Source organism: Heterodontus francisci, chromosome 24 (genome assembly GCF_036365525.1).
Source record: "Heterodontus francisci isolate sHetFra1 chromosome 24, sHetFra1.hap1, whole genome shotgun sequence".
NCBI lineage: Eukaryota > Metazoa > Chordata > Chondrichthyes > Heterodontiformes > Heterodontidae > Heterodontus > Heterodontus francisci.
Window position 1 is genome coordinate 49,962,054 of NC_090394.1, and position 72,089 is coordinate 50,034,142.

Below are 72,089 nucleotides of genomic sequence, written 5' to 3' on the forward strand. Positions count from 1 at the left end.
AGAAGTAAAACTTCAGTTTATTCCACTGCTGAGTTATGCACATTTACCTCTGCAGTGCAAATTGTAGTAACACAAATGAAACTTTCTATTTCTAAGCAGCTTTCTTAAATTTGATGATTTCTTTGTCCAAGTGGGATGGAATTATTCCATTTGCTGCTCCCCCACCTCACCCCAGCCCAAATCTCCCGAGGCTCACTCCAGCCTCCCACACAACTAAGATGATCAGAGGGTATGCACGAGGCAGGTGTGTAGGCCTTGGCTAGCAAACAAACAGGCCCTATCCAGATGTTAGAAAACCATGTAGGGGTGGGGCTGGGAGGGTAACTGGGGAGAGAGATAGGCAATCCCAAAATGGGAACTGGAGGTCTGGAGACGGCCAACAATCTAACTTTAAAGATAAAGGGCTGGATTTTATGGGCCCCCCTGAGATGGGGTCAGAGGCAGGGGGCCCATAGAATCGCGACAGGAGGTGGGGGGGGGGGGGCAGAGGGCCAGTTGCTGCCCATCGCCAAGCGATTTTACTGGGGATGGGATAGGTTGACAACGGTCTTCCTGCCCAGAGGCCAATTGAGGCCCTTGTGACCTATTAACAACTGGGATTTAACCAGCGGCGAGGGGTGCCTCCGCCACGCAGGGAGGGCACCTTGTGATTTGAGGCACCCTTCCTGCAGTCTTGTGGGGGGGTTGTGGGGTCCCTCCTCTGTGGGCAATCTGTAGCCCACAAAGGACCCTTGCTGGCGAAATCTCCACCTCCATGGACCCCCTCTCCCACCCCCTTTCCAGGGCCTCCCGGATTGGCCCCGACAACCCTGCCTCACATACCTGAGGTTTTAGCGCTTGGCCTGGGTCTGAGGTCTCTGCAGTATCAGCAGTAGCCACCGCTCCCAATACCACTGACAATACTGCTGAATTTTAGTTTAGTTTAGTTTAGTTGAGTTTAGAGATACAGCACTGAAACAGGCCCTTCGGCCCACCGAGTCTGTGCCAACCATCAACCACCCATTTGTACTAATCCTACACTAATTCCATATTCCTACCACATCCCCACCTGTCCCTATATTTCCCTACCACCTACCTATACTAGGGGCAATTGCTAATGGCCAATTTACCTATCAACCTGCAAGTCTTTGGCATGTGGGAGGAAACCGGAGTACCAGGAGGAAACCCACGCAGACACAGGGAGAACTTGCAAACTCCACACAGGCAGTACCCGGAATTGAACCCGGGTCGCTGGAGCTGTGAGGCTGCGGTGCTAACCACTGCGCCACTGTGCCGCCCTGAGATTGGCTGGCAGCTCTTGGATGACGAATCCCCCGTCTTTAAAGGGATGGAGATCCCGATGTTGGAAACTTCACTTCAGGAACAAACAGAGGATTGCACTGGGGGAGGGGATACGAAATGGCCGAGGCGGGGTCCACCCGCTTTTCAGCCCGGTGCTGGCAGCCCTGACAGCTGCACAAAATCCAGCCCAAAAAATTCTAAAAGTAAACATTTGAAAGGAGTTCAAAACTTAACTGCAAGCAGAAAAAGAGGGGAGATAGAGTTGGGGGAATGAGTGTAGAAACTCAGAGGAATGTTTAGTAGCTGAAGCCTCCAATAACATCCTGGCAGCCATTAGGTTAGAGGAAAATTATCATCAAGTTTCGATACCATTTTAACATTGTAAAGGTTGACGTAAATACGTTACCAAAAATTACAACAACAGGCAATATGTGCATAGCAAGATATATATTATCTATACAGGGAATCTCCAGTTGCATTGGTAAGTCAGAGGAGAAGGTAGACATGGAGTTAATTATGACAGTAAGTTAAAGGATATGGTATTTTGGAGGGATCATGGTTTTGTGATAGTTTGGGAGGTGGTTTGGGTGTGTCTTATAATGACTCTATTCCACTCTTCCAATTTCTGCATTGCATCTGCTCTGTCAATGCCTCCTTACATACCAGTGCTACCTGTTGCCTCAACTGAGGATTCCCCTTCACCATAGTAGGCAGGACCCTCCACTGTGTCCCCCCTCTCCTATTTCCTGCACTTCTACTCTTACCCGTCCCCCCCCCAATCAGAACCACTATAGAATTCCCTTGTCTTCACCAGCCCTCTCCACATTCAACAGATCATTGTCCGCCATCTCTAGCATGAAGCCACCACCAAACACATCTTCCCCCCTCCCTTCAGCATTCTGACGGGAATGTTCCCGCCGTGATACCCTGCTCCACTCTTCAATCGCCCACAACACTTCCTGCCCTTCCCATACAAGCTCAGCAGATGCAACACCTGCTCTTTTACCTCCTCCCTTCCCACCGTCCAGGGCCCCAATCACTCTTTCCAGGTCAAACATCTGTACTTCTTTCAATTTAGTATGCAGTATACACTGCCCACAAAGCAGTCTCCGCTACAATGGGCAGGCCGTCGATTTGAGGATATCTACTCAAGGTCGCGAGTTTCTGCCATGGATCTTCAGGTGACTGAACAGGCGGATTCTCGACCCGCAGATCTTTGGGCCCATGCGGCAGGATGATCCACGAGGTAGTGGGATCTGGAGTGCAGGATTTGCTTCCTTTTCTTTCCTTTTCTGTCGCTGCACTTCCTCACCATTAAGGCATTTGGATTCAAAGCATAATGCAGCTTGATGGACAAGTTGTTGCCATTTTGAATGATTGGTAGCAAGTTCCTCCCAGTCATCAATGTCAATGCTGTGTTTCAAAGAGAGGTTCAGAGTGTCTTTGTCCTTCCCTGGAATGTTGGCCATTTGAGAGCTGAGGAAACAGGACCTTTTCAACCATCTAGACATATTATACAGTCCATCGAAGTTGGATTTTCAGGAGTTTTGCCTAATACTTGAGGAGCTGTCTTCAAGAATGACACTAGCGCTTGTTCGACAGTCCTCCCATTGAATCCGGAGGATGTGGTCGAGGCATCGTGATGGAATTTCTCTAGTGCTGTTATGTGTCGCTGATACGCAGTCTGGGTCTCACTGTAGTACAGAGTGTGGTGACAACAACTGCTCTGTACACTAGGACTTTTGTTGACTTGCGGAAGTCTTTGTTGTCGAACACTCGCTGCCGTAGTTTGTAGGAGGCTGAGCTGGCACAGCTGATCCGGTGTTGGATCTCATCAATCAATGAGAGAAGCAGCTGTCAAGGTATGGGAAGTGCTCAACATATTCCAAAGTCTCTTCTTCAACATATATATTGGCTGACCAGGTGTCTGTTGATATATGAGTTTTGTTTTGGCAACAGTCTTTGATAACAGGCTGACACTCTTGTATGCAGAATTGAAGAGATCGAGAGCGGCTTGAAAATCTGGTGCAGAGTGGGCAAGGACACTACAGTCATCCGCAAACTGTAGATCATGTATGTCTACGGCGGTCAGTTTAGTTTTGGCACGGAGATGACTGAGGTTAAAGACTTTTCCATCTAGGCGGCATGTAATGCTCACACCAGAGGACAATTCATCTTTCATGAGGTGAATAGCCACTCTCAGTTAGATTATAAATAGTATGGGGGCTATCACACAGCCTTGCTTGACCCCAGTCCGGATTTTGAAGGCGTCTGTTTCAGATTTCCCACTCAAGACAGTTGCAGACATATCAGCATGGAGCATTTGCAGGTTGGGAAGTTTCTTGGAAGTCCAAATCTTTGGAGCACAATCCACAAAGTCTTATGATTTACTGAGTCAAATGCTTTGGTCACCAGTTCCTGGTGTTGATCTCGACATTTGATTGGTTGACCACTATGCAGAACACCTCTGTTCGGTCCACAAGTATGATCCAAGCTTCTGGTCACCTGCCATTTTAATTCTCTGTCTGACTCCCACTCTGATCTATCCTTCCTCAGCCTCCTGCAGTGTTCCAATGAGGATCAATGGAAGCTCAAGGAACACCATCTCATCTTCTGATTGGGCTCCTTATAGCCTTCCGGATTCAAAACTGAGTTCAACAATTTAATTGTGTCATGGAGTTATACAGCACAGAAACAGGCCCTTTGGCCCATCGTGCTGTGCTGGCCATCAAGCACCTATCTATTCGAATCCCATTTCCAGCACTTGGCCCGTAGCCTTGTATGCTATGGCGTTTCAAGTGCTCATCTAAATACTTCTTAAATGTTGTGAGGGTTCCTGCCTCTACCACCCCTTCAGGTAGTATGTTCCAGATTCCAACCACCCTCCGGGTGAAAACGTTTTTCGTCAAATCCCCTCTAAACCTCCTTCCCCTTACTTTAAATCTATGCCCCCTGGTTATTGATCCCTCCGCTAAGGGAAAACGTTTCTTCCTATCTAACCTATCAATGCCCTTCATAATTTTGTATACCTCAGTCAGGTCCCCCCCTCAGCCTTCTCTGCTCTAAGGGAAACAACCCTAGTCCTTTCAGTCTCTCTTCATAGCTGAAATGCTCCAGCCCAGGCAATATCCTGGTGAATTTCTGCACCCTCTCCAGTGCAATCACATCCTTCCTATAGTGCAATGACCAGAAATGTACACAGTACTCCAGCTGTGGCCTAGCTAGCGTTTTATACAGCTCCATCATAACCTCCCTGCTCTCATATTCTATGCCTCAGCATTTTTTTTTTTTTATTTCCAAAATATACTTTATTCATAAAAATCTGTAAAAATTACATTGCCAAACAGTTTCCAAACAGCACCAAAAAATACAAACATTGCAAGGGAGATCAGTTTCCTTCAATACTGTCATGAGTTTCTTCCCAACCCTTCTGTTTCACAATTGTCATGTCAATTACAGTTTTACATTTACAGCAATTGAGAATATTAACGATACAGTTCGAGGGGTTTCCCATTGATCCAGCCCCTCAGTCCATCTTGGTGGGGGAACCTTACACTGTGGTCTTTCCCCATTGAGCCTTTGCTGTGGCTGCCCCAAGCTTTAGTGCGTCCCTCAGCACGTAGTCCTGGACCTTGGAATGTGCCAGTCTGCAACATTCGGTGGTGGACAACTCTTTGCGCTGGAAGACCAGCAAGTTTCGGGCAGACCAAAGGGCGTCTTTCACCGAATTGATAGTCCTCCAGCAGCAGTTGATGTTTGTCTCGGTGTGCGTCCCTGGGAACAGCCCGTAGAGCACAGACTCCTGTGTTACAGAGCTGCTTGGGATGAACCTTGACAAAAACCACTGCATCTTTTTCCACACCTGCTTTGCAAAGGCACATTCCAGGAGGAGGTGGGCGACCGTCTCTTCCCCACCACAGCCAACGCGGGGGCACTGTGCGGAGGGGGCGAGACTTCGGGTGTGCATGAAGGATCTGACGGGGAGGGCCCTTCTCACCACCAGCCAAGCTACGTCTTGGTGCTTGTTTGCAAGTTCTGGTGATGAGGCATTCCGCCAAATGACTTTGACGGTCTGCTCGGGGAACCATCCGACAGGATCCACCATTTCCTTTTCCCGTAGGGCCTTGAGGACATTCCGTGCAGACCACTGCCTGATGGACCGGTGGTCAAAGGTGTTTTCCCGCAGAAACTGCTCCACGAAGGATAGGTGGTACGGCACCGCCCAACTGCATGGAGCGTTCCGCGGCAATGTGACCAGGCCCATCCTTCGCAACACCGGGGACAGATAGAACCTCAGCACGTAGTGACACTTGGAGTTTGCGTACTGGGGATCTACACACAGCTTGATGCAGCCGCACACGAAGGTGGTCATCAGGATGAGGGCCACGTTGGGTACATTTTTCCCGCCCTTGTCCAGAGATTTGAACATCGTGTCCCTCCGGACCCGGTCCATTTTAGATCCCCAGACGAAGCGGAAAATGGCTCGGGTGACTGCCACGGCGCAGGAGTGGGGTATGGGCCAGACCTGCGCCACGTAGAGCAACAACGTGAGCGCCTCGCACCTGATGACCAGGTTCTTACCCACAATGGAGAGAGATCGCTGCCCCCACATGCCCAACTTTTGTCGTACCTTGGCTACTCGCTCCTCCCATGTTTTGGTGCACGCCCCGGCCCTTCCGAACCATATCCCCAGCACCTTCAGGTAATCTGACCTGACGGTGAAGGGGACAAAGGATCGGTCAGCCCAGTTGCCAAAGAACATGGCCTCGCTCTTGCCGTGGTTAACTTTGGCTCCCGAGGCCAGTTCGAACTGGTCGCAGATGCTCATCAGTCTGCGCACGGACAGCGGATCCGAGCAGAAAACGGCGACGTCATCCATGTACAGGGAGGTTTTAACCTGAGTGCCGCCGCTGCCTGGGATTGTCACCCCTCTTATGCTCGCATCCTTCCTAATAGACTGAGCAAAGGGTTCAATACAGCAAACAAACAAGACCGGGGACAGAGGGCAGCCCTGTCTGACTCCAGATTTGATCGGGAAACTTTCAGATTCCCACCCGTTGATTGAGACTGCGCTACTGATGTTTGTGTAGAGCAGATATTCTATGCCTCAGCTAATAAAGGCAAGTATCCCATATGCCTTCCTACCCACCTTATCTACCTGTGCTGCTGTCTTCACTGATCTATGGACAAGTACACCAAGGTCCCTCTGACCTTCTGTACTTCCTAGGGTCCTATCATCCATTGTATATTCCCTTGCCTTGTTAGTCCTCCCAAAATGCATCACCTCACACTTCTCAGGATTAAATTCTATTTGCCACTGCTCTGCCCATCTTACCAGCCCATCTATATCATCCTGTAATTTCAGATCATAAGCACAAACCCCTTTTTTCAGACAGCAGCTGTTGCTGATGATATTGCTATTGCCATTCACACCTCTTCTAGACCCATCGTTCGTTTATTCTCTTGTCCTATTACCATCTCCTTTTGCCTTCTACATCTGCCCTTTTGTCATTGAATCAGTTTTATCTTCCACCCTATCACAATCTTTCCCTTTTTGTTCTCTCACCCTTCCTTTCCCTGCCTCTGTACAAATTAAAAACCTATAACATCTCTAACCTATTCCTGTTCTGATGACCTGATATGTTAAACCCTGTTTTTCTCTCCACAGCCTCTTCCTGACCCACTGAGCATTTCCAGCATCCACAGTATTTTGCTTTTGTAATCCAGGTGCTATTGTGACATCCTTGACGATTGCCGAAAAGCTTTCTGCCCGTGTTGAAAATGCTGTGCAGTATAAAGCTTAGTCGGATTCTAAAGGTAAATTTGAGATTAAAAAAAAAGTCCGTCACCAACTGAAATTTTGGTGGGAGCTGAAAACGGATTTCTCGTTTATAATGTGACATTTTAATCGTTCAAGCCTTTCCTTTTATCTTTATATATTTAAACTGTTGCACCTTATTTATCAATCCATCATGGGCCAGACTATTTGCTTGCTTGTTAATAGAACACTTGGCGCCCACAAGAGTAAACAAAGGGCGTCTCTGCATCGCTGCTGCAGGTGTTCAAACATCAGGTGGGCCAGGTGAAAGCGACTGCGCGGTGACGTCGTACCTCAGTGACGTCAGAGCACTGCTACGCGATGACGTACATCCATGGCGTCACAGTGCCGCTGCGTCAAGGGAGATGAGAACCTGGAAGGAGGAAGTGAAGCGGTGCTGAGCGGTTGAGGTACTGGATCGACTGGAGGAAGCGTCGGGGTGATGCGGTGAAGCCAAGGCCCGGCCCGAAGTGACAGTCCGACAGCGATGGTGTTGCTCCTGCCGCAGGGGCTGGGCTGGTTCCTGAATCTCTTGCTCATTGTGGTGGAGTGCGGTTGGGCTCGTGCGGCTGGTAAGGGGATGGATCCGCCGACCTTTGGTAAACACGACAGCCGCGGCTTGTCCCGGAGTTTGGGGGCTTTGTGCACTTGGCTCTGCAATGTCGCTCGGTATCTTTCACACCAGTAGGCAATATTTCTGCTTCAGCTCATTGAAGTGTCCAGCTGGCCTAAGAATCCATCCTGAGCACTTTAAAGACCCTGTTTGACAGCACTTTGCGATTGTTCTTACAATGTCAAACACCCTTGGTGTAAGGTGACTCCCTCAGGGAGGGCTGTATGGCGACATCGGGATCTGACTCCACGGAATTATACTATCACTCTTGTGGCGTTGTGAAGTGGAAATCAGTGACCATCTAAATACCCTTCTCGAGCTCCTATATGTAACTTAACAAAAGTGGTGACTGATAGAACTGTACATTTCTGATTAATGAAAATTCCTGTCTCCTTACAATTTTCTGCTTTGTGGGACGTCCACATTATAGTAGAGCTACTCAAGCACCAGTCATCTCTTCAAAGTTTTAGGAAAGCTTGAATGCGCATTTACACTTAATTTTAAACAGTTTACATGTACTTGCTGTATAAGTTTTTAATATTTTTAAGTTATTAATTGTGATCTTTTTTCTAAGTACACAATTTTTTGGGGGAAATATGCCAGTTTTTGACCCATTTTCCAGAAAGGGATTACCAATGATTGGGTACCTTAGATGAGGATCAGGTGTGAGCAAATAAACTTGTTTGAACCTTCCTTTCTTCTCCAGTCCTTGACTGTTGTTTCCCAAACCTGTGTCTATTTTTCCTGAAAATCCATATTTGAACCTCTCCAACCTGGTTTCTTGCCTGTTACAGCTCTGAAACTACCCGTCAAAATCACATCCTCTGTGACTATGAATATGTTTCACGATCCCTCCTCATCCTTCTTGACTCTGCAGCTTGTGACACTGTTGACCACACCATCCTCCTCTTGTCCACTGGTGTGACTGCCCTCACCTGGTTCAACTCTTGCTTATCCAGACTGTTGAGCGTCCATTGCATCTGCATTGTGAGACTGCTTGACAAACATACAGTCCCCGATGAGCTGAAATTTCTTCCAGTTAAACATCGGGAAGACCAAAGCCATTGTCTTTGGAATAAAAAAAAGAAAATGCTGGAAATACTCAGCAGGTCAGGCAGCATCGAAACAGAGTTGATGTTTGAACTCTGATGAAACATCATCATGAAACACCAGCTCTGTTTCACTCTCTCTCCACAGATACTGTGATATTTTAGATTTCCAGCATCTGCAGTATTTTGCCATCGTCTTTGGCCCCTGCCAGAAACTCCCTTCCCTTTTCACTGACTCCATTTCATTGCCTGGCTGCTGTCATAGGTTGAATCAGACTATTTGGAATCTTGGCATCCTATTTGACCCTGAACTGAGCTTCTGACTTTTCTCTCCATCACAAAGACTGCCTGCCTACTTACATCTCTGTAATATTGCCATTCTCTGCTCCTGCCTCAGCCCATCTGCTGTTGAAACCCTCATCCATGCATTGTTACCTCTGGCTTTATTATACCAATGTTCTCCGGCCTGCCTCTCATATTCTGCGCTCTATAAACTCATCCAAACTCTGCTGCCCTTGTACTAACTCATGCCAAGTCCTGTTCACACATCAACCTTGTGCTGTCTGCTCCACATTGGCTCCCAGTCCACTGTTAAACTCCAGAAAGCGTGTTATTGGAGGATAATACTGGAGCCTATCTTTACTCAGTTTCACATTTATTGTGTAGAGTAAAAGGATTACAAACATGCAGATCCTCACTCAAAACCCTCCACCAGTCTCAGTGAGTGTCTAGTTATAAGTGCTCAAGTAAGACCCCAATTAACACCTTCACCTGCATATAATCAAATAGTTGCTACACAATTAACAGAATAACATCCACCAATGCTCCAGTTTTAAAATTCTCATCCTTGTGCTCAAATTCCAGCATCACCTAACCTCCCTCTATGCTTGTAGCCTTCTCCAGCCCTACAACCCACCAAGAACTCTGCGTTTCTCCAACTCTGGCCTCTTGTGTATCCCACTTTCTTGGCCCTGTCATTGGTGGATTAGCCTTCATCCATCTTGGCCCTTAGCTAAGGAATTCCCTTCCCAAACCCCTCTGGCTCAGCTCTCCTCTCCTGCTGAAAACCAACCTCTTTGACCAAGCGTTTGGTCACCTGTCCTAATATGTCTGTCTTTGGTGCCAAATTTATGTCTGATTATACTCCTGTGAAGCATCTTGTGATGTTTTGCTATTTTAAATGTACGATTTTAAACAACACAAGTTGTTGTGTATGGGGATGGCTTTTAAAAAGCAAAGCTCTATATTATAGTGTACTATATTAATGTTACAGGAATGTATAATGCACAAAAAATGGATTCATAAAATCTTACAGCTCAGTAGGAGGACATTCAGTTGTTTATAAGAGCAATCGAATTAGTACCACTCCCCTGCTTTTTTTTCCCCCAGCAGTATTTTTCTCTTTTTCAAGTATTTATCCAATTTCCTTTTGAAAGTTACTATTAAATCTGCTTCCATCATCCTTTTAGGCAGTGCATTCCAGATCATAAATTGATGCGTTAAAAAAAAATTCTCTCGCCTCCCTACTTTTTTTTGTCTCTTCTCTGTTTTCTGGTTACCTCCTTGCTGGTAGAAATTCTCTCTATGGGCCCTGAGGTAAGGGAGAAAGACTGTGTGACGGACAGCCCAAATGTTGGTCAAGGTACCATGGCGCAGGAAGCTGTCCAAGGGGAGGAGGTACAGAATAGAACGGTTGTATTTACAGGCAATTCTGTAATTAAGGGGAAGATGGTATTGTTTGCAGTCAGGATGTAGTGCTGCAAAAGCCCTGCGGTCGGGGTAAGGGACATCTTGATGCTGGAAAAGGGTCTGGGAAGGGAAGCGGGGAAGGGAGATCCAGTTGTTGTGGTTCCTGTCAGACAAAAGAATAGACAAGAAGCCCTGCTAAGGGAGTATCAGGAAGTAGGAATTAAATTGAAAAGCAGGATCTCGAAGGTAATAATCTGTATGAATTCATTTCTCACTTTGTGGAGCTATACAGAAATGTTCAATGACGAGCCAACGGCTGGTGATGAATGAGTCGTTTAATCGTCGGGATTCATCACCTCCGCAGTGACCAAGTTGTATCTAATATCAAAGGGAGAAACCAGCTGAAAGTTCTTTAAAGACTGAGTGGTGCCATCAGGAAAAGGTAGCTTTTGCACCAAACTACAGAAAGGAGATGAACCATTGGCTGCACCTGAACTGGGCTGAAACCAAGATCCTAGTAGAAAAGATAGCTAGGACTTTAAATAAGATTTTAAACAAATCACATGGGAACTATTTGAAATTACTGAAATCTAACAAAAGAATCAGGAAAAGATAGTAGGACAAACTAAAGGAAGGAATATGGATAAAATGAATGGCCAGAGATTGGATAAAGGCATAGAGCATAAAAGTAAAATAACTACTAAAGGCATAGAGAGAAGAATAATTAACAAAAACAATTAAAACTGTACAGCAATGTAGTTTTCAAAACAATGGATGAACCAGAGACAATAATTTGTGGAGAGCATCAGGTTACAATAGGGATGACTAAAACATGGCAATGTAGAGGACAGAATTGGCAACTAAATATTGCAGGACATAACACATTTAAGATGGCAGTGGGGAGGTGTGGTAGCTGTACTAAAAGAAAGACTTGCATTTATATAGTGTCTTTCATGACCACGGGATGTCTCATAGCACGTCACAGCCAATGAAGTACATTTGAAGTGCAGTCACTGTTCTAATGTAAGAAATGCGGCAGCCAATTTGTACACAGCAAGCTCCCACAGACAGAAATGTGACCATGACCAGATAACCTGTTATTGTGATGTTGATTGAAGAAACTGGGGTTAACACCCTTGCTCTTCAAAATAATGTGTTAAGTACAAGTACTAGTTAAAGATAGCCAGTGTTAGTTAAAGATAACATATTAGCAGTAGAAAAATAGGATGTAATTAGGCATAAGATATATACAGAGTACATGTAGATTGAGTTAAAATGTAGAAGGGATCAATCACCCTAAAAGGAGTGTCATATATACCACCTATGGAGGAAGAAATATCTCGGCACATTTACAAGGTTTAGGCATAGAATAATTATCATGGGAAATTTCAACTACCCCTAACTAATTTGGCAGGAAGAAGTGCTGAATGGAGTTTTTACACTGTATACAGGACTACTTTCTCAGTACGTAAGTGCAATAAGAGAAGAATTGCTGCTGGATCTTGTAACGGGTAATGAACCAGAACATATAGGACAAGTAAGAATAGGAAAGTATCCAAGTAGTAGTGATCACAACATAGGATTATGCATTAAAAGCAGCATTCCAGATTAGTGAAGCAATTAAAATTCTGCCAAAGCACTGGGATTTATCTATAGGAGTATCAAAAGTAGTGAAGTTGCGTTAAACTTTATAGGACACTGATCAGGCTGTTCTTGCAGTCCTATGCACAGTTCTGGTTTCTGTGATATAAAAAAGACATAAAAGCACTGGAGACAGTGCAAAAAAGATTTACAAGGATGATACCAGAACTGAGATTACAGCTATCTGGAAAGTTTTCATAGGTTGGGGCTCTTTCTTTAGAAAAGAGGACTAGGAGGACACCTGATAAAGGTCTTTAAAATTATGAATAGATTTGACAGGGTGGATGTGGAGAGAATGTTTCCTTCCTGAGGGAGAATCCAAAACCAGTGGCCATAAATAAAAGATAGTTACTAATATTTTAAAAAAAAAAAAAAAGGAATAAGGAGAGATTTCTTTACTCAGAATGGTTAAAATGTGGAACTCACTACCACTGGTTGAGGCAAGTAGCTTAGATGCTTTCAAAGGAAACTAGATGAGTACATGGTCGATAAAAGGAATATAAAAAATATGCTGAAAGGCTTAGATGAGGTACAGAGAATGGGAGGAGACGCGTGTGGCATATAAACACCAAAACAGACTAATTGTGCCAAATATCCTATTTTTGTGCCTTTTTTCCAATGGAATGTTCTATCAAAGCCATAAGTAAGTTGGAACACCTCTATTAAATCTCCCCACAACCTTCTCTGCTCTAAGGAGCACAATCCCGGCTTCTTTATCTCTCCATGTAACTGAAGTACCTCATTCTTGGTGCCATTCTAAATCTCCTCTGCATCCTCTCTAAGGGCCTGACATCCTTTCCAAAGTGCGGTGCCCAGAATTCGACACTGCTGCAGCTGAGGCCTGACAAGTGATATATATATGTTTACCATAACTTTGTGGCTTCTGTATTCTATGCCTCCATTTATAAAGCCAAGAAAGGATCCCATATACCTTTTTAACCACCGTATCAACACCTTCAGAGATTTGTGGATGTGACCCTCCAGGGCTCCCTGTTCCTGCACCCTCTTCAAAATTGTACCATCTGGTTTATATTGCCTCCCCTCTTCCAAAATGTATCACTTCACACTTCTCTCAACTAAATTTCATCTTTTATATGTCTGCCCATTGATGTCTTTTATACTTTTCATGACTTTGATCTACTCAGCTGCTGAGGTATGAAAGTTAAAGAATAATTTGAGTGCAGTAAATGTACAAAGGATAAATGCTTGGACAAGTAATTTATGAAAATAACCTGAGCTGTGTTGACTGCATAACTCAATAGGTGCCACAATTGAGTTTTATTTATTGTGATGGATGACTATTTTGGTAAACCATCACATCTTGCTATGTATCTAGCAGCATTACAGTGCTTCTGATAGGTTGGAGGATATTTTTTTTAAAATGGCAGTATTATACAATGTAATTGTACTGACACTACTGACACTACTGAGTCAGCGGCGCTTGAGATGGCTTGGCCATGTGAGCCGCATGGAAGATGGCAGGATCCCCAAAGACACATTGTACAGCGAGCTCGCCACTGGTATCAGACCCACCGGCCGTCCATGTCTCCGTTATAAAGACGTCTGCAAACGCGACATGAAATCGTGTGACATTGATCACAAGTCGTGGGAGTCAGTTGCCAGCATTCGCCAGAGCTGGCGGGCAGCCATAAAGACAGGGCTAAATTGTGGCGAGTCGAAGAGACTTAGTAGTTGGCAGGAAAAAAGACAGAGGCGCAAGGGGAGAGCCAACTGTGCAACAGCCCCAACAAACAAATTTCTCTGCAGCACCTGTGGAAGAGCCTGTCACTCCAGAATTGGCCTTTATAGCCACTCCAGGCGCTGCTTCACAAACCACTGACCACCTCCAGGCGCGTATCCATTGTCTCTCGAGATAAGGAGGCCCAAAAGAATACAATGTAATGCACTATATATGATTTATTTTGAGTGGTTTCTCTTTGATGTTTTCCCAATACTTGTAAAAGAATTGCCTTGAATAAATCATCTTGCTACTCAGGTGCAGCTGTGTTTAAGTTGGTCTGTCACTTTAAAGGTCACACAATTAAATGAAAAGAGCACAAATCTTCTATCTGCTCAGCTGTTCCGTGATAATTCTACACATAGGCACATGCTGAGGCTAATTGTTCAGGAAGTTTGGTGCTACATAGGATTCATACCAGTTTGGTTCTGAATTTGTTTTGCAGTTTTATGAATATATTTAAGGCAAATAAGGGCAAGTGTGAAATATACTTTTTGTGATGTTTTACAGTGTGTTGGACATGTTGGATGTTTTCTGTATAAGATAAAGAGTATTTACCATTATGGCAATGTAGTGATATGTATTTAGAGGTCGTGTATAGTGCTTTTATATATTGAGTTTCTTAGGCTGAAATTTGGAGGATAAAGGTTAGTTCAGCATTTTCTGTTTTTAAGGGAGTTATTTGAGGAATTGGTTTAAAGTTCATGCCTTTGAGTACTTGGCGTAATTGGCCTTTGAATGGATGAAACTATTTATTGAACAAGATTAATTTAATGTGCATTAGGACATGTGATGCATTTGCCAAAAAAGTTCATAGTGCTTGTGAGAGCCATCAACTACTTGTATTTATATAGAGTTTCTGCTGCACAGGAAGATGTCTGCATGCTTTGTATGGCAGCAAAAAAAACAGTGGGAGGGGAAAAATTGAAAATTCACAGGGAGGTGGCAAGGCATTGAAGGAAAGGATATTCAGGAAGCTTTTAAAAGAGCAGAGGAACTTGAGAGACATGGAGCTAGCAGAACTTGTAAGGACTGGAAAGGTTTGGAGGTAAGGGAATATAAACAAAATGCTTGAAATACTCCGGTCAGGCAGCATCTGTGGAGAGCGAAACAGAGTTAACGTTTCAGGTTGGTGACCTTCCGTCAGAACTAAAAATTATTAGACATAATGGGTTTTAAACAAGTACAAGTGCAGGGAAAGGGGGCAAGGGGAGGAAAGAACAAAAAGTATCTTGATTTCAGACAGGCAGGTGGAAATTTAGGAACTGAATGAAGCAGTTTGCTGAAAGCCACGTGCATAAAAAAAAATATGGTTTAATGGTTCATGACAAGAGTTTAACTCAATGCTGGATTGGACACTGAAGCTTGTACTATCTGAACCCCGAGACTAGATTACAGCCTTAAGGTGAGTTCTTTATTTTTAAGCATAATTGGGAAATCTTGTTTTGCTCTGTGAGTTGGTAAAAATGCTGTTTGCAATGTGGTTATTCCAACTAGCAATGGGAAAATCTTAGTCATGCTCCATGAAAAACCAGTTTTGGAACTACAACTGAGTAATAGAGAGTGACGTGCTGGCTATCTTATTTGGAGTACTCAACCTGTTTGCAGCAGTGCTACTGTGTACGTGACTGGAGCTGCAGATTACTTTATTTGCTAATACCGATGTGTTCAAATCCCACTGCAGCAGCTGGTGGAATTTAAAATTAATAAACTCATTAATAAAAATCTGCAATTGAATGTTTTCATGGCATCATCACTGAGACTAACTATCATTGGTTGTTGTAAAAACCCATCTGGTTTGCTAATGTCCTTTCGGGAAGGAAATCTGCTGTCCTTACCTAGTCTGGCCTACATGTGATTCCAGACCCACAGTAATGTGATTGACTCGTAACTGCCCTCTCAAATGGCCAAGCAAGCCACTCAGTGCAAGGGCAATTAGGGATGGGCAAAAAATGCTGGGCTTGCCAGCATTGCCCGCATCCCATGAAAGAAGAAAAGGCTCAATTTTGTGTTAGTTTTGTAATCTATGCATATTGTTACTAGGTGCTTAACGATCAGAAAACCATTAGCAACTCTATTTTTAAATATTGTTATACTCACAGAGGGAACAGTACTGAAATATGAAATGAACTGGAGGAATTATGAAATAAAAGTAAACTGTTGAACAAAGCTACAAGAAAATGAGCACTTTGCTACCCAGCAACATGGAGGGAGAGTTCAAGTCATCCCCTCCTGTACTGCCAATCAACATGTTTCTGTTCAAGTTGGGACCATTATTAACTTCTGGAATTGCCTTGAGGAGGGACATTGACATGCTAATGACTCCTATCATCAAAAATTAGGCTAGTAAATGCTTTTGCAGACAGACTGACTACAAAGCCAAGGCCAAGACAATAGGTATGAAATAGCACCTATTTATCAAAATGGACCACATTCAGATGCCATTATGTAACAATGGTCCCCACACCCTTGGACATTGTATGACCACCCCAGGAGCGATCATCTTCAGCCACCTGACTGAAGCCTTTTTACCTTAAAAGAAGTAATTTCTCAGAGAGAGAGAGAGAGACAGAAAGCCATTCCGCCCAGAGAAGCTGCGAGGTTGATCCAGCTAAGCAAGGAGCCTTGCCAGTACCATCTTTAAATTACTGAAGCAGAGAGATTGCTATGTGACCTTAAAAATTCCCCATCTGAGAAATTGAACCAGGAACTTCCGACTGAATTTTAACCAAAGAAGCCTACGACTTCTACAATTCCAAGATGAGGAACATTCAGGTCTGCAATATTGTTAAAATTCCTCCCAGAAAACCAAGAAGATTTCAAAGTGAACTCTCTTTGCAACAATCGGACTCTAATTGCATGCTACTCTCTATCTTTCCATGTGCGTGTGAATGAGTGAGTGGTTGAGGTTGTGAATATTTTCAAGTATTGTTGTTGAATAGTTATCTTTTTAAACCCGCAAGAGAGCCAGTCATTTGTCTGTTTATTTAACCCTTAAAACACTAGGACTAAAACACTTTAAAAAAAAAAAAAAAACTGTGTGGTCAGTTGAGAGGTGAAAAATGGACGTCACCCATGCCATTTGGACACAAAATATTGGTAGATGTGTAATGTTAAACATCCTGGATACTAATACTGCGATCACTGAAAGGAATTACTCTTGCACAATCATTATTCAGCCTGAATTTTGATGCAACTCAGTATTTGAATTGCATGGCAACTGTTTTAATGTCGTTGCCAAAAGTTTAATGCTGTTTGAATAAGTTTCGAAATGTTAAAATAAACTTTTAAATTTCTTTCTTGCATGTTATTTATGGCTTATTTAAACAAATAAGTTGAAGGTGTGTCTTGCATGGATTGCAAATCTAATGAAGTTGAAATAATAATGAGCCATTAGATTCAGGAGCTCTGAAATTAAGATCCTTGAAATCTGAAGCTCAGATCATATTGGTGAGAAGTGAAATCGGTTCTCCATGTTTACTAAGTGTTTATTTAAATGTTCTTATTTATGTCCCTTTTGGATAGATGAGACAGCTTTTTTACATTGATGCTTCACAGTGCACACTAAGCAGGTCAGGTAGCTGCTTGGATCTGAAATTGCAAACTCACTTCCCTAGAGACTACCAGGGATCAGACGGATGCATTCATCATAAGTCTGCCTACTTATTTATTAGAGCACCAGGGATCAGATGGATATATTCACCGGGAATCCATTTTTTTTGTTTAACTTTCACCCTCTCTCCCAAGGAGACAGACAAGATGGACCTTCTCTCCTGAAATATTAACTGATCATGTCAGATCTCTTTGCCTTTGCTGACCTGGAAGAATTTTTGCAACACTGGCATACACAATTCCATTTAAGTGGTAGGATATGTAAATTTGGTTAAAAAACTTTGATTTGAACAGGTTCAGATTTATGCTTGGGATTCAGCATTTACTTGCATTAATGGGAATTATGTAATGCTGATTTGTATTTTTATGGTGAATAATGAATGAAAGATTCTTAACAAATCTTTCTTTTGATATGGTTGTCGCTGGTGGGGCCAGCATTTATTGCCCTTGAGAAGGTGGTGGGACATCACCATTTTGAACCATTGCAGCCCATGAAGCGAAGGTATTCCGACAATGCTGTTGGCTACAGTGTTCTTGGTAATTTATGGGCATGTTATTTGGAGGGGAACTTGGAGGCTTAGCCATGGCTCTGGTAGCACTCTTCTGGGTCAGAATTTTGTGGCTTGAAGTCCCACTGAAAGAGACTTGAGCAGAAAATCAAGACTAATACTCTTATGCAATAGTGAGGGAATGCTGCACTCTGAGGTGATCTTTTTCATATCAAATGATATCTCTTAGGTGGGCATAACCTGTCCCATGGATCTATTTTGAAGAAGAGGAAGGAATTCCTCCCCATGTTCTGGCCAATACTTCAACGAGCATCACTAAAACTGATTATCTGGCTACTATTGCATTGTTGTTTGTAGCACCTTACTGTTGCAGATTGGCTGCCATATTTCATAAATTACAACAATGAATACACACCAATAGTACTTCATTGGCTGTAAAATACTTTGGGATGTCCTAGGTTGTGAAAGGCATTTCATAAATGAAAGTCTTTTTGTTGCATTTGTTCTTCTAGATGGTGGAAGTTGCAGGTTTGGGAGATGCTGCTGAAGCAGCCTTGGTAACTTTCTGCAGTTCAGCCTGTGGTAATTACTTGCTATGGTACATCTGTGATGGGAAAGAAGTAGGTATTTAAGCTGGTGAATGGGGGTGGGGGGCTGATCCAGTGGATCGCTTTGCCCTGGATGATGTCAAGCCTCTTGCATGTTATGACAGCTGCACCCATCCAGCCAAGTGGAGAGTATTCATCAAAATCCTGACTTGTATTTCTAGGTAGTACAGTGGCTTTGAGGATTCAGGAGATGAGCCCCTGGCTGCAGAATGTCCACCCTTTTGACCTGCTGTACTAGCCACAACATTTATGTGGCTGATCCAGTTGGGTCAATGGTGACCTCCTGGAACGTTTGATGGAACAGAATATAGTCAGGGATGATGATGATGAAGGACTCTAGAACAATGGCTGATAGTCATACTCATAGAATCATACATATGTTGTGTGGTTGACTATTCTGTGGGACAGTTCTCCCAACTTTGGCTCCAGTCCCCAGATGTTTGTGAAGAGGACTTTGCAAAGCACTCTGGTAAGGGTGTGCCTTATCTATGTTCTGATTGAAAGCCTAGGTCGCAGCTGAGTGGTCTGTACTTTTTCTCTTTCTCCTCTTTATAGCCGTTTGATACAACTGAGTGCTTGCTAGTCCACTTCAGAGGACAATTAAGAGTCAACCAGATTGTTGAGATAGGAATTTTATGGAACCTGCATATGGCCATTTAACAAGGGACCTATGCAGTGAGGTGCAGTACTTGTAATTATATACAATTCACTTCTTTTGATCTTTTGCTTGCTTAAGATTAATGGTCTTTTGAATCTCCCATGTGTGGAATAAGCACTAGATGGGAACTGCATCATCTGTATTAACAGGCATTATGAAAGAAGGGGAGATGAAAGGTGGATCTGAGATTAAATCTAGCCCAGAAATAGTGCTATAATCCAAAATACCACTTGGTCCCCAACAGTGTGGTTTTTGTAATACTATATATCCAAATTACCTTTTTTGATATGAAGTCCCTGTTTTCTCCACCTAGAAGTCTAGCTGGATTATGCACATTTTGTGACTGATCTCCTGTGAAGCCTCCACCATAAGGAGGTTCAAAATATTGGCTTCACAATACCTGTTCTTTTAAGGAATTGAGAAAATATGGTGAATACACTTGTCTTATTGCAGATATCACTGTAGCTATAGTGTGGCAAGATCTTGTGCAATTCTGTGCATGTTTATAATAATATAGTCTGCCGTATATTACACAGCAGGTAAAGTTCTGAAACTGAGAGCAAAGCTTAAGGCTGCCTGAAAGCTGAAGAAAATGTGCCTTTTACTTAGAATATTCCAGTGACTAACTGCATTATCTCTGTTCCTCTTCCCCAATCTATCTTTTGTGCTGGATTTATCTTGTATTTTTCCCCTCTTAGCTAGCGCTTATTTTGCTGTCACTTCTGAGTTAATTTTCACAAGGGTCTAGTGTTCTTTACCCATCACTAGTATCATACCTTCTCATTAACTTTTTTAGGTAGTCTTCTTCCCCTTTCCAGCCCTTTTAATTTTGGGTAGTTTTGAATCTGTCAGATGTGTTAGTGCTTTTGACCCTAGTTGCTTCTGTTTGGTTCAGACTGGCTTCAGATATGCCATCCAGTTTATAGTGTATTTTCCAGAAAATCCTGAGGCACTTTGCTGTAAATTATGAAGATCAAAAGCTTTTTCTCTTAATTATATTCCTCTCCTTTCACTGAAAAGCCCTTTATTAAGGCTGCCCTGTATATCTGTAAATTTGAAATTGTCAAAGTTGCTCATGTTTTATCTACATTTACTTTGTTTTATCAGGTCCGACCTACGTATCTGAATATTACTCTCAAACTCCTCAAAAACTTTCCTTGTACAGCTGGTATGGAAATGCGCGTCTGTTTGTCTTCCGAGTGCCGGAAAATACTGTGCTGATGAGGTGGATTTTGCAAGCCTCTAAAGGAAAGGGACCAGAGTGCCAAAATATTAATATCACTGTGTATGTGGGCTTTTACAAACTTGGATTAGATAAAAGTTTTAAAAGGACTGAAATGCTCAGTAACCATTAAGCATAATCAAAATTCAAAGGGCAGACTAAAAACAATTCATAATATAGCTAATTAGCAATTGCATAGATCTCTAATTTGAGGCAACAGTCCAGAAATTTGTGAATCACTACATTGTCTACAGCTTAAAATATTTTTTAGAATTCTGCTTTGTAGTCAAAATATGTTGACAAATACAAATATTCTCTGGTTATATCTTGCATGACTTTTTTGATCTAATTTACTGTACATTTTTTCAACAGCCATTTTCGGGCAGGTGCCCCTCCTGTTATCAATCCATTACAAACCAAATTTGGAATAAACACAGTTGCTCTTCCTTCATTCAACATCACTATTCCACTGATGTCCGCCGTCCAGAGTAATACTTTTTTAAATATTTCCAACCCTGTTTCGGGTGACTGGTTTGTAGCTGCACACCTACCAAAAGATGATGGCAAAATTGAAGTAAAGGTATAGTATATAGTGCTCAATGGTGTAGAACTCTTGTCTGAAAACCCTAGTGTTAAAGTTGACTCTTGGAATGATGGCCCTTTTTAGCATTACATTAAAAATGCTTTATGCATCATTGGTTGTGGATTTCTTACTAACACTTCAACTAAAATGATTCCCTTCTGCATTGTGTTTTGACGTGAACATTTGTTTTCTTTTCCTCCTTTCTTCCTGTAGAGGAGGTCTTTAGTGCACATTCAGTGATTGAGCACTCTGCTGATTTTGAGGATTGTAGTTGTGGCACTAAACATTGATTCATCGCATCATACTATTTCAATAGCATATTTAATAACTTATGCTAGTATACCTTTTTGCTCTGTCTTTTTGCTGTTGCTTTGTAATGTTAACATTTCATGTTTGAAACAGCACACTTGTCTAACGTTGAGCACCAAACTATATTTGCTAACCCTGCAAGACTGCTATTTCTAGTTTTCCTAAAAAGTCAGCTGACCCAATGAATATGGAAAAATAGTATTGGCATATACAATTTTTTTTTGTTCATGGGCTAAAGGCATTATTGGCAGGGCCTGCATTTGTTATCCATCCCTAGTTGCCCTGAAAAGGTGGTGGTGTGCCTGCTTTTTAGTGGTTTACTTGACCAATTCAGAAGGCAGTTGACACATTGTGCAATTCCAGTCTCACAACATATACCGGGCCTGAAGGTTTTCTTCCTTAAAGGAAATCTAGCAACTTTATGGTCAAGTACATAACCTTTTTATTTCCAGATTTTTGAACCTTATTCTCTAGATTATTAGTCCAGGCCTCTGAATTACCAGTTCAGTAACCTAACACTACCGTACCCTTTAAAATGCGTGTAATTATTGACACTTGAGTACATCAAATTTACTGTTACATGCATTTGATTTTCCTCACAGGGCTTCTCGACTAAGTGCTCCTACATATTTCAGCCTCAGATGTTTGTTCAGCGATTGATTAATGTGCCTATTCTTGAACCAAACACTTCACGTAGGCTGACTCTTTCTCCCACTTATCAGGTTGCACACTTGAAGTAAGTCTCAGTTAGCATCCTTTGGAAGATTGTTTAAAATGTATTAAGTTGTACACAAATACAAAATCTGCTTTGGCTCTCCTCAGAATTTTTATTCCTGAACACACTGTGGAACTGGTCATTCATCTTAAAAACTGTGCTGCCAACAGCCACCCAGTGGAGACTTGTCCTGTCCTCCTTTTAATAGGATCAAATGCATTACCTAACTCCTACTTGAAGATTGTAAATTGCAGTGAAAATGTAGTATGCAGAAAAACACTGGAGTCTCCGCCATGGATGAAATGGTTGCAAGTCACTGTTGAAAGTAGCAACACTAACTGGATCATCTCCTTTGATATTGAAGCTTATTTAACAGGTTTGTTCTATTTTTAATGAATTCTGTGTTGTTTAGTTTAGAGATACAGCACTGAAACAGGCCCTTCGGCCCACCGAGTCTGTGCCGACCATCAACCACCCATTTATACTAATCCTACACTAATTCCATATTCCTACCACATCCCCACCTGTCCCTATATTTCCCTACCACCTACCTATACTAGGGACAATTTATAATGGCCAATTTACCTATCAAGGCGCAGAAGGCTAGTAATAGGAAATTGACCACATTCCAATCTGCACTTCGAATTAATATTTGGCATTATTAATCCGAGTAAAGACACTTTCACTCTGTCCCAACACTGCACCTCAACCCAACCTTTGAAAAGTATCATCTACTTTGTACTGAGACTGCCTAAATTCAATGCACATAGGACTTTTGCAGCCAGCATCAATTTCTGCTGGGTTTGAATTCTAATTTCAGATGTGAAAGACAAGTATTTAACCCACTGCATCACTTGGTCCCCAAAAGTATGTTGTGTGAATGTATAACAACTTGCATTTATATAGTGCCTTTAATGTAGACATTTCACAGAGGTTTAATTGGAGAAAAATGTACGCTTAGCCGTAGGATGGGATATTAACAGGTGAACAAAATCTTTAATAAAGGGGTGTGTTTTACAGAGGATAGGGAAGTCCAGATACAGCAGTGTTTGAGGGCTGGGGATTCCAGAGGGTGAGGCCTAGTTGGCTGAAGCTGTTACCAGCTATGATGGGGTGAGGGGAAAGATAGACAAGGCCAGAATTGATTAAATGAATAGTTCTGGGAGATGGTGGGCTTCATAGGTCTGGTGGAGGTTATAGAGATATAGGAGAAGCAAAACCTTGAAGCAATCTGAACATCAAGTTGAGAATTTTGAATTGGAGGCATTGGCTGAGCAGGACTTGGTGTGGGGTAGGACTCAATATTAGATGCGCTGAACTGCACAGAGAATGGAGGATGGAAGGTAGTCCGGGAGAGCATTGGAGTAGTTTGGTCTAGACATAACAAAGGCATGAATGAGAGTTTTTGCAGCATTTGGGCTGTGACTGGAAGGTGGATGAAAGTAGGTGTTTTTTTGTGTTGAAAACATGCCCAGTTGAGAGTACAGTAGGATGTTGACGTGAAAAACAGTTTGGTTCAATCTGAGACGATGGCTAGGAAAGGGATGAAATCATTGGCAAGGTTATGAAATTTGTGGTGGGGATGGGGTGTCGGTGAAAATGATGGCTTTGGCCTTCCTAATGTTTAGCTCTTGTGTCTTTATGAGGAGCTATGTGGATGTCATTTGGTACATCCTGCAATGATGCAACAGAGATGAGGAACTTTCAGGAACTGTGGGTGAGATTGATATTTTACCACCTTGTGGTACAATATTTTGGAACAATATCATTCCTCTTTACTAACCTTTGTTAAAATAAAGTTTGAGCACCTACCAATGACCTACTTGCACTTCAGAGGAATTGATTTACTTTTATCTTTTAATAAACCAGTTGATCCTCACTCTGCTTTTGCACTACATTATTGTTGAACTAACGGCAGATGTTCTAGTTGTGGGCTGTCCTCTTATTGTCCATATAAGGATTTTTTCTCCTAGTTTTTAAAATTAAACTAGATGAGAGTTGTTTACAGATTTAATGTTTGCATTATTCAAGAGGTAACATTGTCTACATAGTACAAAGGCATCTAAATACAGGCTTTGCTTTATCTCTTGCAGTATGTGTTCCTGTCGATGGTGAATCCTTTCCTGTTTTGTTTAATAACTTCACTCTGTCAAGCAATGGTACAGTAATGAAGAATCTGCATATGTTGGGAGTAGACATACAGCTAAACAAAACTGAACCAGTTAACAACGGCAAATCATGTTTTCGTAATCAACCCGTTCTTAGAGAAGCTGTGGATGTTGTTTCTGTGAGATTTTTTGTTTTGAATGGACCAGATATATCTGTCATCTCTGAATATCCGATAATTCTTCCACTGAACTTGAATACAGGAAGGGACAGTGGTGGAACGATCATATTGAATTTGCAATTAAATAAGGTATAGTTCTGTATTTGTTGTGAGGCCTCTTCAGATGATATTCTTGAGCTGCCGTATCAGGCTAATTCACGCTGCCGCTTTAATTTTGGGCTACTGATGTATTTGCATTAATGTCTTTTATTGGTTGTATTCTGCTATGTTCTTCAATTCCCCTGAATTTTGGAAACTTCTATCAGATTTGTTCTGCTACAGCATGAGTGAGAAATGGTGCAGCTTATTTCTTGAAGTTAGATGCTCCTAGGTACAGTCAACCACAGGAGATGAAGGGGGGCAGGAGAGAGACATTTTATCAGATCTTAATTTGCTGTCACGATAACACTGAGGCTATTGGCACTCTCCTTTATTTAGGTATAAATGATGCAGCAACTTCAGGTGAGGGACAGACTTGCAGTTAAGCTCAAATATCCAAAGGTTGCTTTCTAAGTTGCATTGCTATGGCATTAGCTTTGCAAAAATGACATCTTGCTGTCTGCCTCACCATTGAAATGCATTGAATTGCTGTATTTGCATGGTGGTTAAGAAAATTAAGTCTCGCCCATTTGTGTCTAAGAAACCTTTTAAATACGTGATGAGTATTATTGCTGCCAGTAACCCACTCTGGCATTAAAAAAAACTATTACAAATCTGGAGTCTCATTCCTTAAGGTTAGAGATTTTAAAAATGTATTCTTTTTATGTGTTCCTTCCTGTCTCTCTCGCTCTATCTTTCCCTCCCTTTATTTCTCTTTCTGTACCTGATTTGACATTATTCACCCACTCTAATTTACCCTTCTTTCTCAGTCCTAGCACTGGTAATTTCACAATTCTTCAATATGATTGGTTAAGGAGATGCACAGTTGCTTACCTCATTCATTCAAGTCACAGATGCTCTGCTCCCTCACTACAATGTTATCAACTCTCACTTTCAACAATTTGGCCCATTAATTCCAGTAAACTGTTTCTTTACAATTGAGCAGATTATGAATAATTTAAAATGTTTGTACAAAGCCTAATCCCTTCTGTTCTCCTTAAGCAACATTTGGCTAGTTTTTGTAGTCTGCTTGCTTGGTGTCATATATACCATCTTCATATTTTGAACCAAGACTTAAAACTTACGTTATGTAGCATTTCACTGGTGATGCCATGCACTCTTTTCAGCATGATACCAATCCAAGTTGAATGTTACATTTTGTTGCGATTGAAAGTTGTTAATTTAATTATTGGTAACAATTGCTTTAACTGCTGGAAATTGGAAACAAAAGCAAAAAATGTTTGGAACACTCATCGTCAACATCTGTAGAGATAATGGGCAAAGTTAGTGCTTTGGATTCAGACCCTTCATCAGAACCAGCTTTTTCTACTTCAGATTTTGGATGCTGGAAATGGGGTTTAATCTGACTGAGTTTTTAGCAACTGTTCAACTATGAGTGCAGATCAGTTATGACAACGCTGTTGCAAAAATGCAGTATATTTTTTATATTTTCTCTGGGTACAAGACTAAAATTGGAGTTTTACACATGTGTTCAGAAAAAATAGGATCTGAAATTTTGTAATTTTGGATGTGTTAGGAAGAAAAGTCAGGGTTTCAAAAGCACCATTTGACCCATTGAAGCTCAGTCTTCAAATAGACTAACTGGCAGCATTTAATTGTATTTTGAATAATCTCAATATTAACCTTTTACTACCTTGTTTGTTAGATTACTCAAGGAGTGATCAAACATTTGGTATAAAGAAGTTTTCCATCCGTTCTAGATTTACTTTTCTGCTTATCCCTATTTATTTCCTCTGGTCCTATTTTCCTAACCAACTTTGAAGCAGTGATTTGAGTTTTCCTTGCATACCTTTTGAACAACTTTATATATGTCAGTGACATCCTTTATTAGCCTTCCTTCATACAATGTCTCAGATCCATTGTATTTGAAATCCATTTTGTTCTACAATTAGAATCTGGAAGTAACAGGACACCTTTCCAGATGTGTTAGTATTTTGCTCTGTATAGACATAAATGGTTTATTATTGAGGGATGAGTAAGAAAATTGTTTTCAATCTTTTAGACTTCACTATCCAATGAAAATGCAACCGTGTTTGCCTGTTTAAGTGCTGGGTCTCCTGTGATGTCCCTAGATGTCAATTCCATAAACTGCAGAGAAGGTACACATTAGTTCACAAATACAATGAAATTCTAGAGATTATCTAATGCAGTTTCATATTTGAGTTTGAATATACAATATTTTTTCAGTTTTATGGTGCATTTAACTTTAATTGAAAATCTGTCTTAAAAATGAATGAATCTGTATGAAAATTCTACAAATCTCTTGTCAGCCTTACATCTGCTTTCAGATGATTGCTTCTACGTTGTATTCCTTTATAAATCCCACTGAGTTCTTCTCTAATCTTAGAGCTGCTTGTGCAGAATTTGGGTTTAAAAGACATGTGCTTTTGTTTTTTGAATTTCTTTACAATAATTTTTTTCATAACCTTTGTCCCAGATTAATTTGGGACATCTTTTGAATTTAGTTTTCAACAGCGTACCATGATGTTCTCCTTCTTTTCAGAGGCAAATTGTGCAACTAAACATTATGCAGTACATTTTTATCTTTTGCCGTGACAAATTAATAGACAGAACATCATGGGGGATTGCTGCTAAATTTTTGATGTGCATTCCAGTGTATGGAGCTGTTCAACAGGAGTTAGATTTAACTGGCTTTTCACCAATGGAAAACCTTTCGTAGTTATACCCTTTCTGATGGGATCAATCTCCCAGTAGGCACTAGATATTGCCAACAGTCAAGCTATTCCTCCCTTTTTTTGTGGGATATGTGGACCATTCTATGTTCCCATGCTACTCAGTTCTTACCTCACTCCTCCTTTACCTCTTATTCCAGTACACTGATTATTGATGCAGGTTTTTTCATTTGTTCCTGGAATGTGAGCATCCCTGGCAAGGCCAGCATTTGTTGCCCATCCCTAATTGCCCTTGAGAAGGTGCTGGTGAGCTGCTGCCATGAGCCATTGCAGTCCATGTGGTGTAGGTAAACCCCGAGTGCTGTTAGTAAAGGAATGCCAGGATTTTTACCCAGTGAGAGTGGAGGAATGGTGATATAGTTCTGAGTCAGGGTTGTGTGTGGCTTGGAGGGGAACGTGGAGGTGCTGATAGTCCCATGCTTCTGCTGCCCTTGTCTTTCTAAGTGGTAGAGGTCGCTACCTAGACCTCTAAGATTGGAAGGTGCTGTTGAAGGAACCGTAGCGAGTTGCTACACTGGTTGACGCTGTGTGCTGGTGGTGGAGGGAAGGAATATTTAAGGTGGTGAATGGGGTGCCGATCAAGATTTGTCTTGGATGGTGTTGAGCTTCCTAAGTGGTGTTGTGTTCATCTAGGTAAGTGAAGAGTATTCCATCATACTACTGGATTGTGCCTTGTAGATGGTAGACAGGCTTTGCAGAGTCAGGAGGTGAGTTACTCTCCACAGACTTACCACCCTCTGACCTGCTCTTGCAGCCACAGTGTTAATATGGCTGGTCCAGTTAAGTTTCTGGTCAATAGTAACTCCCAGCATGTTGATAGGGGATTCAGCGATGGTAATGCAGTTGAACATCAAGGGGAAATGGTCACAAAAACAAGAAATGCTGGATTCACTCAGCAGGTCTAGCAGCATCTGTGGAAAGAGAAGCAGAGTTAACGTTTCGGGTCAGTGACCCTTCTTCGGAAATGGTCATTGCCTGACACAGGCGTGGCTTCAATCTTACTTATCACTTATCAGCCCAATCCTGAACGTTGTCCAGGTCTTGCTGCATGCAAGTACAGACTGCTTCAGGATCTGAGGATTCGCAAATGGTACTGAACACAGCGCAATCATCAGCGAACATCTCCACTTCTGATCTTCTGATGGAGGGAAGGTCATTGAGAAAGCAGCTGAAGATGGTTGGGCCTAGGTCACTATCCTAGGAACTCTTGCAGCAGTGTCCTAGGACTGAGGTGATTGTCCTCCAACAGCCACAATCATCTTCCTTTGTGCTAGGTATGACTCCAACCAGTGGAGAGTTTTACCCATGATTCCCATTTGCTTCAATTTTCCTAGGACTCCTTGATGCCAAATGTTGCCTTGATGTCAAGGGCAGTCACTTTCGCCTCACCTGTGGAGTTCAGCTCTTTTGTCCATATTTGGACCAAGACTGTAATGAAGCCTGGAGCCAAGTGGCCCTGGCAGAACTCAAGCTAAGCATCGGTGAGCAGGTTGTTGCTGAGTAAGTGTCACTTGATAGCACTGTTGACGGCATGTTCCATCACTTTGCTGATTGAGTGTAGATTGATAGAGGAGTAATTGGTTGGATTGGATTTGTCTTGTTTTTTGTGGACGGAACATACTTGGGCAATTTTCCACATTGCTGGGTAGATGCCAGTGTTTTAGCTGTAGTGGAACAGCTTGGTTAGGGGTGTGGCTAGTTCTGGAGCAGAAGTCGTCAGTACTGCAGCTGGGATGTTGTCGGGGCCCATATCATTCCTGTATCCACTACCTTCAGTTGTTTCTTGATATCGCATAAAATGAACCAAATTGGCTGAAAACTGGCATTTGTGATGGTGGAGACCTCAGGAGGTGGTCAAGATGTTTCATGCACTCGGCACTTCTGTCTGAAGATGGCTGTGAATGTTTCTGCCTTGTCTTAGCACTCATGCTGGGTTCCGCCATCATTGAGGATGAATTTGTTCAGCTTTCTTCTCCCATTAGTTGTTTAATTGTCTATCATTTATGACTGGATCTGGCAAGACTGCAGAGCTTTGATCTGATCCGTTGGTTGTTCTCTGGGACATTATTGATTGCTTACCCCTCTCATGCATGCTACTTCCTCGGCTTAGCATGCATGTAGTCCTGTGCTATAGCTTCGACAGGTAAGCACCTTGTTCTTGGGTATGCCTGGTGCTTATCCTGGCATGGTCTCATGCACTCCCCATTGAACCAGGGTTGATCCTCTGACTTGATGGAAATGGTAGAGTGAGGGATATGCTGGGCCATGAGGTTACACATTGTGGTTGAATACCGTTCTGCTGCTGATGGCCCCAGCGCCTCATTACCCATTTTTGAGCTGCTAGATCTGTTTTGAATCTACGCATTCAGCAAGGTGGTATTGCTGCACAACACCATGGAGGGTATTCTCTGTGTGAAGATGGGACTTTGTCTCCACAACGACTGTATGATGGTCACTTATACCAATACTGTCATGGACAGATGCATCTGTGACAGGTAGATTGGTGAGGGAAAGGTCAAGTAGGTTTTTCCCTCTTGTTTGCTCTTCACCACCTGCCGCAGATATGTCCTTCAGGACTCGGTCAACTCAGTCAGTAGTGGTGCTACTGAATCACTGTTGGTGATGGACGTTAAAGTCCCCCACCAAGCATACATGCTGTTCCCTTGCAACCTCAGTGCTTCTTGCAAGTGGTATTCAACGTGGAGGCGTACTAATTCATCAGCTGAGGGAGGGCAGTTGGTAGTAATCAGGGCGTTTCCTTACCCATGTTTGACCAGATACCATGAGACATTATGGTGTCTGGAGTCAATGTTGAGGACTCTTAGGACCACACTCTCCTGACTGACGGGTCTGCTGCTGGGACAGGACGTACCCAGAGATGGTGATGGTAGAATCTGGGACATTAACTGTCAGCTATAATGCAGTGAGCATGACTGTCAGGCTATTGCTTGACTAGTCTGCAGGATAGCTCTCCCCATTTGGCACAAGTTCCCAGATGAGGCAGAATGTGCCTTTATCGTTTCCAGTGCTTGTGTCAATGCCACATGGTCTGTCTAGTTTTATTCTTTTTTGACTTTTCTGTAGTGGTTCGATACAGCTGAGTGGCTTACTAGGCCATTTCAAAGGGCAGTTGAGAGTCAACCATGTTACTGTGGTCTGGAGTCACATGTAGGCCAGACCGGATAAAGACAGCAGATTTCCTTCCCTAGAAGATATTAGTGAACCAGATGAGTTTTTACTACAATTGTGTAGTTTCATGGTCGTCATTACTGAGACTAGCTTTTTAATTTCAAATTTATTAATTAATTGGATTTAAATTCCACCAGCAGCCATAGTGGGATTTGAACTTGTGACTTCAGAACATTAGTCTGGGTCTCTGGATTACTAGTGCAGTAGTGTTCTTGCTGTCACCCCGAACTGAAAAATTTCATTACCTTTGCTTTCAATTTCCACCCTTCCATCAGCTTCACATGTCCATTGACTAATGTCAACTATAAGCTAGAACTGCCACAGCTATCTTGACTACACTTTCTTTCATCTTGTTTCCTAAAATGAATATATTCCATTCCCATAGTTCCTGTGTCTCAGTCGCATCTGTTCTGACGGTACCACCTTCCATGCCAGTGCTTCCGATCCATCCACCTTTTTTCTCAACTGAGGATTCCCTCAACCCTGACTGTTCCATTTTCCACACTGCTGTTCTCGCCCCTTCCCCTTCCTCCCCAGAATAACAAAAGTGTTCCCCTTGTCCACACTTCCTATCCCACCAGCCTCCACCATTTCTACCTCTACTAACCACATCTTTCCTTCTCCTTGCATTGACTTTAAAAAAAATTCTTTCATGGGAGGTGAGCATCGCTGGCAAGGCCAGCATTTGTTGCCCGTCCCTAATTGCCCTTGAGAAGATGGTGATGAGCCCCTCTGCAACACCCTGGTCCGCTCTTCAGTTATCCTTAACGCCCACTCCTACTTCTCCATTTAAGCATAGGAGATGCAACTCTTGCTCTTTTACCACCTCCCTTCCCACCATCCAGGACCACAAGCATTCTTTCCAGGTGAAACAGCAATTTGCTAGTACTTTCAATTCAGAATACTGTTTTCGCTGCTCCTGAGGCAGTCTCCACTACACTGGGAAGAACTAATGCAGCTTGGGCGAGTGCTTTCCATTTTAATTCTCTGCTGCACTCCCACTCTGACCTCCCTATCCTTGATCTCCTACACTGTTGGAGCTCAGAGGAAGCTTGAGACTACTACTTTTGTATGATGGGGAAAGCTTATAATGGGACGCTGATTTTGACTATCTATCCAACTGCCTCCTGAGATGCCGTGTGGAGAAATGAGGCGCCTGCTGCAGCAGATCTTAGTTGATGTGATGTGTTCCGTGGTCTGAGACTCATCGGCACAATCGCACTTTGGGTCATCCCTCACCTTCCACTTATGGAGCAGGAGGCCACACTGTCCGTACCCAGTGTGGATTCAGTTGAGCACTGTCCTCAAGCGAGGTTGAAGCCAGGGACCGCCTTACAACCTTCCAGACTCAACATTGAGATCCACAATTTCAGATCGTAACCACCGTACCCATTTTTTTTTTAGACAGCAAATGTTAGTAATAATTCTGCTATTGCCATTCATACCTCCTTTAACCCATCTTTTGTTTCTTGTTCCATTACTATGTCATTTTGCCTTGCACTATCATCCTTTTTGTCATTTTAATCTCTCCTGCTTCCACCCTATCACAGACCTTCCCTTTTATTCTTCCCCTTCCCCCTTTTCCCTGCCTCTGTACTTGCTTAAAACCTATTACATTTCTAACTTTTTCCAGTTCTGATGAAAGGTCATTGACCTGAAACGTTAACTCTGTTTCTTTCTGCACAGATGCTGCCTGAACTGCTGTGTATTTCCAACATTTTCTGTTTTTATTTGTTTTCCAGCATTCACAGTAATTTGCTTTTGTTGTGGTTAGAATTTATCATTGGTTGAAGTAATTAGTATGAGGCCAGTTTTAGCTTAGTTTTTATATTCTGCAGGTGGAATATCTCGGTGAAATTAAATTCAGGGGGGTACACCTCTGGGATCTTGGTAGGTGCCTGAAATGGAACTCCAATGGATTACAGACTTTACATAAAACTCCTTTCAATGGGTGTCTGTTCATCTGAGAATCCAGGTTCTGGAATCTTTTCAGGCTAACAGGATCTTAGACTAGATATATATTTCAGTAAGCTGGGAAGAAAGTTTTAATTCACTCTTTCAATATGGAAGGTCAAAAATGTGTAGGAGAATTTAAATTGACCAGCTTTTTGCCTAGATAGGCTTTAAAGAATTTCCATAAATATGAAACTTCCATCTGACTCCTTTTAATATCCTCTTTGTATACTTTTAACATTGGTTGTTCCTAATCTCTCGCTTCTTTCTCTGATACTATTTAAAAGTGGAGCCTAATCTCTTCAAGCAGTGACTACCTGAAGTAGTTTGGATGTTTTCACAAAATATTAACAAATTGATAGCTCAGAGTGGTTGTTTTAATATGGCAGTGCTCTGCGAAAGCCTAAAAACTTAGATCTTCAGGGTCCCACTGCATGCATTACTTTTGTATAATCGTTTTTGTAGGTGGAAAGAGCAAATAAATGTGAAAGAATGTTTTGGGAAAAAAAAGTATTATTTCCAAAGGCAAAGTTCACTGGGTCTACCCCATGACTTTTATTGTTAAAACCTATATATTTAAGATTACATTTTTTCAGTTTCAGTTTTTATACTTTATAATATGTTTTTCTTTTCAAAGCTTTATCTTGGGGATACCTGCTTAAAATGAATTCTTCAATATTATCAAGATCCCTTCATGTTCCTTACCCAGAAACTGACCGTTGGTACCTCACCTTGCAAATCCTGTGCCCCAGTGATAAAGGGTGAGGCCATTGTTGATCATGACATAATTCATTTAAAATCAAATAGTCTTTAATTGACATAAATGGACCAATACACAGTAATACAATAACCTATGATGTGTATGTTTGTTTTAATGTGTTCAGATATTCAAAGGTAAGTTGAATAAATTTGTCCAAACAAAATACAAAGTTCATGCCACCCGAGAATAAAAAAGAAACAAGTTGCTTTTATATAGTTTCTTTGAATTGAGGCTGCCCAGAGTGCTTTATAGCTAATGAAATACTTTTGAAGTGTAGTTACTGTTGTAATGTAGGGAAAGATGACAGCCATTTGCACACAGCAGCAGGGTTACAAACGGAAATGAAATAAATTTACCAGATAATCTGCTTTTGGTATTGGTTGATAAATAAATGTTTATCAGAGCAACTCCCCTGCTCTTTAAATAATACCATGAGTTTTTTTTATACCCTCTTCAGAGGATAGACAGGGTCTTTGTTTAATAGTTCATCCAAAAGACAGTACCTCCAACATTGCAGCAGTTCTGCAGTATTGCATTGAAGTGTCATCCTTGATTATGTGCTCATGTTTTTGGAGTAGGGCTCAAACACACAACCTTCTGGCTCTTGAGGCGAGGGTGCTACCTTTGAGCCAAGGTAAAGGGAGTGGCAAATGGAATTTAATTTGTGTAAGTATAAAGTACATGAAGTAAACAATGAATGGTTGTCTTCAGGCAAAAGTTGAGAAGCAGAATGATTTGGCTGTGGCTTTGTTTTTCAGCCATACATCTGATGTATCCATTGAATGAGACCCTGTCAACAGTCTAATCAAAAAATAAGCATACATTTATAGGGGCCTCTCGGGTCCTTAGACTTCAAAGCACTTAATTCAATGAATTACTTTTGAAATGTAGTCACTGCTAAGTAGGTAAGTGTAGCAGTCAGTTTGCTCACAGATTAGTTCCCAAAGTAACTAGTCAAATAAATGAATAGTTAATCTGTTCTGGTGGGATTGGTTGAGGTGTGAATATTTGTTAGAACAGAAGGAAAACACCTCTGTTCTTCACTGGATCTTTTATAAATTATGAGGAGAGACTTACAGGCCTGAATTTTAACATTGGAGAAATGCTTGCAGGGCAGATGGACTTGACATTAAAAGTATTGCGGCATGTAGGTAAACTGCAACCGTAAACACAGAACAACAGGATGCAAATTAATAGTTGGAGCAGTTCAGAGAAAACCTGATCCTATTTTTACCAAACTAGGACAACTCTGGTACTGTATTGGGTTTAACATTTTTATAACCTGTTTGGTCGAGTAACATGAATCCTGCTGTTCTCTGTGGTACTCTTCCTGAAATTTAATCATTAATTACCACTTCATGAAAGGGGAAAAAAGTAATTTTTGTACTTAGAGCATTAGCTGAAAATATTAATCCTAATTTTCTGTCTTTTAGCAATCAGACCTGTGGAAAGGTTTCTGCTCTGGTAACTGTATCAACTGGGTTGAGCCCCTGTATTGGGGATTGTGGTGTATATGGAGAGTGCAGGCTTCTTCAAACTCATGGATATCTTTATGCTGCATGTGTTTGCAAAGCCGGTAGGTACAACTGTGCAGAAGCAGTGAGTGGGTCACTCATCTTGCATTAAAAACTACATCTACCTTGGAGCAGTAGTTTCAAGGCCATTCTTTGTCTGAAAGTGGAGATCGCTCTTTCTGTGCCCCTTAGAAGTAAGATTGTATGGTCCATTACAAAATGCTTCTTTTAAACTTTTTACACAGTCCAATTTTTATTCCACTTCTGCCCTGTGCATTAGAATCTTAGTTTATAATAAGTCCTCGAGGCAGCCAACATCCCCAGCTTATACACACTACTGAGTCAAGCGGCGCTTGAGATGATTTGGCCATGTGAGCCGCATGGAAGGTGGCAGGATCCCCAAGGACACATTGTACAGCGAGCTCGCCACTGGTATCAGACCCACCGGCCGTCCATGTCTCCGCTTTAAAGACGTCTGCAAACGCGACATGAAGTCCTGTGACATTGATCACAAGTCGTGGGAGTCAGTTGCCAGCGATCACCATAGCTGGCGGGCAGACATAAAGGCGGGGCTAAAGAGTGGCGAGTCGAAGAGACTTAGCAGTTGGCAGGAAAAAAGACAGAAGCGCAAGGGGAGAGCCAACTGTGTAACAGCCCCAACAACCAATTTTTTTCTGCAGCACCTGTGGAAGAGTCTGTCTCTCTAGTATTGGCCTTTATAGCCACTCCAGGCGCTGCTTCACAAACCACTGACCACCTCCAGGCGCTTACCCATTGTCTCTCAAGACAAGGAGGCCAAAGAAGAAGAAGATAACTAGGTATCTAAGGATCTGGATTTGTACCTTATGTTAAGGAGACATTGTCCAAGAAGCTCCCTGTCCAAAATGCAGGTCAAAATGCTTCATTCCAGTAAAGTGTTAGTCCGTACCTGTAAATTCCCTCAACCCTCTTAATTTTCTAAAGAGGTACAGACTTTGCTGATATTGACAGCGAATGTAATTGGAGACGTTACTATTTTACCAGCGCACAATTTCTCATTGTTTTCTTCTACTTATTCCCTCCCGAAAATTACAGAAAACTACTTTTGTGCACGTTGTTGCTTTGATCATGCTTCAGCTATTTCAAAAAGTGAATCTTGAGTGGAGGGAGCATTAAATTTAATTCTAGTGGTAATAAGTTCAAATTCTAATTCTAATGTTTTTTGTTCAAACTCATTGCCCCTGCTTGGATTGTGAAGGTGATCAAAGTGCTTTCAAACAACAATTGGTAGCTACAGCAGTATACCTATTTGCCAGTTTTGCTCACCAGAGTTTCACCCCTGAGTTATCTGTAAATCACTGTGCAAGGCAATCTGCCTCTCCGTTGCTCTGTGTGTATTATGTACACCGAATCATATATAATGCATAACGCAGCAGCAATGTATGGAAGTCTTACTGTTGTAACTGACCAGCAAACTCATTTAGGTATGAGTAGTTATTGATGCTTGATTTAACTTTTGCAGCGGTGAATTGTAATGCAGAACCGTTAAATGGTTCTTTTGTGTGTGTATATGTATATAATTAAATTTTATCTGAAGTAATACTTTTTATGTTTCTATAAAACCAGATTGTTTCTAGGTATTTTGTTAGTGCATTGCTGATGCTTCCTTTGAATGGAAAAAGTCATTATTTTTTCTCATTTGTAAATTCCTTAGGCTGGAGTGGATGGAGCTGTACAGATGATACCAATGCCCAGTCATACAGGCAGCAAATGCTGGCAACACTCTTGTTAACTTTGAGTAATCTCATGTTCATCCCACCGATTATGATTGCTGTACATCGCTGTTACTTTGTAGAGGCTTCTGTGTATCTCTTCACCATGTTTTTCTCAACGGTAAACTGAAGAGCATTGGAGTTCCTCACTGTTAATAACATCTTAATTCCCATTTGATGAATGTGTTCAATATCATTTTGTTTGAAGGTTGTCTTTACCATGATAAGATTATAGTAAGCAGTTGCCGGGGCAAGTAAATGTTACTTCTGGTAACCAGCTTCTGGCATTTGCACTTTGTGAAAATAGTAGCCATCAATAATCGTATTACTCCCAAATTTTTTTTATTTGTTCATGAAATGTGGGAATAACTGGCAAGGCCAGAATTTATTGCCCATCCCTAATTGTCCTTGAGAATGTGGTGAGCCACTGCTTGAACCGCTGCAGTCTTGTGGTGTAAGTACACCTACAGTGCTGTTCGGTAAAGAATAAAGGAGCAATGATCTTTTCCAAGTCAATGTGGGGTGCGACTTGGAGGAGGTGGTGTTTCCATGTGCCATCTGTCCTTGTTCTTCTAGTTGGCAGAGGTCGCCAATTTGGAAGGTGCTGTCTAAGAAACCTTGGCGAGTTGCTACAGTGCACCTTGTAGATAGCAGTGAGGTTTTGGGGAGACAGCCTCTTTAGTGCTCTTGTAGCCACAGTATTTGTGACTGATCCAGTTAAGTAATGGCATGAAATAATAACTGTGTTTTCTGATTGAAAGTACAATTTTCAACTCTAAAGATGTCATTTTAAATCATCCTTCTGTCACATGAAATGGGCAAGAGGTGCGGGGCGGGGGGATTGTGTAAAAGCTTTTTTACGCAACGAGTGGTAATGACTTGGAACCCGTTGCCTGTGAGGGTGGTGGAAGTGGAGACAATGAATGATTCCAAAAAGTGGGCAATTGAGGGAAATAAAGTTACAGAGCTGTGGGGATAGAGCCAGGGAATGGGACTGATTGGAATGCTGTACACAGCCAGCATGGACTTTCAAATAAAAGCAAAATACTGCGGATGCTGGAAATCTGAAATAAAAACAAGAAATGCTGGAACCACTCAGCAGGTCTGGCAGCATCTGTGGAAAGAGAAGCATGGACTTGATGGGCCGAATGGCTGCCTTCTGAGCCATTATAACTCTATGCAATATGGGTCAAACATGATGTGGCATGAGCTTCCCCTTCTTTCAGCTATGTTTATTGGGCTGTTTGTCTTCTGTTTAAAAAGGTTGCGCTGAATGCAAAAAGCAAGTCTATATTATAAAACCAATATAAAGTTAATGAACAGCTAATAGATTTGAAAGTAACGTTGGTGTAATAAATAGACTTTTAGGGTGACTTTTGAGGAAGTTTGCTATCTGTGCAGGAGGGTGTCATATAAAGACAAAATACTGTGAATGCTGGAAATCTGATCTATAAACAGAAAATGCTGGAAATATTCAGCTGGTCAGACAGCATCTGTGGAGAGAGAAACAGTTAACATTTCAGATTGGTGACCTTTCAGCAGAGCTGGAAAAAAATAGATATGACAGGTTTGAAGCAATTGGGGGGTAAGGAAACACTATGAATATGTCAAACCTGAGTTGGCCACTCTTTTTAGCTTGGGGAATGTCTATATTGTAATGCACTAGGCATCAAAACTATATGGTATAGGCTAGATGGACTAGTGGGTATTTTCCTGTCTGTCATTTTCATATGTCAGACATTAAGAGTCGACCATGAAGTGGCCGGTTTCATTCACAAAGGGCATTAACGAACCAGTTCGATTTTTATGACAATCCATGGTTATCATCCGGTGCTAGCGCACAAATTACCAGATTTAATTAATTCAGTTTCATACACTTGTAATGGTGGGATTTGAACTTTGACATCTGGGTTTATAGTGTAGGACCATGCCAACAAGGCTATTAATTACACACACACACACCCACACAATATAAATAAAAGTCATGTGAGGAAACGACCATTTAAAGTATGTTTTAAGTCTGATAAAAATTTGAATTACCAATTGAATGACTATTAAAAAAATATTATTCCTTACAGTTTTATCATGCATGTGATCAACCAGGAATTGCTGTCATGTGCATTATGGAATATGATACGCTTCAATACTGTGATTTCCTTGGCTCAGTTCTATCAGTGTGGGTTACAATTCTGTGTATGGCAAGGTTAAAATCTGTCCTTAAATATGTGAGTATTAACAATTATTTTTCATAGGGGTGTTTTGGGATTTTTTTGACCATTTTTCCACAGTAATATTTTGAATGTCAAGTTACTGTTAAAAATGTTTTAAAATGTAGTGCATTCGCCCAATTTTTATTTTTGAGTCTGAGAGCATAAGAATTTAAAATGTTAATAAGATGGGATTATTTTCCCGTGGACTTTGAATAATGAGCAGTTTGTTAAGCTTGTATTGGTAATTAATAAACTACTCACCAATTTGTTGGAGAAATACTGGTTCCAGGTGCTCAGTAAGGGGCCTGGCAACACTTGTTCTCTGAACAAGTAGAGGAATTAAACACAGGTATTAGGCTTTTGAAACAGGAAGGCTGTGAAAGCTGCTTGTTCACTAAAGTTGAGGGCTTTTCTTGATTCAAGAGGTTAGTTAGAAGCTTAAGTCAAGTCGGACAACCCAATGATTTTGGTGTGGGTGTGGGGAAATATATTTGTATTTTGTATATTTATGCAGTAGATTGTATGGATTGAATTTAATTAGTCAGATTGTAACTATTGTTCTGTAGCTTCACCTTATTTTTTTTCAAACAAACTACTTGCTGACTTGTGTCTGGCCACATCTCACCAAGTACTTGCTCAGTCTGCCTTTAGAGAGATTGAAGAAGCACAAGGCAAAAAAACATGAATATTCAGTCCAGATCCCGAGGGTGGTACAATTTTCATATGACTGGGTTATTGTAACTTACAACGAGATAAAGTGTGAGCCAACTCTCACAAAAGTAAGATACTTTGTCCTCTTACTGAAGTAATTAATGCCGCTTAACCTGAGAGGAACTGCAACAGGCATGAAACTATAGGGGCAGCAGGGACAAAGCAAAGAAACATTGATCCTGGATTTTTTTCAGTCTTGTAGATCAATGGTTTAGATTAGCATTAACATCTTCGTATTGGTATTAGATGTTTTATTGTAGAAAGTGGTACATTTATACATCCCTTTTCCTTTTCATTGTTGAAGGTACTTTTTATTCTTGGCTCCTTATTGATTGCTATGTCATTGCAACTAGACCGCCGTGGTCTTTGGAACTTACTGGGTCCGTGCCTTGTTGCCCTGTGCATCATGGTAACTGCATGGGTGAGTGTAAAAGTGCATATTAAAATGTAATAAATGACTAAAACTTTGTTTTAACTTGTACCTGCTCAAAAATCTATGTAAATCTTTTTTTAACTTAACTAGGGAGCAATTCAGTCCATCAACAGACAGAACTCTGGTATAAATTACTGCACCCCAGACTCTGTCGATGGGTCAATAATCAGTGACTGACCTGTCATTTTGCCTTAAATGTCTGCTATCTCTCAAACCAGGTTTCTCCCCAAGATATCCTTCTTTCTTTTCTCTTTGACTGACTCTGCAATGAGTGACTGACTCCACATCCACAGTGATTTCAATGTCTATCTCATCTCCTTGAATCTTTCCTCTGAATTCAATGACTGCTTGTTCTCTCTAAACTCTCCAACTTTATAGTCACCCCTTTGTCCTTGTCATCTCCTGTGATCTCTCTACTATCATGATCTTGATAATTATAAGTCCATTTTGGGTCACTTGTTTGTATTCTTGTATTCTGGAGCAGTAGGTGGATTTGACAGGGGAGAGAGACACTCCGTTTAGCCTGATGTGGTCAAGTTAGATCTGACAAAGGAAGGGTAAGCCAGTTGAATGCTAGTTGCGGGGAGGCAATGGCGTAGTGGTATTGTCACTGGGCTAGAAGCACAGACCCAGAGTATTGCTCTGGGGACATGGGTTCGAATCCCACCACAGCAGAAGGTGGAATTTGAATTCAATTAATAAATTTGGAATTAAAAGCTAATCTAATGATGACCATGACCATGAAACCACTGTCGATTGTTGTAAAAACCCATCTGGTTCACTAATGTCCTTTTAGGGAAGGAAATCTGCTGTCCTTACCTGGTCTGGCCTACATGTGACTCCAGACCCACAGCAATGTGGTTGACTCTTAAATGCCCTCTGAAATGGCCTAGCAAGCCACTCCGTTGTATCTAACCGCTACAAAGTCAATAAAAAGGAATGAAACCGGACGGACCACCTGGCATCGACCATGCACCAGAAATGACGATGGCAAAGCCAGCCCTGTCAACTCTGCAGAGTCCTCCTTACTAACATCTGGGGGCTTGTGCCAAAGTTGGGAGAGCTGTCCCACAGACGAGTCAAGCAACAGCCTAACGTAGTCATACTCACGGAATCATACCTTACAGACAGAGTCTCTGACGCCATCATCACCATCTCCTGGTATGTCCTGTGCCACCGGCAGGACAGACTCAGCAGAGGTGGTGGGACAGTGGTATACAATATGGAGGGAGTTGCCAAAGGATCCTCAACAACGACTCCGGACCCCATGAAGTCTCATGGCATCAGGTCAAACATGGGCAAGGAAACCTCCTACTGATTACCACCTCCCTCAGCTGATGAGTCAGTACTCTTCCATGTTGAACACCACTTGGAGAAAGCACTGAGGGTGGCAAGGGTGCAGCATATACTCTGGATGGGGGACTTCAATGTCCATCACCAAGAGTGGCTCGGTAGTATCACTACTGACCAAGCTGGCCGAGTCCTAAAGGGCATAGCTGCTAGACTGGGTCTGCGGTAGGTGGTGAGGGAGCCAACAAGGGGGGAAAACATATTTGACCTTGTCCTCGTCAATCTGCCTGCTGCAGATGCATCTGTCCATTACAGTATTGGTAGGAGTGAGTACCGCATAGTCCTTGTGGAGACGAAGTCCCGCCTTCACATTGAGGATACCGTCCATTTTGTTGTGTGGCACTATACCATGCTAAATGGGATAGATTTCGAACAGATCTAGCAATGCAAAACTGGGCATCCATGAGGCGCTGTGGGCCATCAGCAGCAGCACAATTGTACTCAACCACAAACTGTAACCTCATGGCCCGGCATATCCCCCACTCTACAAAGAACAGTACAGCACAGGAACAGGCCATTCGGCCCTCCAAGCCTGCACCGATCTTGATGCCTGCCTAAACTAAAACATTCTGCACTTCTGGGGACCGTATCCCTCTATTCCCATCCTATTCATGTATTTGTCAAGATGCCTCTTAAACGTCACTATCTTACCTGCTTCCACCACCTCTCCCGGCAGCATGTTCCAGGCACTCGCCACCCTCTGTGTAAAGAACTTGCCTCGCACATCCCCTCTAAACTTTGCCCCTCTCACATTAAACCTATGTCCACAAGTAACTGACTCTTCCACTCTGGGAAAAGCTTCTGACTATCCACTCTGTCCATGCCGCTCATAACTTTGTAAACCTCTATCATGTCACCCCTCCACCTCTGTCGTTCCAGTGAAAACAATTCGAGTTTATCCAACCTCTCCTCGTAGCTAATGCCCTCCAGACCAGGCAACATCCTGGTAAACCTAGTCTGTACCCTCTCCAAAGCCTCCACGTCCTTCTGGTAGTGTGGCGACCAGAATTGCACGCAATATTCTAAGTGTGGCCTAAGTAAAGTTCTGTACAGCTGCAGCATGACTTGCCAATTTTTATACTCTATGCCCCGACCAATGAAGGCAAGCATGCCGTATGCCTTCTTGACTAACTTATCCACCTGCGTTGCCACTTTCAGTGACCTGTGGACCTGTACGCCCAGATCTCTCTGCCTGTCAATATTCCTAAGGGTACTGCCACTTACTGTATACTTCCCACCTGCATTAGACCTTCCAAAATGCATTACTTCACATTTGTCCGGATTAAACTCCATCTGCCATTTCTCCGCCCAAGTCTCCAACCGATCTATATCCTGCTGTATCGTCCGACAATCCTCGTCACTATCCGCAACTCCTCCAACCTTTGTGTCATCCACAAACTTACTAATCAGACCTCCAAATCATTTTCCTCCAAATCATTTATATATACTACAAACAGCAAACGTCCCAGCACTGATCCCTGCGGAACACCACTAGTCACATCCCTCCATTCAGAAAAGCACCCTTCCACTGCTACCCTCTGTCTTCTATGACATAGCCAGTTCTGTATCCATCTTGCCAGCTCACCTCTGATCCCGTGTGACTTCATATTTTATACCAGTCTGCCATGAGGGACCTTTTCAAAGGCTTTACTGAAGTCCATATAGATAACATCCACTGCCCTTCCTTCATCAATCATCTTCGTCACTTCCTCAAAAAACTCGATCAAATTAGTGAGATACGACCTCCCCTTCACAAAACCATGCTGCCTCTCGCTAATAAGTTCGTTTGTTTCCAAATGGGAGTAAATCCTGTCCCGAATAATCATCTCTAATAATTTCCCTACCACTGACGTAAGGCTCACCGGCCTATAATTTCCTGGATTATCCTTGCTACCCTTCTTAAACAAAGGAACAACATTGGCTATTCTCCAGCCCTCTGGGACCTCACCTGTAGCCAATGAGGATGCAAAGATTTCTGTCAAGGCCCCAGCAATTTCTTCCCTTGCCTCCCTCAGTATTCTGGGGTAGATCCCATCAGGCCCTAGGGACTAATCTACCTTAATGCTTTGCAAGACACCCAACACCACCTCCTTTTTGATAATGAGATGATTGAGACTAGCTACACTCCCTTCCCTAGGCTCATCATCCACCAAGTCCTTCTCTTTGGTGAATACTGATGCAAAGTACTCATTTAGTACCTCGCCCATTTCCTCTGGCTCCACACATAGATTCCCTTCTCTGTCCTTGAGTGGGCCAACCCTTTCCCTAGTTCCCGTCTTGCTCTTTATATACCTATAAAAAGCCTTGGGATTTTCCTTAATCCTGTTTGCCAATGACTTTTCATGACCCCTTTTAGCCCTCCTCCTTGCTTAAGTTCCTTCCTACTGTCTTTATATTCCTCAAGGGATTTGTCTGTTCCTAGCCTTCCAGCCCTTACGAATACCATTACCATCAAGCTAGGAGACCAACCCTGGTTCAATGAAGAGTGCAGGAGGGCATGCCAGGAGCAGCACCAGTCATACCTAAAAATGAGGTGTCAACCTGGTGAAGCTACAACACAGGACTACTTGCATGCCAAACTGCATAAGCAGCATGCAATAGACAGGGTTAAGCGATCCCATAACCAACGGATCAGATCTAAGCTCTGCAGTCCTGCCACATCCAACTGTGAATGGTGGTGGACAATTAAACAACTAACTGGAGGAGGTGGCTCCACAAATATGCCCATCCTCAATGATGGGGGAGCCCAGCACATCAGTGCGAAAGATGAGGCTGAAGCATTTGCAACAATCTTCAGCCAGAAGTGCCGAGTTGATGATCCATCTCTGCCTCCTCCCGAAGTCCCCAGCATCACAGATGCCAGACTTCAGCTAATTCGATTCACCCCGTGTGATATCAAGAAACGGCTGAAGGCACTGGATACTGCAAAGGCTATGGGCCCTGACAATATTCCGGCGATAGTACTGAAGACCTGTGCTCCAAAACTTGTTGCACCCCTAGCCAAGCTGTTCCAGTATAGCTACAACACTGGCATCTACCCTGCAATGTGGAAAATTGCCCAGGTATGTCCTGTACACAAAAAGCAGGACAAGTGCAACCCGGACAATTACCACCACATCAGTCTACTCTCAATCATCAGTAAAGTGATGGAAGGTGTCATCAACAGTGCCATCAAGCAGCACTTGCTTAGCAATAATCTGCTCAGTGACGCTCAGTTTGGGTTCCGCCAGGGCCACTCAGTTCCTGACCTCATCACAGCCTTGGTTCAAACAAGAGCAAAAGAGCTGAACTCCAGAGGTGAGGTGAGATTGACTGCCCTTGACATCAAGGCAGCAATTGACCAAGTATGGCATCAAGGAGCCCTAGCAAAACTGGAGTTAATGGGAATCAGGGGGAAAACTCTCCGCTGGTTGGAGTCATACCTAATGCAAAGGAAGGTGGTTGTGGTTGTTGGAGATCAATCATCTCAGCTCCAGGACATCACTGTAGGAGTTCCTCAGGGTAGTGTCCTAGGCCCGACCATCTTCAGCTGTTTCATCAATGACCTTCCTTCAATCATAAGGTCAGAAGTGGGGATGTTCGCTGATGATTTCACAATGTTCAGCACCATTCGCGACCCCTCAGACACTGAAGCAGTCCGTGTAGAAACGCAGCATGACCTGGACAATATCCAGGCTTGGGCTGATAAGTGGCAAGTAACATACGCGCCACACAAGTGCCAGGCAATGACCTTCTCCAACAAGATAGAATCTAACCATCTCCCCTTGTCATTCAATGACAATACCTTCGCTGAATCCCCCACTATCAACCTCCTGGTGGCTACCATTGATCAGAAACTGAAATGGAGTAGCCATATAAATTCCATGGCTACAAGAGCAGGTCAGAGGCTAGGAATCCTGCGGCGAGTAACTCATCTAACTCCCCAAAGCCTGTCCACCATCTACAAGGCACAAGTCAGGAGTGTGATGGAATATTCTTCACTTGCCTGGATGGGTGCAGCTCCAACAACACTCAAGAAGCTCAACACCATCCAGGACAAAGCAGCCCGCTTGATTGGCAACCCATGCTCAAACATTCACTCAAACATCCACCACCGACGCACAGTGGCAGCCGTGTGTACCATCTACAAGATGCACTGCAGCAATGCACCAAGGCTCCTTCAACAGCACCTTCCAAACCCGCAACCTCTACCAACTAGAAGGACAAGGGCAGAAAATGCATGGGAACACCACCACCTGCAAGTTCCCCTCCAGGTTACACACCATCCTGACTTGGAACTATATCGCTGTTCCTCCACTGTCGCTGGGTCAAAATCCTGGAACTCCCTTCCTAACAGCACTGTGGGTGTACCTACCCCACATGGACTGCAGCGGTTCAAGAAGGCAGCTCACCACCACCTTCTCTAGGGCAATTAGGGATGGACAATAAATGCTGGCCTAATCCGTGATGCCCACATCCCATGAATCAATTGGAAAAAAAAAAATTGGGCTCTTGAGGGAGCACAGATAGCTGCTGTTATGGAAATGAGCAGGATGGAACATGAAGGTTTTCGTGAAGACGTGGCAAAAGTTGAGGTGAGGAAGTGGTTGTGAAAACCATCGATCAACTTGCACGCTGATTGATACTTAGCCCTACATCACTACCATCTCTCTTGACCTTAGCATTGCCTCCCAGCTATCAGATTGCTTGTCTGATATCCAGTTATAATGAGCCATAATTTTCTCTCTCTCAACATTGGGCTGATTGAACCCATTCTCTTTGGAACTCGCATGAAACTTTGCCTTCCCCACCAACACCATCCCTCTTTCTGATTGCTGTCTCAGACATTCCATTCAATCTTGAACTGAGTTTCTGGCCTCTTACCCTCGCCATAAAGAGCCATTACTCCTACCTCTGATATTGCTTGCCTACCCCTACTTCAGTCCATCAACTTCTGAAATCTTCAGTTTCTTTATCTCCAAGCACAACTCTTCCAATGCTCTTTTGCTCAGCTTACCATGTCCTATGTTCCATAAACTTCAACTTCTTTAAGAAAAATTCTGCTACTTGTATCCTAATTTGCGCTTTCCCATCACTCCTGTCCTTGCCGACCTATAATGGCTTCCATATTATCTCCTCGTAAAACCCTGCTTGAAAACCCACTTGCTTTTGGTCACACCTCATTTGGCTCAACATCATCTTGTTCTCTGAAGTGCTTTGGGATGTTTTAGTACAACAAGGCACTATATGCAGGCAGATTGTATTGTTTAACAATCATTTAATATTTTTGCATCTTTGCATTGTGGTACTGAATGGGTGCAAGTGATAAGTTTATCTTTAGAGTCCTTAAGGGAAGTGGAGGGTAGCGGTTACCATTTACTTTCTGGCAGCATTACGTCTGTGCATTGCGAGCAGATTTTATTTAAAAATGAATCCAGGTTCAAGTGTTGCTATGTGAGGCAAGATCTTTAGCATTTTGCAGCTTTTTCATTTTAAAATTGGGCAGTTACCAGCGAGCCAACAGGCAAAATAATTTTTTTTTGTTCTTTCAGGTGTCTCGTGGTGTGAAACGCCGACATTGCTATCCTCCAACATGGAAACGCTGGGTGTTTTTCTTATTGCCTGGAATAGGTGCAGCATTAATTGCTGTTGCTGTGTATGGATTTCTGGAAACAAAGGAAAACTATTATTACACACACAGCATTTGGCATATTCTTGTAGCTGGAAGTGTGGTTTTTTTGTTACCGCCAGGTAAAACACACATAAGCCTGTGGGTCTGGACACAGAAAGTTACTTGTGGGTACCAGCTTTGCTCTAATGTAAAAGAAGACATGTACATTGTTTGTTGAATTGAACCAGTCTAGCTAGATTTACCTTATATGAGTAAAAAGATTATTTTTTATATATATATATATCTTGGAGGAATGTATTCTTGAGTTCTCAGCTATTATGCTTTAATCGCAGTGATAAAAGAAATAGCAATCGCAAAATATATTTTAAACATTTTCTGTAAAACTGATGGCAACTTACTTCAACTTTGTTGACTTAGACTTTCTTTTCTGAAAGATGACACATGGATTTTTATAACTAAATAAATGGATGTTAGACATTCTTAAAATTGCTTGCTCTTAATCAGTCTATAATTATTGCAAATACAAAGTATCCAACTTGATCGTAATTTTATTTCCCGTTGCTCAGACTAGCGTAAGATAGAATAAAAGTAGTTACAGAACATAGTGGTGGCCAATCTAAAGTTTTTTTGTTTAGTTATCAGAGTAGGTGTGTACTGAAAATGTATAATGAAAGATAGTATTTAAGTTCTAGCCAGTAGCTTATTGCCCTAAATGATCAAGCTGTTTTTCCTTATTCACCCAAGTACTGATGGTGATGATTTTGGGCACATTGTCCAGCTTTTTTAATTTGTATGGTGGTTTGTTCTTTGAATTAACCCATCAACTGGGGCACCAAAGGACCTAATGCAATTGAAATTTATTTGCATGGGTATTTTTTTTCTGATGGCTCGCTGGCTAAATGTTCTGTGTAGTAAGGCTTCGTAGTAAAGTATTCTCGTACACCAGTTGCTGAAGGTAAGCATGGAGGTGAAACAGGTGGTAAAAAAGGCAAATGGTATGTTGGCCTTCATAGCGAGAGGATTCGAGTATAGGGGCAGGGATGTCTTGCTGCAATTATACAGGGCCTTGGTAAGACTACATCTGGAATATTGTGTGCAGTTTTGGTCTCCTTATTTGAGGAAGAATGCTCTTGCTATAGAGGGAGTGCAGCGAAGGTTTACCAGAATGATTCCTGGGATGGCGGGACTGACGTACAAGGAGAGATTGAGTCGGTTAGGATTATATTTGCTGGAGTTCAGAAGAGTGAGGGAGGATCTCATAGAAACCTATAAAATTCTAACAGGACTTGACAGGGTAGATGCAGGAAGGATGTTCCCAATGGTGGGGAGTCCAGAATCAGGGGTCATAGTCTAAGGATACAGGGTAAACCTTTCAGGACTGAGATGAGGAGAAATTTCTTCACCCGGAGAGTGGTTGAGCTTGTGGAATTTTCTACCACAGAATGCAACTGAGGCCAAAACATTGTATGTTTTCAAGAAGGAGTTAGATATAGCTGTTAGGTCTAAAGGGATCAAAGGGTATGGGGCAAAAGCGGGAACAGGCTACTGAGTTGGATGATCAGCCATGATCATAATGAATGGCGGAGCAGGCTCAAAGGGCTGAATGGCCTACTCCTGCTCCTATTTTCTATGTTACAAACAGACCAAGAATGTTCCAGGTTGGATGCCATATGTGTACTGAGGTAGCTGAACTGGCAGTAAACTGCTACAGTTGACCTCTGTGTTCCAAGGACCGTGCAAAGTGTGTGTATTGTTGAGGATTAATTGGGCTTGTCTTAAGTACCTCTGACAGCCTGTGTCTTGGCACATATATGTAGTCACAGAAAGTGCTAGAAATACTCGGGTCAGGCAGCATCTGTGGATGTTTCAGGTCGATGGCCTTTTATTTCTAAGTTCAAGCATTCACAGTATTTTGCTTTTGTGCTTCTACATAGTCACTTGGAAAAGGCATCCGAGAGCTAATGACGTCCATGGAACTAAGCCACATGCTACACAGGGTAGAACAAAATTGTGGAGTGGAAGAATTAGTTCAATTGCAAGTACTATATTTTTATTTTTAACCAGAACACCATATGCAATCTATGCATAATAAAAATAACAAAGCAATTTTTAAAAGTTTTTCAGAAGTTTCTTGGACATACTTAACTGCAAATGTGAGGAATTTTCAAGAAATGCTTCAGTTTTTGATCACACGAGATTGTCTACATAAATAAAAATCTAACTGACTTTTCTGCTTATTCAAATTCTAATTAGGGAGCCGCCATTGTAATTGGACACTTCAATATTAATTAGTGCTTAACTGAAATATTGCTCATAACTATGTACTCTAGAGCAACAAGATTGTTCATAATTAACAGGCAATTGGATAATTTAGGGAAATTATTTAGTCCTTTTGTCTCTCGGTAGTTAAACGTGCACGCTTACATTTCATGTGGTTGCAATGACTCATTAAAAATTTGTCACTAAAATATACAGGTGACTTTTTGGCAGTTAACTTTGTTTTGAAAATTGGTGTGATGGGCTAGAATCCAAGACTGCTGCTGAGACAACCTTATTTTCCTAATAGTTTTTCAGGCCATCTTAAGTGTATGGGATTATCTTCCTTTCAGTCTGTGGTATATGATCTTTTCTCTCTTCGCAGAAAATGTCTACTTAGCTTGTTTGATCCCATGATACGCTTGTTACTAAGTGAGCTTTCAGTAAAGGAGTAGTTCTGCTCTATACCACTCTAGAATCCCCATTTCTTTGAATTATGTGTGTAAACGGGTGAAGATTTTCCCTCGTTTGTTCAAGGGAATATACTAAGTCCTTACACAAATGATATATTTGCGAATGTTGGATTATTAAAAATTGAAAGCTTTACAGTGTAGATGGATCTTTTAGATAACTGCCTGCATCTGAGTTGGCAGGTTATTCAAGGCAGTTAGATCTTCTGGTCTGAAATGCATATGTGCTGAAATAAAATATTAAAAATAATCTCTAGTAATTTGCCAGTTCTTTAGTATAGCCGCATCATTTTTTTTCCCCAGGGATACTGAACTGCACCCCCCATCCCGCCAACCCCACTGTGTAGCACACATTGTTAGAGCATATCTGTATGTTGTTGGTATTCTTTTATACTTAATGTCCAAAAATAAAATCTTTCTCTGGTACCATTCTCCTATTTAGCAGTGGCAAATATCCTATGTTCCTTCAAAATGACATGCAACTTTAAAAAAAAAAGCAGAGAGCATTTCTTCAATCACCGTCTCCTTCTGAGGCTTGCTATTTTATTGGAAACATTTCCAATTCCTGACACATTTCTCTTCACCTCGAGTCTTTTTTTTATTGATTGCTGAGTAACCATATGATACTCTAAATGAATTGTTTTTCTTAAAAATAAATCCGGTCTTTTTCGACAATTAAATTCAATACAGACCAAATTAAGTCCATTAGCATATACACACACAAACCTGTTCACCAATTATACTCCTGAAGCATAATTCACTGTTTCATGTTAGCTCACCCTTTTTTTCTGAACCACTCTTCAAACATTTTTTAAATCACCAGCTTATAAATATCTTAGTGCTTTGGACAATCAGATTATATGATATATAAGTTCACTGAATTAATACAAAAATTATTTATAAAGAAAACTTGGAAATATGGAGTATAGCTGTGGATTTTATATTGGTTTTATTTGTTTCAGTAATTATTGTTGGTCTAGTTTTAGAATTAATGTAAGACCAATATGTTATAAAACTGAGTGTATAGAACCAGAATTGCAGAAGTTACTACTTTTTATAAAGCATGAAGGAAAACCCCAGCTTTTTTTAAAAGAAGAAAAAGGAGGAAACTCTGTTGTTTCCTGTGTCACAATGATATCTTGTATGTGTGTAATAGTAAAAATTCTATGTACTACAAGTTGTGGTTGGGGAAGGTTTCCTATCGAGCTGTTTTGATCTGACATGGAACACTGTTATTTATTTTTATGTAACAAAATATATATGTGTATATTTTGCTTTGCATATTTAGGTTGCCTTTAAAGGGAATTTTATGTTTGGGGTAATTTATTTAAATGTATAATTGTGCATGAACGTAATTTAATGGTGGAAGCCTGTATCATGTAATTTATAATATGAAATGCCAGCTTGTAATAAATCTTATTTTGAAACTTTGTAATATGATCAATGTTTTATTAGATGCCTATACTAAAATTAAATGTTTAAATATGCTCTTGTTTTGAGGTGGATTAGTAGCTAAAACAATTGAGAAGTCAACTTTCAACCAGAAGGTCATAGAACTACCAGGTAGGAACAAGAATGGATGGGAAAAACCCTCTGGGGGACATCCCGTCTGCAAGAAAGGGAATATTCCTATTGTTCAGATGATTTAGATAAAGTTACTTTGACAGAGCAGTATATTGTAAGTGATAATACATGAAATTTTGCCAGATGAATATATAGTTAGTAGACAGATGAATTTGAATTTATAGAATGTCTTCCATGTCCTTAGGATTTCCCAAAGTGTTTTGCATGCCATTGCTTTAGATGCAGAGTAACTATCTTGCAGCCAAATGCATGTTAATTAGCGTATGTGATCCTACAAACAAATGATCAGTTAATCTGTTTGTGATGAGAGAACAATGTTAGCCAGAACAATGTTAACCAGAACACTGGGCAAGCTCCCTTCTCTTCAAATAATGCAGTCAGGACCTCCGTTTAACATCTCATTTTAAAAACTATTGCCTTGTCAATGCAGCACTCCTGTTTCCTGCTGATTCTGAAAATCTGGTTGCAATGTTGAGACTTCCATTCTCTCTCGTGACCCAGAGCAATTGAAGGATGCTGTCATTTGAGAGCCAGGAGTGTGGCCAGTTTTCTGTTGGAGATTTGTTCTCTCAGAGTGATGGACCAATGTAATAGATCAAGGAATTTGGGCACATTGTAGTTATATGGGTAGCTCACAAATGCCCAAAGTTCTGTGATCTTTTAAGCCACATGGTATACAACCAGTAAATACGCAGGTAATCTCAGGACATTTTGCCTCATAGTTTGAAGTATTATGATTAATTGAGGTATTGAATGTTCCTTTAGAGCATGGAATTTTTCCCCTACTAAATCATCATGGCAGTAACAAGCAGTACACCCATACCATATAGTGTCCACATTTAAATGGGCAATCGCTTGCATCGGCCAAAAAACAATAACCATCATCCATTTGCATTAGCGCCAATTTCAAAATTGTTGGTTATAGCATCTTGAATGCTATGTTTATTTTGGGCAGAAGCAGTTTTGTTTATTCACTTGCTTGCTCAACCAGGCAATAACCAGCCCACTAAACTGGCACTAGCCACTGCTACTACATTTGATCAAACTAGGACAGAAGTGTTAGCTGGTCAGTGACTGTTACAATCATTATTAAAGTGGTGGAGCTACATAGGCACTGTTTGAAATTGATGACGGATAGAGTGCACGAAATACACTCCGAGCCTCCAAGATTCAGGATCTTATTAACATGGTATAAGTCTAAAACCAATAGCCAAGTATCTGCATGAGCCAATGAAGTTAGTGTTTGTTTAATTGTTTTCACCTTTTAGTCAGGCAACTGCTCTAGAAAATAATCAGCTGCATCACTGGTCTAAATTCAGTAGTTTTTTTAAACAATACCCAGTCTTGATGCAGTCTCGGATGCAATGTTACGTTGCAGTAATTCAGCATACTTGTTTGCATTAATGTAAAGTGCTTTGGTAGAAAATGCCTTTTGGAAATCAGTTAAACCTATATCGAAAACAGGAAAGGCATAACCAGGGGTACATTTGTTGTGCCTAACACGCACTCTACTCTTAAAGAATCCACGGAATCCGATCGGTGAAAGGTATCTCAATAGTTTATTCACACACTAAATCATCAAAGTACAAGCTCTCACTACTTGCACAGTATACTACCTATCAAGACACGAGGTGATCAGTCTCGGACTTGCGGCTACTCTTCTGTTCTCTGAGCCCCTGGCTCAGGGTATCTTCTCGAGTGTTCTTCCCCTGGGTTCTCATACCTTCCTCAGTTTCAGTCAGGGGTTAAATCTTGTTTCTAAGACCCGCCCCTCTTTCTTACTCATAGGGGTCTGATATATTTATTTTCATTTTATTTAGAGATACAGCACTGAAACAGGCCCTTCGGCCCACCGAGTCTGTGTCGACCATCAACCGCCCATTTTATACTAATCCTACATTAATCCCATATTCCTACCACATCCTCACAATTCCCCTACCACCTACCTATACTAGGGGCAATTTATAATGGCCAATTTACCTATCAACCTGCAAGTCTTTGGCTGTGGGAGGAAACCGGAGCACCCAGCGAAAACCCATGCAGTCACAGGGAGAACTTGCAAACTCCGCATAGGCAGTACCCAGAATTGAACCCGGGTCGCTGGAGCTGTGAGGCTGCGGTGCTAATCACTGCACCACTGTGCTGCCCATATAATGACATAATGATAATTCCTTATTTGGCTCAGAGAACCTGTTCAAAACTTCACAGTTTCCAATTGTCTATTATGAGTTTAATCATATCTGGTGTCCATGATGACTCCCTATATCTACTAAGTCCAAGGACAGTTTCTGGGATCCTCCTCAATACCTTTTCTTTAATCATATCTGGTGTCCATGACAACTCCTAGTTTCTGGGATCCTCCTCAATACCTTTTCTATAATCATATCTACAATTCCTCGGCTATCTGTATGCTGTGCCCCTTAGTTTTAACTAAGTTCTTATGTGTTTTTACTGGGTCTACAGTCCCCCCATTGATCCTGCAGAGCTATGCCCAAGGGATCACACTCTCATGTCTCTTAGGTAGTACACTTGTGCAATTACAATTTCATTTTCAAAGCAAAAGCATATGCAGTGTAATGTTAAAGAAAGCACAATTTAAACATCACTATTACATAATCAATTGTGCGAACATAATACAGTCGCAATTTCATTCTTAGAGTACATTGATCATTCATTAATTCATTTTAAGTATATATGAATAGGTTGTACAATTACTCTGTGTGGCATCACTAATTGTCCTTTTATAGAGCAAGTTCGAGTACCGATTGCCTTTTGGGTAGCTGTCCAACCTGTGTTCCTACATCCTCTCACATCGCCTAATTAATTTCTTAAGTTGCCAAATTAAGTATGTCACATATAACACCAGGATACCCAAAACTACTATCAGGACATGGGAGATAATTCTAAACCAGGGGTGTATCTGCACGTTTGACCCCCAGTTCCATAAGTCCTCCCACCAGGTAGAATCGTTTATCTCGTCAGTCTCATCTTGTAGCTTCTTCGACTGTTGTTCCAGATTGTAGTACACTACAGCAATAGCTTCTAGCTGCTCTCTCTCTTTACCCAAGCGTGTGGGCACTGGCTGAATAGTATATTCATATTCCTGGAGGTAATTTGTCAAATCCTCAATACTTTCTGTCACAGTTATTGTTTCTGTCTTTCGTTTATGTATCTCTACCAATTCCATCTTCCTTACTCGGGTTGGTATTTGTGGGTTGAAACAAAACGTACTGTTGCTCACTGGACAAGTCCGGTTATGTCCGTACTGGTACTCCTCCACTATAGTGGTTAAACAATATCTCCCCTTTCCCATATAGGTGACGTGGGTTAGCCCTGACGATGCTTTGCTAGTTTTCATGGTGCAATTTACAGTGGCATTAAATCCACATTTTGATTCTGCCATTTTATATATAGGATGAGGACATATGACCACCTGGTTTTCCAGACTACACTCAGACAATGTTGTTCCAATTACCTCTTTTCCAAATTCCACAACATAGGGTAATATATCATAGTATTTTATGTAATCCTTTCCCCTTATCACCCCTATATATTCTACTTCATATAATTGCATCCCTAACTTATCTCTTGGAATTACAGGTATTCCCAATACTATCCAGTACTCGTAGATCTTGTACTTACACACCCCTGACCTTTCCATACCTTCACAAGTTTTCTGAGTTAGCATCTGGTAATTTTATCCTTTTATGTGACTAGCTAAGTCCTCTAACTGGGTGTCATTTATCCAAATTGGTACCTGTCCAGCATCAATTTACCTCAAATTTTCTCGAGTTTGTTCTAACATCCATGAACCATATGTACTACAAACACTTTCATTATTTGAAATGTCGTGGACCTCCTTTACCTTTTCTATTATATCATTAATAGTATGAGCATGACCTTCCAGTACTCTCACCAGTCCTGTCACTGTTTTCGTCAGATTCTGTCCTACTTTAGCCACTCTGTCCCTTTTTTATTCCTTTTTCAAAATATCCTTTACTAGCTGGCTGAGAGTTCTAACCTTCTGGTCCACATTTTCCAAATCTATAGTATTCACAATTGAAGTTCCTGTATTAAAGACTGTGGCTACGTCATTCACGAAACTACGTTTATGTCGCTTTCCCTTTCTTACTCCCTCATTACCAAATTCCTGTCTCAGCAATTGTTGCAGTAGTACCTTGTACAACTCTCGGGTCTTAGGGCACCAGCCAGGTAGCTGGATATCTGAGATATTCAATTTTACCGGTACCAACTCATGCTGTATATTATCATATACAATTTTATTAGTTTTTATTATTGCAAGTCCATTTTCTGGTCCTGCAGTTAAGGCAGGGCAAGGGGGATCAGTCACTTGTGGCTGCTGGAGTGTAACACTACTCGTTAGTAATTTGGATGTGGGGTTAACCATGGTGGTTGGAGCTTCTAGCTCGTTTACGCTCACGTCGTGGAGTAGGAGCTGTTCTTCTTTACCTTTCCCAACACATTGGAGCCAATAGATCCTATCACTGTGTGGCTTCACACACAGTGATCGGTTCTTAGTCTTTATCATCGCACTGCCATACAGGGAACTCGGGGGAGGGGGGGGGGCCCCCTGGTGGTCCCTTTTGGGCATTCGACACATATCAACTGTCTGATAGTAACGTTTACAAGAAAGACCCAACGCAATTCGTCCCTGAGTCTGGGACTTCAATCCTCCTGTACATGTAATCCACACCCTGTCTGCCTAATCCCGTCCTCCACTGTAGAAGAACAAACAACAAAACATCTTAATAAGCAAAATACTGCGGATGCTGGAAATCTGAAACATTCCTTTTTACATTTTTTACAATCTGTCACGGTTCTGGGAGGGAGGGGAAGGGGTGAGGGTAGAGGTGCGGGGAATGGGTCGGACACGGTTGAGGGCCCTGTCAACCACAGTGGGGGGAAATCCTCGGTTGAGGAAAAAGGAGGTCATATCAGAAGCACCGTCATGGAAGGTAGCATCATCAGAGCAGATGCGTCGGAGACGGAGAAACTGGGAGAATGGAATGGAGTCCTTACAGGAGGTAGGGTGTGAAGAAGTGTAGTCGAGGTAGCTGTGGGAGTCAGTGGGCTTATAATGGATATTGGTAGACAACCTATCCCCAGAGATGGAGGCAGAGAAGTCGAGGAAGGGAAGGGAAGTGTCAGAGATGGACCATGTAAAGGTGAGAGAAGGGTGGAAATTGGAAGCAAAGTTGATAAAGTTTTCTAGTTCGGGGCGGGAGCAGGAAACGGCACCGATACAGTCATCAATGTACCGGAAAAAGAGTTGGGGGAGGGGGCCTGAGTAGGACTGGAACAAAGAATGCTCAACATATCCCACAAAAAGACAGGCATAACTAGGACCCATGCGGGTACCCATAGCGACACCTTTTACTTGAAGGAAGTGCATGGAGTTGAAGGAGAAGTTGTTCAATGTGAGAACAAGTTCAGCCAACAAAACATTTTGTTGTACTGCATCCGCAGTATTTTGCTTTTATTTAAAAAAGAAATTTGAGTGCTGGCTCTCCTTCCCTTGTACACCCGCCAATAACTTTTAACCTGACACTCATGGGATTCGCCCTGGTAGATTAAATTGTCTGCCAGGCACGTAGTAGTTCTTGCCTTTTTTACTGCAATGTCTCTGCCTTGCAAGAGTAAGGTCCACCGAGCAATACGATTCTGACTAACATTACTGTCCTTCAGCCGTCCATCCAGTAACAACTGGATTAGCGTGTGTTCAGTTGGAATAGTTACAGAGCTGAGGCTGACAATATAAGTAAAATGTTGAACTGCCCAGGAGACGGCCAGCAAATGCTTTTCACACACACAAAAGTTCGTTCTACTGATGTTAGCAAGCGAGACGCGTACGTCACTGGACAAAATCGACCATGTTTTTCTTGAAGCAATACCGCGGATAAGGTAGTATCTGTGGTAGCAACCTCAAGGGCAAAGGGTAGGGATGGGTTTGGCACCTGTAGTGCCTGTTTTAATTCTGCAATTGCTGTTGTACACTCTGGTGTCCATGCCCACTCGGAGTTCTTTTTCAGGAGATCATATAAAGGGGCTGCCTTTAAGGTAAATCCATCAATATGGTTCCTGCAATATCTTTAATATCTTGTGGAAGGGGGAGTTCGAGGATTGGCTGCACTTGCTTTTGCTCTATCTCATGTTTTCCCTGTATTATCACTATTCCCAAATAAGAAACCTTTTCTTTCAATAACTCTGCCTTTTTCGGGTTAACTTTCACACCAAACTTCCAGAGGAGTTGAAGGAGCTCCTCCAGTAGCTCTAAATGCTCTTCCTTACTCTCTGTTTGGAGTAATAGGTCATCCACATATTGGATCAAACATTCTGATCAGGAGAAAGGACTTAACCCCTGTGCCAACCACTGGTGGAATATTGACGGACTATTATGAAATCCCTGGGGGAGACACATCCAGGTGTACTGTTGTCCCAGGAACGTAAACGCAAATTTATATTGACACTCTTGTGCCAGTGGTATGGACCAGAACCCATTGCTAATATCCAACACCACAAACCATTGAGACTGTTTTGTTTTTTATTTTCTAAAACTTTGATTGTCCTCTTAAATATCAGATAAATTTCCCTTTGAGTGCTTTAAATAACCATTCATATCAATTAAATTGTGTTTATTGATTCCTATTTGCAAGTTCTCCCTGTGACCGCATGCGTTTCCTCCGGGTGTTCCGGTTTCCTCCCACATGCCAAAGACTTGCGGGTTGATAGGTAAATTGGCCATTGTAAAAATTGCCCCCAGTGTAGGTAGGTGGTAGGAGAATTGAGAGGGGGAAAAAGGGATTAATGTAGGATTTGTATTTAAGAGGCATCTGGACAGGTACTTGAATGAGCAAGGCATTGAGGGATATGGAATTAATGCAGGCAGGTGGGATTAGTATAGATGGGCATTATGGTCGGCATGGACGCGGTGGGCCGAAGGGCCTGTTGCTATGCTGTATGACTCTATAACCCAACCATTGCATTTTCAAGTGCAACCTCCCGATTGTGCCCAAGCTGAAACTCTACCTCAAACTATTTCCTGCTCTTTAATTTCATAAACACTCCTGAGACTGTGTACAGCTATTGATCAATTTTATTTCCCTTTTAGGTTAATTGAGTCCTTTTACATCATTAAAGGATTTCTTTTTAGTTTTAGAAAAATAGAGTTAAGCCATTAGCAGCTAGAAAATAATCAAATCTTTTGATGAAATCTTTAAGGTGAAATTCATCATTTTAAATTGGAATATCATTTTCAAAATGTTTAACCAAATTTAAAGTAATGCATTTCATAATATTTCCAAATTTTGATGTTTAACTGCAATAAAATTTCATTTTGTTTCCATTTCATGCAATTGATAATTAATTTGGGGCATGCACTCTTGAAGAATTATCATTTCCTCATAATCCTTGGTAGCATGGACAACATATGCAGGCTACTTGCAGTTTATGTACTATTCTGGATGGGCTCAATGGGGTATATCTTTTGCACTGTGCTGCTGACTGGCAGGATATGTTAGGTACAGCCTAAAACTTAAAATAAATTAACTTTTAAAGTAGTAACATGTTTCACGAAAATAAGCTAAAACCATTTGTCTAAAATCTGATTACAGCCATATTGATTCTCTTGCAGCAAAATAATATTGTTTCAGACTGAAATGGATTGACAGGCAGTATTCATTGCGTCTTTCTGAAATCTACACAATTTTAGCTCTCGCTTTCAGGCTCTTGAAACTTATGACCCCTTATTTACAATTTGTTTGCATGTTTCTTCACTTGCTTGTAGCATTTTGAACTTCCTGCACCTGCAGGATTGGAAAGAAGTACTTCTTAGTTGATAGATTTAGACCTATCTGGAGCTTTTTTTATTGCCAATCTTGCAGGATAAAGAATGGTACCAAAACAGAGAGGTTATCATACCTATCAGGAAAGATTGAACAAGCAAGAGCTCTTATCTCTAGAAAAGACAAGACTGCTGGGTGACTTGATGGAGGCTTTTAAGATTATGAAAGGGTAGGGTAGATATAGCGATGATCCCACTGGGCGAGACCAGAACTAGGGGCCATAAATTCAAAATAGTCACTAATAAATTGAATAGGGAGTTCAGGAAAATGGTTTGGTTGAGTGGGCGGAAAAGTGGCAAATGGACTTCAATCCAGAGAAGTGTGAGGTAATGCATTTGGGGAGGGCAAATAAAGCGAGGGAATACACAATAAACGGGAGGATATTGAGAGGGGTAGAAGAAGTGAGTGACCTTGGAGTGTATGTCCACAAGTTCCTGAAGGTGGCAGGACAGGTAGATAGATTGGTGAAGAAGGCATATGGAATGCTTTTCTTTATTGGCTGAGGTATAGAATACAAAAGCAGGGATGTAATGCTGGAACTGTATAAAACACTAGTTAGGCCACAGTTGGAGTATTGTGTACAGTTCTGGTCACCACATTACAGGAAGGACATAATTGCTCTGGAGAGAGTACAGAGGAGATTTACAAGAATGTTGCCAGGCCTTGAAAGTTGCAGCTTTGGGGAAAGATTGGATCGGCTCAGGTTGTTTTTCTTAGAACAGAGGAGGCTGAGGGGTGACTTAATTGAGGTGTATAAAATTATGAGGAGCCTAGATAGAGTAGACAGGAAGGACCCGTTTCCCCTAGCAGAGAGGTCAATTACGAGATCCAGTCATTGTGATCCAACAACATAGGAAAGAGTAGGCAAGAGGCCCTGTTTGGAGAGTACCAGAAACTAGGAGCTAATTTAAAAAACAAGACCTCAAGGGCTATAATCTCTGGATTATTACCCAAGCCACATGCAAATTGATGTAAGGATAAGCAGACTAGAGAGGTGAACATGTAACTGAAGAAGTGATGAGGGAAAGATGGGTTCCATTTCATCAGTCACTGATATCAGTACTGGGACATGAAGGGACTGTACCATTGGGACAGCCTCCACCTGAACTGGGCTGGGACTCGGGGCCCTCGCGGAAAGCATAAATAGGGCAGTCACGAGGACTTTAAACTAGTAAAGGGTGGGGAGGGCTCTGGTGGAAAAGGTAGTAGAAATAATAGTTTGAAAACAACCAAAAGGAAAGCGAGTAGTGTAGGAGTCAGAAATTTGTACAGGTAAAGGGAAAACTAAAAGATGTAAAGTAATTAAACCAGGAGAGAGAAATAAGAAACATGAGTGAAACGTGAGAAAAGGAGGACAGGTTAGGGTATGTGGTCAAAATAAGCATTCTTTATTCAAACACAGAGTATAAGGAACAAAATTAAATGAATTGCAGGCACAAATTTAACTTGGAGGGTATGACGTAGCCATTAGTGAGATATGGCTATAAGATGGTCAGGACTGGGAACTAAATATACCTGGTTATAAAGTCTACAGGAATGAGGAAAATGGTAAAGGTGAGGAGTAGACTTAGTGATTAAAGGTGAAATCACTTCAATGGTAAGAGAGGACATAATGAGAGGTAAACAGACAATGGAGACTTTATGGGTAGAATTAACAAATAGAAAAGTATTTAAGACTAGTGGAAGTTGTGTAGAGGCCACTTATTAGCAGCAATGAAGTGGTAGATTGTATAAATGCTGAGATTAGACAAGCATGTAGCAAAGACAGACTGTTTTTAATGGGGGATTTTAAGTTTCATATTGATTGGGATAAGCAGACTAGCACATGCCAAAAAGGTAGTCAATTTCTTCAGTGTGCCCAGAATTGTTTTCTGCAACAATATACCCTAGAGCCAACAGGCGATCATAAGATCATAAGAATTAGGAGCAGGAGTAGGCCGTCCGGCCCCTCAAGCCTGCTCCGCCATTCAATAAGATCATGGCTGATCTTTTCGTGGACTCAGATCCACTTACCCACGCTCTCACCGTATCCCTTAATTCCTTTATTGTTCAAAAAGATATCTACCTTAGCTTTAAAAACGTTTACTGAAGAAGCATCAACTACTTCACTGGGCAAGGAATTCCATAGATTAACAACCCTCTGGGTGAAGAAGTTCCTTCTTAATTCAGTCCTAAATCTGCTCCCTCTAATCTTGAGGCTATGCCCTCTTGTCCTAGCTTCACCTGCCAGTGGAAAGATACTTGTATCTTATCTATTCCCTTCATAATTTTATATGTTTCTATAAGATCCCCCCTCATTCTTCTGAATTCCAATGAATATAATCCCAATCTACTCAGTCTCTCCTCATAAACCAACCCCCTCAACTCCGGAATCAACCTAGTGAACCTCCTCTGCACCCCCTCCAGTGCCAGTACATCCTTTCTCAAGTAAGGAGACCAAAACTGCACACAGTACTCCAGGTGTGGCCTCACCAGTACCTTATACAGCTGCAGCATAACCTCTCTGCTTTTAAACTCAATCCCTTTAGCAATGAAGGACAATATTCCATTTGCCTTCCTAATTACTTGCTGTACCTGCAGACCAACCTTCTGCGATTCATGCACAAGTACACCCAGGTCCCTCTGCATAGCAGCATGCTGCAACTTTTTACCATTCAAGTTCTTTCTTTCTTTTGGGCCTCCTTATCTCGAGAGACAATGGATACGCGCCTGGAGGTGGTCAGTGGTTTGTGAAGCAGCGCCTGGAGTGGCTATAAAGGCCAATTCTGGAGTGACAGGCTCTTCCACAGGTGCTGCAGAGAAATTTGTTTGTTGGGGCTGTTGCACAGTTGGCTCTCCCCTTGCGCCTCTGTCTTTTTTCCTGCCAACTACTAAGTCTCTTCGACTCGCCACAATTTAGCCCTGTCTTTATGGCTGCCCGCCAGCTCTGGCGAATGCTGGCAACTGACTCCCACGACTTGTGATCAATGTCACACGATTTCATGTCGCGTTTGCAGACGTCTTTATAACGGAGACATGGACGGCCGGTGGGTCTGATACCAGTGGCGAGCTCGCTGTACAATGTGTCTTTGGGGATCCTGCCATCTTCCATGCGGCTCACATGGCCAAGCCATCTCAAGCGCCGCTGACTCAGTAGTGTGTATAAGCTGGGGATGTTGGCCGCTTCAAGGACTTCTGTGTTGGAGATATAGTCCTGCCACCTGATGCCAAGTATTCTCCGAAGGCAGCGAAGATGGAATGAATTGAGACGTCGCTCTTGGCTGGCATACGTTGTCCAGGCCTCGCTGCCGTAGAGCAAGGTACTGAGGACACAGGCCTGATACACTCGGACTTTTGTGTTCCGTGTCAGTGCGCCATTTTCCCACACTCTCTTGGCCAGTCTGAACATAGCAGTGGAAGCCTTACCCATGCGCTTGTTGATTTCTGCATCTAGAGACAGGTTACTGGTGATAGTTGAGCCTAGGTAGGTGAACTCTTGAACCACTTCCAGAGCGTGGTCGCCAATATTGATGGATGGAGCATTTCTGACATCCTGCCCCATGATGTTCGTTTTCTTGAGGCTGATGGTTAGGCCAAATTCATTGCAGGCAGACGCAAACCTGTCGATGAGACTCTGCAGGCATTCTTCAGTGTGAGATGTTAAAGCAGCATCGTCAGCAAAGAGGAGTTCTCTGATGAGGACTTTCCGTACTTTGGACTTCGCTCTTAGACGGGCAAGGTTGAACAACCTGCCCCCTGATCTTGTGTGGAGGAAAATTCCTTCTTCAGAGGATTTGAACGCATGTGAAAGCAGCAGGGAGAAGAAAATCCCAAAAAGTGTGGGTGCGAGAACACAGCCCTGTTTCACACCACTCAGGATAGGAAAGGGCTCTGATGAGGAGCCACCATGTTGAATTGTGCCTTTCATATTGTCATGGAATGAGGTGATGATACTTAGTAGCTTTGGTGGACATCCGATCTTTTCTAGTAGTCTGAAGAGACCACGTCTGCTGACGAGGTCAAAGGCTTTGGTGAGATCAATGAAAGCAATGTAGAGGGGCATCTGTTGTTCACGGCATTTCTCCTGTATCTGACGAAGGGAGAACAGCATGTCAATAGTCGATCTCTCTGCACGAAAGCCACACTGTGCCTCAGGGTAGACGCGCTCGGCCAGCTTCTGGAGCCTGTTCAGAGCGACTCGAGCAAAGACTTTCCCCACTATGCTGAGCAGGGAGATTCCACGGTAGTTGTTGCAGTCACCGCGGTCACCTTTGTTTTTATAGAGGGTGATGATGTTGGCATCGCGCATGTCCTGGGGTACTGCTCCCTCGTCCCAGCACAGGCATAGCAGTTCATGTAGTGCTGAGAGTATAGCAGGCTTGGCACTCTTGATTATTTCAGGGGTAATGCTGTCCTTCCCAGGGGCTTTTCCGCTGGCTAGGGAATCAATGGCATCACTGAGTTCCGATTTGGTTGGCTGTATGTCCAGCTCATCCATGACTGGTAGAGGCTGGGCTGCATTGAGGGCAGTCTCAGTGACAGCATTCTCCCTGGAGTACAGTTCTAGGTAGTGCTCAACCCAGCGGTCCATCTGTTTGCGTTTGTCAGTGATTATGTCCCCCGATTTAGATTTGAGGGGGGTGATCTTCTTGATGGTTGGCCCAAGAGCTCTCTTCATGCCATCATACATTCCTCTGATGTTTCCGGTGTCTGAGGCCAGCTGAATATGACTGCATAGGTGTTGCCAGTAGTCGTTTGCGCAACGCCTAGCTGTTCTTTGTGCAGTACTTCTGGCTGCTTTAAGTGCTGCGGATGTTAAATCGCTGGGGGCTTTCTTGTAGTTCAAAAGTGCAATGCGCTTAGCGGCTATGACAGGTTCCAGCTCTTCATTATGAGATTGAAACCAGTCTGCATTTCTCTTTGCACTTTTGCCGTAGGTGGTCAAAGCTGACTCATAGATGGCGTCTCTGATGTGGGCCCACTTGGTCTCAGCATCCCCTGTGGGAGTGTTTTGAAGGGCTGTTACAAGTGAATTTAGAAATTTTTGTAACAGCTGTGGGTGAGAAATTCTGCTCGTGTTGATGCGCGGGTGGCCCTTCTGCTTGGAATGATGCAACTTCTTTGGTCTGAGTCTAACCTTGCTGCACACCAGGGAGTGGTCGGTGTCGCAGTCCGCACTGTGGAAGCTGCGTGTGATTTGAACACTGTTTAAGGCGGCTCGCCTTGTGACAATGAGGTCTAGCTGGTGCCAACGACGTGATCTTGGGTGCCTCCATGAAACCTGGTGACAGGGTTTAGTGTGAAAGAACGAGTTGGTGATGCAGAGGTTATGATAGGTACACAACTCAAGCCCTCCTGCCTTGGGCGCTATGGCGTTGGAAGGATGAATGAGAACGGGCAGAGACTGCTTGAGTTGTGTACCATTCAAGTAATAATCCTTATATAATAAAAGCAAAATACTGCGGATGCTGGAAATCTGAAACAACAACAAGAAATGCTGGAATCACTCAGCAGGTCTGGCGGCATCTGTGGAAAGAGAAGTAGAGTTAACGTTTCGGGTCAGTGACCCTTCTTTGGAACTGACAAATATTAGAAAAGTCACAGATTATAAGCAAGTGAGGTGGGGGTGGGGCAAGAGATAACAAAGGAGAAGGTGCAGATTGGACCAGGCCACATAGCTGACCAAAAGGTCACGGAGCAAAGGCAAACAATATGTTAATGGTGTGTTGAAAGACAAAGCATTAGTACAGATTAGGTGTGAATACACTGAATATTGAACAGCAGCAAGTGCAAACCTGAAAAAAAACCTGAAAAAAACAATGGGTAAGCAAACTGAACAAACTAAGATGAAATGAAATAAATGCAAAAAAAGATTGTAAAAAATGTAAAAAAGAATGTAAAAAAAAAGGAAGAAAAAATAACTAAAAATGAAAGTAAAATGGGGGGCTGTCATGCTCTGAAATTATTGAACTCAATGTTCAGTCTGGCAGGCTGTAGTGTGCCTAATCGGTAGATGAGATGCTGTTCCTCGAGCTTGCGTTGATGTTCACTGGAACACTGCAGCAATCCCAGGACAGAGATGTGAGCATGAGAGCAGGGGGGAGTGTTGAAATGGCAAGCAACCGGAAGCTCAGGGTCCTGCTTGCGGACTGAGCGGAGATGTTCCGCAAAGCGGTCACCCAGTCTGCGCTTGGTCTCCCCAATGTAGAGGAGACCACACTGTGAGCAGCGAATACAGTATACTACATTGAAAGAAGTACAAGTAAATCGCTGCTTCACCTGAAAGGAGTGTTTGGGGCCTGGGATAGTGAGGGGAGAGGAGGTAAATGGGCAGGTATTACACCTCCTGCGATTGCAGGGGAAGGTGCCCTGGGACGGGGACGAGATGGTGGGGGTAATGGAGGAGTGGACCAGGGTGTCGCGGAGGGAACGATCCCTTCGGAATGCTGACAGGGGAAGGGAGGGGAAGTAATAATCCTTTTTACTGTTACTCCTACCGAGATGAATGACTTCACATTTATTAACATTGTATTCCATCTGCCAGACCTTTGCCCACTCACTCAATGTATCTATGTTCCTCTGCAAAGTTTCACAGTCATCTGCACACTTTGTTCTGCCACTCATCTTAGTGTCATCTGCAAACTTTGACACCCTACACGTGGTCCCCAACTCCAAACCATCTATATAAATTGTAAATAATTGCGATCCCAACACCGATCCCTGAGGCACACCACTAGTGACTGATTGCCAACCAGAATAGCACTCATTTATCCCCACTCTCTGCTTCCTGTTAGTCAACCAATCCTCTATCCATGCTAATACTTTACCCCTAACGCTATGCATCCTTATCTTATGCAGCAGCCTCTTGTGCGGCACCTTGTCGAAGGCCTTTTGGAAATCTAGGTACACCACATCCACTGGGTCCCCATTGTCCACCTTGCTCGTAATGTCATCATAGAATTGCAAAAGATTTGTCAAGCATAACCTGCCCTTCATGAACCCATGCTGCGTCTGCCCAAAGGGACAATTTCTATCGAGATGCCCTGCTATTTCTTCCTTGATAATAGACTCAAGCATCTTCCCCACTACAGAGGTTAAGCTAACCGGTCTATAATTCCCCATCTTTTGTTTACCTCCCTTTTTAAACAGTGGCGTCACATCTGCTGTTTTCCAATCTGCTGGGACTACCCCAGAGTCCAGCGAATTTTGGAAAATTACCGCCAGTGCACCTGCTATTTCTCCCGCCATCTCTTTTAGTACCCTGGGATGCATTCCATCGGGGCCAGGAGACTTATCAATCCTTAGCTCCATTAGCTTGCCCAATACTACCTCTTCCGTAATAATGATTGTTTCCAGGTCCTCACCTACTTTCGTCTCTTTGTCAATTACTGGCATGTTATTAATGTCCTCCACTGTGAAGACCGATACAAAATACCTGTTCAATGCCTCGGCCGTTTCATCATATCCCATAACTAAATTCCCCTTCTCATCCTCTAAAGGACCAACGTTTACTTTAGCCATTCTTTTTCGTTTTATATATTTATAGAAACTTTTTCTATCTGTCTTTATATTCTGTGCTAGTTTTTTCTCATGGTCTATCTTACTTTTCTTTATAGCTCTTTTTGTGGCTTTCTGTTGACCTTTAAAGTTTTCCCAATCTTCTAGTTTCATGCTGTTTTTGGCCACTTTGTATGCCTTCTCTTTCAATTTGATAGCCTCCCTTATTTCCTTAGACACCCATGGCAGATTACCCCTTTTCTTCCAGTCCTTCCTTTTCACTGGAATATACTTTTGCTGAGCACTTTGAAAAATTGCTTTGAAAGTCCTCCACTGCTCGTCAACTGTCCCACCATAAAATCTTTGTTTCCAGTCTACTTTAGCCAAGTCCTCCCTCATTCTATTGTAGTCCCCCTTGTTCAAGTGCAGGACCCTGGTATTGGATTTTATCTTCACACTCTCCATCTGTATTCTAAATGCAACCATATTGTGATCACTCCTTCCAAGAGGATCCCTAACTATGAGGTCATTAATTATTCCTGTCTCATTACACTGGATTAGATCTAGGATAGCTTGCTCCCTCGTCAGTTCCATTACATACTGTTCAAGAAAACTATCACGGATACACTCAACGAACTCCTCCTCAAGGCTACCCTGACTGAGCTGGTTCGACCAATCTACATGTAGATTAAAATCCCCCATGATAATTGCCGTACCATTTTTACAGGCATTAGTTATTTCTTTGTTTATTGCCCGCCCCAATGTGATATTATTTGGTGGCCTATAGACTACGCCTATTAATGACTGTTTCTTCTTAGAGTTTCTAATTTCCACCCAAATGGATTCAACCTCATTCTCCATGGAACCTATATCATCTCTCAGCACCGCCCTGATGTCGTCCTTGAATATCAGAGCTACGCCACCTCCCTTACCTTCCTGTCTGTCCTTCCGAATAGTCTGGTACCCCTGGATATTTAACTCCCAGTCGTGACCAACCTGTAACCATGTCTACGTAATGGCTACCAAATCATATTCATTCGCGATGATTTGTGCCGTTAACTCATCAACCTTGTTACAAATGCTACGAGCATTCAGGTAAAGTGCCTTTATGCTAGCTTTCTTACCCTCATGATTTCCAACATCTCTAATAATAACTCCTGAGTTATCCTTCCTTTCTGCTTCTTTCATAGTCTGCCTTGAACTTAAACCCTCCTGCACACATGTTAACCTGCTGCTTACCTTTTTATTTACCATCATACTCCCTGTCGTTTTCCCTTTCCCTTCCCCCTGACTCACTAGTTTAAAGTCCTAGAGACCACCCTATTTATCCGTTTCGCTAGAACACTGGTTCCAGATCGGTTCAGGTGGAGACTGTCCCATCGGTACAGATCCACCCGGTTCCAAAACTGATGCCAATGCCCCATGAAATGGAACCCCTCTTTCCCACACCACTCCCTTAGCCACGTGTTTACTTCCCTAATATTCTTATCCCTAAGCCAATTTACACGTGGCTTGGGCAGTAATCCGGAGATTATGACCCTCGAGGACCTGTTCCTTAATTTCATTCCTAGTGCTTTATAATCCCCAAACAGGTCCTCCATCCTAGCCTTGCCTATGTTGTTAGTCCCAACGTGGACCACAACAACTGGATCCTCCCCCTCCCGCTCCAATATCCTTTCAAGTCGGTCAGAGATGTCCTGCACCCTGGCACCGGGCAGGCAACACACCATGCGGGACTCCCGATCCAGCTTGCAAAGGATACTATCTATCCCCCTAATTATAGAATCCCCTATAACTTTCATATTAGATTTAGTAATGAATAATGAAACTCATTCAGTTAACAGCCTAATATGCATAAGCATTTATCCAATGACGAACATATGATCGAGTTCAACATAACGTTTGAAAGGGTGAAATGAGAAACAGCTAAGATTCAAGATTTAGGTAAGGCTGATTTCAGTGTGATGAGACAGAAACTGAGAAAAAGGAGGTTTTTAAAAAAGAATTTAATGTGATACAGAGCCACTTTATACCACTAAGGGACAAGTGCTCAACTATCCAAAAAAAAGCCATGGATGACTGAAGAGATGAGGGACAACATAAAACTAAAAGAAAAATCATACAAGAATGCAAAAATTAGCACAGATCCTGGTGAATGAGAAAACAGAAAAATAACAGAGGTACAAAAAGGCAGTATGAAAAACTTGCAAGGGTATCAAAATCAACACATATTTATAATAGGAAAAGAGGGCGGTTAGGAGCCATGTGGACGCTTGAAAACTGATAATGGTAATATTAATGAAAATAAGGAAATGCTGGTCATATTGAATAACTACTTTGCATGCCGGACATCCCAAGGAAATTAATATTGCATCAGGACAGAAACCCAACAAAATAATGTAAGCAATATAACAGCAATGAAGAAAATAATGGTACTAAAGAGTGACAAATCCTCAGGACCTGATGGTTCCTTCCCAGGGTTTTAAAGGAAGTAAGGCAAGAACATTGCATATGCCCTTACTATAATCTTCCAAAATTCTCTCGGTTTGAGAACTATGCCTTCAGAGTGGAAAATTGCGCATATCACTGTAATTTAAGAAAAGTGAGAGAGGAAATCCAGGCTATCATACAGCAGTTAGCCTCACATCTGTTGTTGGGGAAATTGCTAGATTCTATAAGGATAGGGTGATGAACATCTTGAAAATTTTCAACTGATCAGAGAAAGCCAGCTTGAATTTGTAAAGCAAAAGCTGCAGATGCTGGAAATCTGAAACAACAACAGAAAATGCTGGAAATACTCAGCAGGTCAGCCAGCATCTGTGGAGAGAGAAATAGTTAATGTTTCAGGTTGTGACCATGACCCTCAACTATTCACTGTATTTATTAATGACTTAGATGATGGATTAGACAGCCACATATCCAAACTTGTTGATGACACAGTTAGATAGCACTGTAAGCAGTGTAGGTGGAAGCATAAGATTAGAGATCAAGTGAATGAGCAAAACTGTGACAAATGGATTTCAGTGTAGGCAATTGTCACGTCATCCACTTTGGACCATACAGGTTAGAACAGGATACTTTCTAAATGGCGAAAAGGTAGAAACACTGGAGGTCCAAAGAGACTTGGGGTTCCAGGTACATTAATCATTAAAATGTCATGAACAGGTACAGAAAATAATCAAAAAGGCTAATGGAATGCTGACCTTTATATCTAGAGGGATAGAATACAAGGGAATAGAAATTACATTACAGTTATACAAAGCTGTGGTTAGACCTCACTGGAGTACTGTGAGCAGTTCTGGGCCCCACACCTTAGGAAGGATATATTGGCCTTGGAGGGAGTACAGCATAGATTTACCAGAATGATAACGACTCCAGGGGTTAAATTACAAGGAGAGATTACACAAACCAGAGTTGTATTCCCTGGAATTTAAGAGGTTTTGAGGTGATTTGATTGAAGTTTTCAAGAAATTAAGGGGAACAGATAGGGTGGATAGAGAGAAATCTATTTCTCCTGGTTTGGGATTCTCGGAAAAGGGGACATAATTACAACCAGGCCTTTTAGGAGTGAATTAGGCAACATTTTTCACATACAAAGGATGATAGATGTTTGGAACTCTCTTACGCAAATGGCAATTGATGCTAGAATAAGTTTTAAATTTAAGATTGATAGCTTTTTATTAACCAAAGGTATTAAGGAATATGGGGCATATGTAGGTCTATGAAGGAAGCTGGAATTAATGGCAAGGGTAGAAGTTGGGGTAACGGTGAAGCCGATAGCTTCATTCTTTTCATTGTTTAACTGGAAGAAATGGTTGCTCATTCAAAACTGGATGTCAGCAAATAGGTTTTGGGGACGTTGAACTCCGTGTCATTGGCATTTACATGTAATCTGACTCTGTGGATAATGTCACTAAGGGTTAGCACATTTGTGAAGAGGAGAGGGCCAAAGACAGAACTATGGAGCTAATAGTGCCAGGGCAGGAATAGAAGATATTGATGGAGTTGTCCTAGCTATAATTGGAGAGATAACAGTTGAACTGAGTGAGTGCAGTCCTACGAAGCTGAACAACAGAGAAAAGCCATTGTAACAGAATTGTGTGGTCATGTTGAAGGCTGCAGAGAGGTTGAGGAGGAAAAGGAGGGATAATGTATTAAGGCTGTGAGAGGCTGTAATTTGTGACTTTTGATGACAGCCATTTAATATAGCAGGGATGCAAACCGATTGGAGTGATTCAAACATGAAGTAATTGCAAAGATGGTCACATATTTGGGAGGTGACAACATGTTCATGGATGTTGGAGAGAGAGGGGAGATTGAAGATAATGTGATAGTTTGAGGAGAGGAGTGATGACAGTGCTTTTGAAAGGCAGTGAGGCAGTACCTTTGACGGGGACTTGCTAGCATGGGAGGCCAGGAAGGCAAGTTTAAAAAGTCAGCAGCTTATTGGAAATGGAGTTGGGGATCAGGATAACTGGTACCCTGGACAAGATTCACTTGGAGACGGCACGAGAAAAAATGGAAAAACTAGAGATAATGGAATGGGGTTGCTTAGGGAGAAGTTTAGTTTAGTGGATGAAGGGAAGAAAAGGCATCAGAGACAGCTGTGTGAATGGTCTCAATGTTAGTGACAAGTCCATGAGCTCCTCAGACTTGTTGGAGAGGTGGTGGAGCGGGAGAGAGAGGTTCAAGGATTTGTTTGAGAAGCCAGGGGTTATCTTTGCTTTTCGGGATGATCCTGGAGTAGAGGATGGTTTTGGCAGAAGAGAATGAGGTCCAATAGCTTTTAATGTTGTCTGGACAAATCTGGTGATGTATAGCTAAAACCAGTTGTCTGCCAAATTGGACTTGAGGAAGCAAGGATGGGAGAGATTAAAGGTTTTACTGGGCACAAAGGTGGAGGTGCAGGAACTGTTGAGCAGATTGATGACTGCAGAAGTATCATGCCAAAGGCTAGACAATTGAGACTTTAAAAGTAAGTAACTTGAATGAGAGTTTTTTTTCCCCCCAGGAGTGGATGTGAGTGATGAGCAACATATGGAAGTGCTTGGAGATGGCCTTGATAGTAATCAAGACATGTGAGTAAAGAGATGAGATGTATATATGGGTTGGAGAGTTCATGTGGAGGGAGAGGTTCAGAGTGTAGCAGGGCAGTGAATTCAGAAGCGAGGGTGATGGTAACTGAGATAGAGATTGACATCGCTGGGACTGAGCTACCACTCAGTGCAGATATTGGGAATATGTTTTTGTTTCAGTATAGATACAAGGGCTTCCTAATTAGGGAAGGAAGAAGAGAGGATATATCAGGCTGAGGCTTGAGGGGGTGGTAAACAACAAGGATTTTAAAAGATACTCAAAGATGAAATGAAGCAATGTGCTTGAAGAAGGTGAAGCTGCCATATGAGTAGTTGAAGCTATAAAGACTTGCATTTATATAGCGCCTTTCACAAACTGAAGATGTATCGAGTGCTTTACAGCCAATGAAGTACTTTTGAAGTGTAGTCATGGTTGTAATATAGGAATGGTATTATTGGGGCCACACCACCACCATGAAAGTTTGGATGGGGCAGATGGTAGATAGCATAGCCAGCTAGAGAAGCTTCAATAAGGGGCAATGTGTCACTACTGTATACCAGAGTTGAAACCAGGATGTCAATGCAATCATCCAGGGTAAGGAACATTCTGGACAAAATGCAGAGGGGCAGTGATTGTTGATTGCTAGCATAGTTGAGAGGCAGTGATAAGCAGGTTGAGTAGGATGGGAAGGAACTTGGC

General features: G+C 42.2%; 1 protein-coding gene across 2 annotated transcripts; it reads left to right on the top strand.

Moving 5' to 3' along the window:
- Positions 1-7,458: 7,458 nt before the first annotated feature.
- Positions 7,459-50,827, top strand: pgap6 (post-glycosylphosphatidylinositol attachment to proteins 6). 2 transcript variants are annotated; one of them, XM_068056158.1, is made up of 13 exons: positions 7,459-7,698; positions 20,324-20,501; positions 20,811-21,018; positions 21,933-22,066; positions 22,153-22,421; positions 24,139-24,461; positions 26,494-26,590; positions 32,964-33,087; positions 34,520-34,662; positions 36,294-36,472; positions 38,430-38,576; positions 39,577-39,693; positions 46,587-50,827. In XM_068056158.1, the coding sequence occupies exons 1-13, from the start codon at positions 7,587-7,589 to the stop codon at positions 46,881-46,883; spliced, it is 2,328 nt and encodes a 775-aa protein (XP_067912259.1). In that variant the 5' UTR covers positions 7,459-7,586; the 3' UTR covers positions 46,884-50,827. The 2 variants fall into 2 exon arrangements, with proteins under 2 accessions (XP_067912259.1, XP_067912260.1); XM_068056159.1 differs by having other exon boundaries at positions 7,459-7,671.
- The last annotated feature ends 21,262 nt before the right edge of the window (positions 50,828-72,089 follow it).

Excerpts from the sequence above, each read along its gene's own strand:
- pgap6 (XM_068056158.1), top strand. The coding sequence starts at position 7,587 with ATGGTGTTGCTCCTGCCGCAGGGGCTGGGCTGGTTCCTGAATCTCTTG. Across the intron at positions 21,019-21,932 it reads ATGGCAAAATTGAAGTAAAG|GGCTTCTCGACTAAGTGCTC; the intron begins GTATAGTATATA and ends TTTTCCTCACAG. Across the intron at positions 26,591-32,963 it reads TTCCATAAACTGCAGAGAAG|CTTTATCTTGGGGATACCTG; the intron begins GTACACATTAGT and ends TTCTTTTCAAAG.